The sequence below is a fragment of the Muscardinus avellanarius genome, assembly GCF_963383645.1.
Source record: "Muscardinus avellanarius genome assembly, chromosome: 5".
NCBI lineage: Eukaryota > Metazoa > Chordata > Mammalia > Rodentia > Gliridae > Muscardinus > Muscardinus avellanarius.
In genome coordinates this window covers 78,558,592-78,619,539 of record NC_137790.1, presented here as the reverse complement: position 1 = coordinate 78,619,539, position 60,948 = coordinate 78,558,592, and the positions used below count along the sequence as shown (strand labels likewise).

Sequence of the window (60,948 nt, the reverse complement as noted above, 5' to 3'; positions counted from 1 at the left end):
GACTTGGCCATAAAAGAAATTCAGGAAGAGACCTAACCAGTATTTCCCCAAAGCCCAGGAGTAGGGCCGAGTAACACAGAGATCTGCTTAGGAACCATATGCTCAGGCCCTGGATACAGCTGAATGGGAGAAGATGCTCAGATCTGGACATGATAGGAGAACCATGGACCCTCAGGTACTAGCAACAGGCTTAGGGATACTATCTATACCTTCCTGGGAAGAATAAAGGTATAATGTGGATTTGTAGATATTTCAGATTTAATGGCAGCACCCCACATCCACTGCCCCCCAACTACACAAAGAGAAAAAATCCTGAGAGGATCATGTTCACCAATGAATCAAGTGCTAGTTCAGATCCACTGGCATTAGGGAAGAGGGTTCCCTCTAATCAGAGATCCTTGAGACTCCTGAAGTTTTAAGAGACATAGGCAGGAGGATCATAAATTCAAGGAAAGCTTGGGCACACTGTCTCAAAATAAAAATTTTATTTTTGGTACTGGGTTATAGAACCCAGGGACATTTATCCCTGAGCTACACCCCACAGCCCTACTTTATTCTTTTTATTTTGAAATAGGTCTAAGTTGCAGATGGCCTCACTAAGTTGCTGAGGCTGTCCTTGAACCTGTGATCCTCCTGTCTCAGCCTCTCCAGTACTGGGATTACAGGCTTGCACCTCCTTGCCTAGCTTTAAAATAAAGATGTTAAAAAGGGCTGGGGATATAACTAAGTGGAAGAGCACTTGCTTAGCATGTCCATGGCCCTAGGCTCAATCCCTGGTACCAAAAACTACAAGAGCTGTCTGGGAGGAAATGGATTGACACTGTGAGATGACAGTCCCACCTACCTTACCACGACTCTTACCAGAAAAATCTATAGAAACAAAATCCAGTTTCCGCCCCTTTGAAATCAAAGCAATATATATACATATATATATATATTTCATCTTCATATTTCCTACAGATTCACCTAGCCAAGGAAGAAATGAAAGTAAAATTCATCCAGTATCTTTTCATATTGTACATAAACAACATAATGACTTTGCAGTTCTACTTCTGGATATATGGCCCCCAGAAATGTGTGATGTTCACTTAAAAACGTGTATTAGAATTACACTGGCAGATAGGCAGCCATGAGCCCCACATGGCTATTTATATTAAAATACTTAAATACAATAAACATTCAGTTCCTTAATCACACACTTAATTTCCACTGTTTAATAGTCACCTATTAGACAATACAGATCACAAATCATTTCTATTACAATAGAAAATTCTCTTGAATAGAGCTGTATTAGAATCCCAAGGCAGCACTCTGTGATATATTCATACCATACAATACTGTGCAGCCATGGGAACAAATGATCTGCTTGTTCTTTTTTCTTTTTTGTAGTGCCGGGGATTGAACTCGGGGGCATTCTACCTCTGAATGACACCCCCCAGCCCAATTTTTTATTCTTTATTTTGAAACAGGATCTCACTAAGTTTTGAAGGGCCTCACTAAGTAGCTGAGGCTGTCCTTGAACCTGGATTCTGGGAGTACAGCCTCCCAATACTGGGATTACAAGTGTGCACCACCATGCCCGGTTCTGATCTGTTTATTAGACTTACCAGTGTGGATGAATCTCACAGTGTGGGTTAAAGAAGCCAGGTACAGAAGAGCCTGGCATGGTGGCACACACACACGCTTGTAATCGTAGCATTTGGGAGGCTGAGACCGGAACATCACGGTTCCCAAACAGCCTCAGCTACTTAGTGAAGTCCTTTGCAACTCAGTGAGACTGTTTCAAAATAAAGAATAAAAAATAGAGCTGGGAGTGTGGCTCAGAGGTAGAATGCCCCTGAGTTCCATCCCGAGTACTGGGAAAAAAAAAAAAAAAAGAATAAAAAGAGTACGTATGGTAGATTCCGTCTATCTACAAGGCTGGGGGAAACAGTCCCAATCGTGGTCACTATTGGAGTGAGTGGTGGGTGAGGGCAGCACAGGGCTGCAGCGGGCGCTGCTCATGATCTGGGTCTCCACTGGAGTGCTGACGCACCCTGTGTCGTTCATGAAGTCCAGCTAGCTGTGTACTTGTGAACTGTGCACTTTCTGGACACATAATCACACTTCAAAACATCAGAAAGTTCAATCTACTGTGTGCTATGCACTTTGCACTTACATGATGCTATTTGCTTATAAATTGTGCAAATTATTATTTCCCCTTTATACAGGGGAGTCTGTGGCCACCAAATCCTTTCCTTTGTGTCTTCTCCAGCCTCATTCATAAAGTGTGGATACAACACACAGCAATTGGATACTAAGGGTGAACGATTGAATGTGTTTCCAAACTTCAGAGTCTGAAGAGAGGGGAAGGGGCTATTAAAACTGTGGCTTTGGTATATTTCTGGCTTGCTGCCAAATTTTCCAGTTTACCTACCAAGAAAACATATGCAGCTATTGGCTTCTTGACAAAAACTTAATGTTCTAATTTCCTGAAAGTAAACAGACGACAGATGTGTAGCAGGTTGTACTTGAAAAGGGTGGTATGTCCCTTGTTATAAAATGCTGGGGAAATTTCAAAACAGTAGTGATAATGATAATGACTAATTCATGTCTAGAGTACTAACCCCATTGAAGATGGGAACACTTAAAAAAAAAACTGCAAAGAATGCTTGAAGAGATACATTTAGGGCAGAATAAAGGTGAACAACAGATATTCTCCATTCAGGGTTCCTAGGTTGGATTCCCCAGGCTGAGCAAGGATTTGGGTTCAGATAGTTTAATGGTGTGTGTGTGTGTGTGTGTGTGTGTGTGTGTGTGTGTGTTATTGAGGATGGAACCCAGGGGTTTTCTACCTCTGGGCTATACTCCCATACCTATTTTTTAATTTTATTTGGAAACAGGGTCTCACTAGGCTGCTGAGAGCCTCACTAAGTGCTGGCTTCCAACCTGCAATCTGTGATCCTCCTGTCTCAGCCTCCCAAGTAGTGGGATTACAAGCAAGAGGCACCACGAATGGCTGGATAAGCGTTTTCATATTTCACTTAAAAATTTTTTTGGTACTGGGCCTTGAACCCAGGGCCTTGCACATGCTTAGGACATTTTCTACTGTGAAGCTCCACCCTTCAGCCTTTCATGCCCCCATGCTTGTTCCCCTTATCTCCTGAGTTTTTTATGCTCTTTTTCAAGGTAAAGGCAATGACCACATACAGAATGGAACAGAAGACACTCATTACTTCCAACATCTTCTGTTTTACCTCCTCTAAGTCTACTTCAGCCTTGATCTGGAATAAACTCCTACCTGTTAAGAATTTGAACACATCTTATTACTCACCTGTAAAACACGTGTTAGCTTACCACTTTTTTCAGAAAATACTCAGAATCCTGCTCTACAGCCCTCGCCAGTCACCTTCCAGAGCCCCTCCTGCTTTCAGGGCCCTCCTCAACCCCATTCATTTTCCGTATTTCCCTTCTTGCCACAAGGTGGCTGGTCAACAAGTGTGTTAAATGGATGAATACATGTGCTTTTTGAATCCCCTGAAATAAGATTTTTCCTAAGCATAACAAAATTTCCTTTTTTGCCATTCTATATTTTGATTTTTTAAATATACTTTTATTGCTGGGTGTGGTGGCACACGCTTATAATCCCAGTGCTTGGGAGGCGGAGACAGGAGGATCCTACAGGTTCGAAGCCAGCCTCAGCTACTTAGTGAGGCTCTCAGCAACTTAGTGAGACCCTGTTTCTAAATAAAATATAAAATAGGTCTGGGAGTGTAACTTAGAGGTAGAAAAGCCCCTGGGTTCCACATAAAAACAAAACAAAAAACACTTTTATTGGTGCATTGTAGTTTCATGTCATAATGAAGTTCGGAGTGCCAGGGACATACATGCACACAGCACTTGGTGATAACAAATCCTAAATACAACCATATGCCACTTAATGACAGGAAAGGCGGTGTTGGGTGATTTTGTTGTGTGAACATCAAAATGTACTCATATAAATCATGTCATGATGACTGTGACTTCAGTACATGACATTATCTTAGGGGACCACCAAAGCATCACAGTCCATTGTGGACGGAAACATTACTCAGCGCCGACTATACAATATGGTCAGTTAGGAAGGCTCACGTGTGAACTCATGGATCAAACGGAGGTGTCTGTGAATTCTCTTATTATTTTGTGAAATTTTGTGTGGGGATACACATCTTTCTGGAAAGCTTCCCAAAATATCTATGATTTAAAAAAAAAAAAGGTGAAGGACCTGAGTGAAGGGAATAACAAAATTCAAAGAAAAACGGATACAAAGGAAGCAAGGGGCTGAAAGAGCCACAGTTCACTAAAGAATGTGATCGTAAGAAGTAAAGTGTCCTAGCTCACCTCCGATGTCCTTGTTAGTACCTGAGTACTAAGGACTACAGGGATCCCCACGCCTAGAATAAAAACCAATAAATGCTACCCTCTCCAAGGCTCTTTCCAAATGGGCTGGTTTAAACATGTCTCCCTCTATAGGAGTGGCTTGAGGTGACGGAAACTTCAACATCCTCAGGGGCTTAGCCCTCTCTCTGTCTTATCGAGGGGTATGTCTGGTGTGTGTGTGTGTGTGTGTGTGTGTGTGTGTGTGTGTTGGAGAGCTACAAATTCAAATAATATCTTTAGAAGAATCCATCTAAAACCCCAATCATATTTTAGCAAATTAAAACTGTTAATGTAGAATGTCCAACTGGTAGTTTATCTACTTAAATGAGTAAAAACATCAAGTCAGTGGTAATTTAATTTTAATATCTTTTCAAAAACATCCCAAATTAACAAGTTAACATAACAAATTTGACACAAATTAATAAGCACTTGTGTATATGTTTACACAAACAAATATACATCATTCATTCTCTCATCTTAAGTGTAGCCTTCCTAGAGGTTCCTGGAGTTCCCAATGCTGCTTTGATCAGAGCGGGTGTTTCCAGGAGCCCTTCAGTCTTGACATCAACTGTTGGGTGTGGTCACCTTCTACAAGAGCAGGGTCCATTCCAGAGCACCAGTGTCTTGGAAAAGTTCCACAGCCAAGAGCAGCTTCTGTTCTTTTCCACTGCACAGTGCAGATGCCATTTCTGTAGTACTCAGATTCACATATCTAGGTGCTTGTAGAGCCTACGACTCTTCTCTTTTTTATTTCTGTTGCCATGTTTTTTCCAGGGCTTCCCAGCTCCATTCTCAGAGCTAACAGTAGCTGCTGTTACCAGGCCACTCCCAGGCTTGTAACCCATCACAGCCTGGACCCCTTTGGTCAAAGCTCTCACATTCTCCTGGAAATAAGAAGGCAATTGACAAGATATCAGCAAGCCATCTCCTTTAAGGAGCATGCACAGCACTGTTTATGGACTGCTTCAAGATAAACATGAGCGGGCCACTCAGTGGACTGCCCTTTCTGTCACTGGTCCTCTTTCTCTTCAGCATTCTGTCTTCAGTTCCTCTATCCTCCCCGTCCTCCTTTCCCTCACTAAATAGCATTAAATGCCATCTGTGTGATTAGGTTCACAATACTAGCTGTTTCCTGAAAATCTTTCTTGATATTAAAATTCAACCCGCCTCAACCCAAATTAGGCACTGACTCTAAAGAAATTTTAAGCTTACTTAGTAGGAAAAATTAATCTAATAACTTGCAACTGGAAAGTAAACAGCCCATGACCTCCACCAGTAAAATATTGCTTAGGGACTATGGTTTAGATATATGAATTAAAAGTTTAAGTTTTCAGGCTGATAGGAGGATCACAGGTTCAAAGCCAGTACATAAGTAACTTAGTGAGACCCCTTTTCAAAGGAAAAAAAGGACTGGGAGCTCAGAGGCAGATCATCTTTGGGTTCAATCTCCAGTATCATGTGTATGTACATAGGTGTGTACACACACACACACCTTTATACATGGCCTTCAGAACTTTTCTGCAAGCATTAAAAAATTCAAATTAAGCATCCTGTATCACAGTTGCAGGCTTAAGAAAGACCTTGCAATCTTTCTAAAAACTGGGATAGACTTGGAAATAATTCAAACAAGGAGTCACAAGTACCTAAGTCCTATCTTAGCTATGTAATGTAAAACAAATGCAACTCATTTAGTGTCCTCAGTGTCCTAAGTGGTAAAACGGGGATAATAACATGTGCTTGCCTGCCTCAGAGGCTCACTGCATGCTGCAGATAAATACCCATCCAGTCTCTGAATACAGCTCCTGTTTTTTTTTTTGCTATTGCAAGCCACCTAAAAGGATACTATGTACAACTATATGATTTAACTCTTACACATAAATTTGTCTTTTAAAATGTTATGTATAATTTATAGCTATGATATAAGCAACTGAAGTTATTAATATTTTTTTGTGTGTGTGGTACTGAGGGTGGAACCCAGGGGCTTTTCTACCTCTAAGTTACACTCCCAGACCTATTTTATATTTTATTTAGAAACAGAGTCTCACTAAGTTGCTGAGAACCTCACTAAATAGCTTAGGCTGGCCTTGAACCTGTGCGATCCTCCTGTCTCAGCCTCCCAAGTGCAGGGATTACAAGCGTGCGCCATGCACGGCTAAAAAGTTATTAATACTTTAAAGTACAGAAGACATTAGTGAAGTTTGTTTCTCTAGGACTTTCTATCACAAGATATGATGGCTCAGAGAAAAGAGCCCACTAAATGGGTGAAAAGATTTGCAAATCATGAATCTGATAAGAGCCTTATATTTAAAATATATAAGAATTCTTACAACTCAACAATAGTAGACATTATCTCCAAAAAAAAAAACAATGTTCCTATGAACACATAATAAATACTCAACATCATGTGACATTAGGGAAATGAAAATAGAAACCTTGAGAAACCACTTCACATATACCACAAAGGCTAAAATAAAGTCAGAAGATAGCAAATACCAGCAAGGTTGTAGAAACATTAGAAACCTGAGACATTGCTGGTGGGAATGTAAATGGAGTAGCCACTTTTGGAAAGTTTGGCAGTACCTCAAATGGTAAAACTGAAGTTACCAAAGTACCATAGTAATCCTGCTCCTAAGTATATGCTCCAGAGAACTAAAAATACATGTCCACACAAAAATATGTACAGAAATTCATAGCAGCATTATTTATATTAGCCAAAAAAATGAAAACAACCCATATGTCCATCAACTAATAAAAGAATAAACAAAATACAATGAGTTACTTGGCAACAAAAAGAAATGGTATAGGAGCTGGGTGTGGCGGCACACGCTTGAAATCCCGCATTTGGGAGGCTGAGACAGGAGGATCTCTGGTTTGTGGCCAGCCTCAGCTACTGAGGACCCTGCAACTTCATGAGAAGTTTCAAATAAAGAATAAAATAATGAATTGTTTATTTTCAATTAAATAAAGAATAAAAAGTAGAGCTGGGGGTGTAGCTCAGAGATAGAATCCCCCTGGGTTCATATAGGTGAACGTTGGAGACATTATGCTGAGGGAAAGAAGCCAGCCACAAGCGATTACATAGTGTATGATTTCATTTATACGAAATGTTTAGAACAAATAAATCTATAAACACAGAAAACAGATTAGTGGGTGGCAGGGCTTAGGGTGAGAGGAACTTGGGGAGTGACTGCTAATAGTATGAGGACTCTTTTTGGGGTATTAAAATGCTACTGTATAACCTTGTGAATACGCTATAAACTACTGAGTTGTAAAAGGGTATGTGCAAACTTCAATTTTGTTTATGGCATATGAATATCTCAATCCTTTTTCTTTTTTTTGTGGTACTGGGGGTGGAACCCAGGGGCATTCTACCTTTGAGCTATACCCCTGCCCTATTTTTTATTCTTTATTTTGAAACAGGGTCTGAGTTGCAAAGGACCTCACTAAGTAGCTGAGGCTGTCCGTGAACCATGAACTTCTGGTCTCAGCCTCCCAAATGCTGGGATTACAAGCGTGCGCCACTATGCCCGGCTCAATCCTTTTTTTTAAATTGCCACTGCCGCTGGGCGTGGTGGTGCATGCTTGTAATCCTCGCGCTTGGGAGGTGGAGACAGGAGGATCGCGCTGGTTCGAAGCCAGCCATGCTGGCTTAAGAGACCCTGTTTCCAAATAAAAGTATAAAAAATATGTCTGGGAGTGTAGCCCGGAGGTAGAAGGGCTTCCAGAAACCCCAGTACCACCAAAAAAATAAATAAAAAAAATAAAAATAAAAATAAATAGCCACTGCTGCCCATGTATATCTCAATTTTTACTGCTAAAAAATGGCTGAATCAGAAGCTAAAGAAAAGTTGAACTTACTTGATGAAAAAAAGTTCTGTCAACTACATTTTCAATCTGTCTTGCCATTTTATTTCCCCCCGGCTGCATTTTCTCTTCGTTCCCATTTGTTTTGCTCTCTAGGAGTCGTTGGTGTTGCTGCTGAAATATCACAGGATCTTTCCCAGGAGGAGGATGGCAGTACAGCAGTTTGCCCTGTGAAGACAACACAGATGTTAACAGTGCATCCTAGGTACCATGTGTGTTACTCCAGGAGAAGGAAGAAGTCCTCCGAGGAGACATCACGACCAGCCACACCTGAGGGAGTTTTCTGCATGTTGATTAAGCTGAGCTGAGTTCTGGTCTATTCCAACTTAAGAGTTGTAACTATTATACCAATGTGTAAGCCTTAAGTTTTCTAGAGACCTCACTCATCCATGAAGGCCTCAGACTAGGATGCATTCGTCACTGTGTTCCTTTTTACTTTGCATTTCTACTAAGTCTTCTCCAGTATACTTTTATGATTATAATTAAGGCAAATACTTTCTAAAACAAAAACCAGGATACGAATGGACAATTATGACTATACTCATGGGAGTACCAGACTAGGATTCTGAAACCCAGATAGTTCTCAGATTCCCATGTGTAATCTGTAGTTGCTCACTTGGCACAAAGGCATCTCTTTCTACAATAAAGGCTCTAAAAGCTGTGACTGTTAAGGTAAATGAAAAAGGGATTTCCATGCAAATATTATTATGCAAGGAGTATTAACTACTTTCTTCTGAAATACGGCTGCCCACTTTTACTTCTATCTTCCACTGGTATGTCTTTGAAGAGGGAATAAAGCTATGTTTTCACAACTAGTTACTATCTATAATTCTGATTTTTAGGAAGAATTAAATTTAATGCATAATAATTCTTGAGAGCTTATTATGTGCCAGGCACTGAGCTTAATAGGTATCTTATATATGCATATACATATTTTATATGTATATACAGCTTATATCCATATATGCATTCTTTTTGTGTATTTCCCATAATTTCTCAAACTAGGTACTATTAATCTCCATTTTATTGATGAAAAAACCAAAATAACATGTTTTCATTTGTAATCTGACAATCATAACCTCATAGACTTGTTATTTTATTTAATTTCTTTGTGTGGTGCGAGGAATAAAACCCATGGCCCGTGCATGTCCTGGTACATGGTCTACCACTAAGTTATCCTTATAGCCCTTTTGTTATGTTTCTTCTTGTTGTTGCTGCAGTACTGGGGATTAAACACAGGGCCAGTTGTTTAAAAAAATTTTATTTTGAGGTGGAGTTTCAGTAAGTTACCAAGGCTGGCCTCCAACTGCAATCCTCCTGCCTCAGTCTCCCAGAGTAGCAGAGATTGCAGGCATGCGTCACTGTGTCCAGCTCACTATGGGGTGTGTGTGTGTGTGTGTGTGTGTGTGTGTGTGTGTGTGTGTGTGTGTTACTAGGGCATCAACCTGGGGCATTCTACCTGTAAGCTACATCCCCATTCCTTTTTAAATGGTTTTTTTTTTTTTTTGTTGTTGTTGTTTTGAAACAGGGTCTCACCTAGGTTTCTAAGAGTTTCCTTAAATTGCCGAGGCTGGCTGTGAACCTGCGATTCTCCTGTCTCAGCCTCCCAAGTACTGTGATTGTAATCATAATCACTGAGATTGTAATTACAGTACACCACACCTGGCTGATGATGTATTTTTGATGAGATACATATACAGAATTTAAAATCCTAAGAGAAAGCTGGGTGTGGTGATGCATGCTTATAATCTTAGTACTTGGAAGCTGAGACAGGACTGCAGATTCACAGCCAGTCTCAGCAACTTAGGCCCTCTGCAAATTAGTGAGACCTTTTTTCAAAATAAAAAAAACAGCTGGGCGTGGTGGCGCACGCTGGTAATCCCCGTGCTTGGGAGGCGAAGAAAGGAGGATTGTGCAGGTTCAAAGCCAGCCTTGCTGACTTAAGAGACCCTGTTTCCAAATAAAAAAATATAAAAATAGGTCTGGGAGTGTAGCCCAGAGGTAGAAGGGTTTCCAGGAACCCCAGTACCACCAATAAATAAATAAATAATAAAAAAAATAAAATAGGACTGGGGATGTAGCTCAGGTATAGAGTGCCCAGAGTTAAATCCCCAGTACCATACACATACAAAACCAAACCAAACCGAAACAAAACTCCTGTGAGTAAGTTAGCTTTGAATACAAATGTAAATGTTAGATATTATTGCTATTATTACTAGATAAGCATGTGTAGAAAGACATGAACAGCAATACTATGAGGAAGATTATAATAGTTACAGTGGAAACAAGTAAAAGGCTGTAGGAGATGGAAACACCAGATTCATAAATTACTGATTTTCAGTGATAATAGGTATTCAAAGATCTCCTTCTTTTTTAATACATTATTAATAATTTCTATAATTTATATTATGATAACTACCCTGGATTAAGAATATAACCCCAGTTATAATTTTTCTCAATGAAAAAGTATCTTTTACTTTACAAGTTGCCATTAGTTAAAAACAAGGAATGTCTAAAAAGAAGACTTGCTTATTCAGTAATAAAACAAAGGATTCCCTTACTTTAACATAATCCTTTAGAATATAGCGGGCAGATCGAGGTTGGTCTGGCTGTCCATGTGCTGTCATGAATCCTCGCATATCTGTGGGAAAAATAAATCGTGTAAAACCTCAGTCAGAAGACAGACTATCACAATGAAGACAGTGGAGGTGATGTACATTTAGAACTTCCCACTGAGACACTAACTCTGCATGTTTATTTCTATCTTTAATTTTTATATTTTTGGCACTGAGGATTGAATCAGAGGTCCTTCTACTGCTAAACTACACCTCCAGGCATTTTTATTTTTTAGTTAAAACAGGGTCTTGCTAAGTTGCTGAGTGTCTTGTTAAGTTGTTAAGGCTGGCCTTGAACCTGCAATCCTCCTGTCTCAGCCTTCTGAGTATGAGGATTGTAGGTGTGTGTGTGCCACCATGCCTGGCTTACTTCCATCTTTTAAAAAGTTAACTGATACACAAACAAAAAAGTTAATTCACTATCACTGTAAATTATATTTTGTTTAGCACCAAAAACATTTGCTAATATAGATTAGTTATATCTGATATCACAATAGCCACCTAGCTAGCAACACACTATGAAAGACACACTGAATTTCTCTTTAGTTATTTCTTCTATCGTTTGATTTTAAACATTTATTCATTACAAATTGTGCTGCTATGAACATGGGTGTGCATATGTTACTGTAGTTCTGATTTCAATCCCTTTGGACAAATACCCAGGAGTGGTATAGCTGGATCATGTGGTAGATCCATTTCCAGTTTTCTAAGGAATCTCCACACTAACCTCCATAGCAGCTGAACTAGTTTGCACTCCCACCAACAGTGTAAAAGAGTTCCTCTTTCCCCACATCCTGCCAGCATTTGTTGTTATTTGATTTGTTTGCCATTCTAATTGGGGTTAGATGGAATCTCAGCGTAGTTTTGATTTGCATCTCCCCAGCAGCACAATTCGTAATAGCCAAAATATGGAACCAACCTAAGGTCTCTATCAACAGACGAATGGATTGCAAAATTATGGGAAATATACACAATGGAATTCTACTCAGTTATAAAGAACAAAATCATGTTATTCACAAGAAGATAGAAAGACCTGGAGAACATTATGTTAGGTGAGATCAGCCGAGCACAGAAAGAGAAGGGACATATATTTTCTCTAATATATTCAAACTAGGGAGTATTAAGAATACTGGACGGACTCCAGGCAATGGAGGGGAAACCTCAACAAAGCTAGGATGGAGTTAGAAGGCCGAGGTTGATTAATGGAGGAGCTACATTCGAATATGTGTAAATGTATGAATATAGCATGGTCAACCTGGATTCTCATTGTTGGGAGGGCTGAAAGGGGAAGCGGGGTGGAGGGGGAGAGGCCACCAAGCCCAGTCTGAATGTATGCCATTTTCAGTATGTTCCACAAAAAATAAATTAAAAAAACTATTCATGGAGACTACCTAAGAACATTAGCAAAACAAAAAAGACAGGACAAGTTTTCTTATTTAAAGATACACCCACATTTCTTTCAGTTTCCCAATGTACCACAAAGATTCCTTTAATACCAACTCAAGGAGAAGACAGTGGCAGAGCACAGTGGATAAGAACATGGGCTGTGGCAGACAGGTCTGGTCCAAAACAGCTCCTCACACACCAGCTGGGCGCTGGCTCTCTCAGTGCCAATGAAAATACTTGGAGTCTTAATACACATCTTTTTGTTGTTGTTGTTGTTGTACTGTATATTGAACACAGAGGCATTCTACTTCCAAGGCACACCCCCATCCCTATTTTTTATTTGGAAACAGTGCCTTGCTAGGTTGATGAGCATCTCACTACTTGCTGAGGCTGTCCTCGAACCTGAGATCCTCCTATCTCAGCCTCCCAGGTACTGAGATTAGGAGCATGCACCACCACGCTTGGCTTAATATACATTCTATGCAAAAATAAATAAGAAAAAATAAAAGTTCTAAATGTTAAAGAAAAACAAGTGGTTTGTTACTACTGTTGACTTCTATATGCCTAAGGAAATCATAATAAACATTGGGAAAAACAACATGTGCAGAGCATAGTACAAAGAACTACAAATCATTAAGAAAAAAACAATGCACAGAAAAAGGCGAACATGTGGAAAGATGCTCAATCTCACTAGCCTTTAAGGAGTACAAAGTAAAACTAGAGCAATCTGGCAATGCCTTTTAAAACTGACTGCCAGAGACTACTCTACACAGACACAGATGGTAATCTTGGAATCTGTGCATATGTGGTCATTTGTTTTTACAAACTTGCTTTTATCAGGTAGCATTAGATGAAAAACAGTATAATAATATTATTACTTTATTATTATTATTATTTTATTTTTAGGTGGAAGTGGGGGTTGAACCCAGGGACATTCCACCTCTGAGCTACATCCCCAGCCCTATTTTTTATTCTTTCTTTTCATTCATTCATTCATTCATTCATTCATTCATTCATTTATTTTTTGGTAGTACTGGGGGTTCCTGGAAGCCCTTCTACCTCCGGGATACACTCCCACAGGCTACACTCCCAGACCTATTTTTTAACTTTTTTTTTATGTGGAAACAGGGTCTCTAAAGCCAGCGAGGCTGGCTCCGAACGAGTGCGATCCTCCTGTCTCTGCCTCCCAAGCGCGGGGATTACAAGAGTGTGCCACCACGCCCGGCTTTATTCTTTATTTTGAAACAGGGTCTCGCTAAGTTGCAGAGGGCCTCACTAAGTAGCTGAGGCTGTCTACAAACCTGCAATCCTCCTGTCTCGGCCGGTCAAGTACTGGAATTACAAGTGTGCAACACTATGCCTGGTTTATACTATTATTAAAAAATAGCTGGGACTGTGGCAGTCATAGAGCAATGCTTACTCTTAGTTCCATCCCAAGCACCCTCAACCCCAAATTTTTGTTAATTATTTTTATTAGTTAATTATATTGCTATCTTTTATGTTTTAAAACAAAACGACACAAAACAGCTCACATCCATAAGCAGTCAACAGTTCTTCCGAGGTTGGAGGTCGACAGGGATCTTCATCCTCTCTAGGCGTTATAATGTTAATGCCATAGGTAGTTTCGAAAACATGTCGTGGAATATTTTCGCATACGTGAACTTGTCAAGGAATCCATTCTCTTGAACCGACTTCTTCACAGCATCTAAGACACGCTGCTAAGAACTTGGCACTCCAAGATTTCTATGACAAGCACCCTTTCTCCTCTCCAAAGAGTAGAGCTTTTCATTAACCTAAATAATTACTTTTCCTTTGAAATAAAGCCTTATGAACAAAATATCACTTCCAAATTATTTTAAAATAGTAACTAAAATTTTATCTTTAAAACAAATCTCAAAGATGACATTTTACTTTAAAAAGCAAAATTATAAACTGTAAATTTGAGATAATTCTAAATTAGGGTATTTTTGTTTTTAATACAACTATGCAAGGTGATTTTCCCTCCCTTGTCCACTCTCCCAGAATCTATCTGCACTTTCTTTATACAGCTTAAAATATTGTATCTTGTCCTAATTTTTCACATACACATCTCCCCCTCCAAACTGACGCTCCTTAAATGGCACAACCCACCTGAGTTATGCCTGTATTCTCCATAGTACCTAGCCTAATCTGCCTTTAATGCTTAATACATGTTTGTTGATTTATTACTTATTATTCATTTATTTTAGTATTGGGGATTGTACACGGGAGTATTCTACCTTTAAGCTACATTTGCAGTTCTGTACTTTGAAACAGGGCCTAGGTTGTGGAGGCCTCACTAAGTCGCTGAGGCTGGCTCTGAACCTATGATCCTGCTGTTAGAACCTAAGTGCTGGGATTATAAACGTGTGCCACCACAATTGTTGATTAAACTCAAAATATCCAGGAAAGCATAAAAAACACCTGCGTTTCCAACTAATCAGGGTACCAAAACTTCAGCTATTAAAACTATATTTATAAATTTAAGTTCTTAAGTCACTATACCAGTCTCTTCCATCACAATGAGGACAGCATAGTTTGTGATGTATCCTTCAATTCATTTTTAGCACTTTAAAAAACATAGGTATCTATGATTATAAGGTGCTGTTTAGTGAGATAAATTTTTTTTACATAAATGGTGTTACATTGTATATGTATATGCAATGCTTAGAGTTTTACTCATATTGCTATATGTATAATCAGTATGTTCTTTTTAATAATTGTCTAGTATTCCATTTTAGCAGATACTTTAAAAAAAAGTCTGAGTAAGTTGTTACCTATTATTATTATTATTATTATTATTATTATTATTATTAATTAGTGGTGGTACTGCGGGTGGAACCCAGGGGCTTTTCTACCTCTGGGCTACAATCCCAGACCTACTTTATACTTTATTTGGAAACAGGGTCTCACTAAGTTGCTGAGAGCCTCACTAAATTGCTGAGGCTGGCTTTGAACCTGTGTGATCCTCCTGTCTCGGCCTCCCAAGAGCAGGGATTACAAGCATGCACCATCACGCCTGGCTATAGTCATTATTTTTTGTAGAAAAAAGTTTGGGTGAACAAAAAGCTATGGCTTTAAGTATAGGTATTAAGGATTTTTGTCAAGAACTGAGCAAGGTCTGGAATTTTACCCTCCTTACAAAATAATAGGCTAGTATGCCAGTTTAGCAGTTTCCTGTTTTCTAGCAGGATCCATAAAACACTAAGAGGCTAGCCTGTTAGTTTCTACGTAGGGTTTAATCTTAGATCCTGCTTAGTTGTTTTTGTGGTGCATGGGATTGAACCCAGGGCATTCTACCTTTGAGCTATACTCCAGCCCTATTTTATTTTTTATTTGGAAACAGGTCTTGCTAAGTTGCTAAGGCTGGCTTTGAACCTATGATACTTCTGTCTTAGCCTCCCAAGTATTGGAATTACAGGCATGTGCCACCATAGCTAGCTCTGCAAAGTTCTTAACACATGTACCTTAGAGTACTTCCTTCAACTAGGATAGTTAGGCATTATCCTTGATGCTTCACATAAGCCAATTCATGGTGTTAAGAGGAAAAAAAAAAAAAGGAATTCCTAATGTACATACTAGCTGTGAGATCTTGGGAAAATTTAACTTTTCTGTGTTTCAGTTGCCTCAAATAAAAGGAAATGGGAATAACAACAATACCTGCTTCAAGGGTTGATTGAATATCAGATAAGTTTTGAGGGGGGGTCCAGGGGATTGAACCCAGGGGCTTTCTATCTCTGAACTATATCCCAGTCCTTTCTATTTTTATTTTGAAACAGGGTATCACTAAGTTGCTGAGACTGGTCTCAAACCTGCAATCCTCCTGTGACAGCCTCCCCAGCACTGGGATTATAGGTGTGCACCACCCCACCTAACTTTCAAATAAGATATTTAGCAAATGTCAGAAAGCACTCAGCAAGCAGGAAATAAATGTATTATCCCTGCGACACCACTGGAACCAGGAGATAAGTCGTAATTCTGAAGTCCTGATGCTACCTCACTCTGTGAACTTGTGTAGCTCACTAGAATTTTAGATTCTTCATTCTTAAACTACCAGACCTGAACCCTTCAAATGCCAGAAGCCGGATGTGGTGGCACACCCTTGTAATCCCCGCGCTTGGGAGGTGGAGACAGGAGGATTGCGCAGGTTTGAAGCCAGCCTTGCTGGCTTAAGAGATCCTGATTCCAAATTTATTTTTTAAAAGTATATAAAATAGGTCTGGGAGTGTAGCCCGGAGGTAGAAGGGTTTCCAGGAACCCCAGTACCACCACCAAAAAAAAAAAAAAAAAAAAAAAAAAAAAAAAAAAAAAAAAGCCAGCAGAAGGCAATGCTCCCCAAATTCCTGAAGCCTAATATGCACAGAACCACCCGAGTGTTCTGGAAGCAGAAAGGATATCAGTGATATGGGTGGGACGTGGTCTCTCATCTGGTCAATCGGAAGGATTCCATTGCAAATCATCTCTGCCTTGGTAGACACGAAGGACGGCATCACCAGGCCTGGGCAGTCACAGAGGCAGAGGCCAGGCTCCACGTAGAGAGTCTGAAAGACAAGTAAGAAGTCTGTGTTGGGCACAAGGCAGCCGAAGGGGAGAGGAGTGGCACATGAGTGGCAAGAGCTGTAGAAATACCTGAAAATGCTTGGTGTGACCAGGGGTGGCAGACACAGATACTTTCTTGTTGCCCATGATGGTGTTGATAGTTGAACTCTTACCAACATTAGGGTACCCCACCTAGAAGAGACTCAGAAGTTACTGAATAATTACAGGACAGCTATCAAAGACTCAGAGACAGAACACCAGTGGTGGCAAGACTATAAGCCTCTGGTTGCTTGGAAGCTTATTTGAAGTAGATGCTCTGTGAGTTCTTTGACCTTTTTCTCTTGTGATATGAGAGGCTTTACTCAGACCCATCTCCAGTGATGGTCAACCTATATACACTTATTTCTATAGGTTTTACTGTTAACTTACAGCAAACCTCATCCCCTTGTATAATCCCCCAGCCCTATTTAAAGGCATTACAGGCCAGGCATGGTGGCGTACGCTTGCAATGTCAGCATTTGGGAGGCTGAGACAAGAGGATCACGGTTTGAGGACAGCCTCAGTGTGAGAGTACTGAGATGCAGGCTCCTGCTTAAAGGGTTAACAAAGCAACTCTGGCTCCTGAGAGGCAGCTTGGAATGCCAGGCTGGGAGGCAAGCATACTTCCTCTATCAGTGAGCTATGAGTCTTGCCAAGTTGCCTTCAAGGTCGGAAGCAGCTCCGGCCCTCTCTCTGAATGTCCTTCCCAGCATAGACATCTCTCAGAACTTATTGGTATGATAAACAGCTTGAGATGTTATGAGCGGTCACAGGTGTTCTTTGTTTCTATTTGTAAAGCAAAGAGTTGCTTTGAGACTCCTTTGGCTTTACTCACATCCATTGTTGCTTGAAGACAACCTTGTAATGTCGAAAATAGTTAATTTGTCTATGGATCCCAGAGAAGCTTTCTCTGTAAAAGTCTGATTGCTTTCTCAATAAAACACGCAGTGTACATGAAACCTGCATCCCCTGTGCCCCGTGAATCGGCTTTACCCTTAGGTCTCTAGTGCACTAGACACTGACACCTCAAGTACTTAGTGAGGAGGCCCTTTGCAACTCAGTGAGACCCTGTTTCAAAATAAAGAATAAAAAAATAGGGGTGGGGGTGTAGCTCAAAGGTAGAATGCCCCTGGGTTCTACTCCTAGAACCACAAAATAAATAAATAAAGGCATTACAGTTTCCACTAGAAACTTCTAGAAGGGGGTGAAGCTGAGCATTAGACAATAATCACAACATATGATTATTTTGTTAGGGGCTCAGCAGAATTCTTGATACGACAAGCGATTTATAGATGTTTGAAGGAAGAAGGAAAAATGAGTAATTAGCTTATTCTCGGAATTTCTAGAGTAAGACATTCAGAAAGTGAGAGCTGGGAGACTCTAAACCTCAACAGTCTCCTTTCTTCTACTTTGTTTTGTTCTCCTGGATAAATGATCTCCTACCTTTGAGCCACACCCCCAGTCCTATTTTTGAAACAGGGCCTCACTGAGTGAGGCCCTCACCAAGTAGATGAGGCTGTCTGCAAACCGCAACCCTCCTGTCTCAACCTCCCAAATGCTGGAATTACAAGCATGTGCCACCAGGCCTGGTGTGATAGATGATTTTTTTAATCAATAGACCTCAGCTAAGGTTGAGGCCAAGAGCCACGCTATAGCCCTTTGGGGTATGGGCACTTCCACAGCCACCTCTGGAGTTATGATAAGTATGTTGAGACAGAATTCGACTTCTCATTTGTTATGCAATGTTTATGCAACAAAAGCATCTTTTATGTTTTACCTGCCAACATGTTGGAATTCTCTCAAACATGAACCTGGAACATTTACAGTATAGGTGGCAAGGACCACAAAATGCCAAAAGAATGCTGAACGAGACATTAAGAGCTCTTTCACTCTAGTCTCTCTTGGCGTTCACATGATAGGAAGAGCTGCATTGGAAGGAGACTGGAGAATATATTAAATATGAACAAGTGTGTAGCTAATATAAACCTTGAGGCAGTTCATTCCTCAAGCTGGGCTTTGGCTGGCCCGCTGCTTCATCCCATGATGCCAGTGGGCAGCCAGAAAGCAATACATTCCCTATGATGTCAGACTGCTCCCAGGGATCCCTGTGTAGCTACCAGAGGAGGGGGCATTAAAACCCACGTGGTAACAGCTTCACGATGTATTCCATCTTACCAGTCCAACAGTAAGCTGCCCATCTTTCACCTTCTTTCCAGTGTGGAGCTGCTTAAAGAGCTCTAGCAATTCCTGCTTTGATACCAGGTGGCTAAAATTGTGTGTCTCCCTCTTCTGTGAGGCGTTTCTGTCCTGAGGCTCAGAATTCTCAGTACAGCTTTCCTTCCAGTCCTGACCACAAGCCTCCTCAGGGCCACTGTCCTCTTCTGAGCATGTCTGCCAATCTTCCTCCTCTTCCTCCTGGCAGTCCTCGTACTCACTGGCATCTTCGTCACTGGCGGAGTTGTCCCCAAGTGAGGGAGAAGCCCTGCCTGGGAAACGGTCAGCCTCACTGTGTGGAACTTCATTCTCATCAAAACTGGAGTTTTCAGACTCACTTGTGTTGGCTTCTTCAGCTTCTCTGTTTACTTGTTCCTGAAGAAATACCAAACCACAGAAGCTCAGAAGTATGCAACTGCACTTTTCACTCGTTAAGATACCCAATGAACTGGGTATCCAGGAGGCTGGAAACAGTGAACACAGGCTGCAAAGTGAGCCTCCAGCACAAGGCACACAGAGCTAGCCCCTCAGCAGCACGCCCTCTCGGGAGGGTGGGATCAGCAGACCTTAACATCGTACTCTATATATTTCTGTAAAATTTGAACTTGGTACAAATAACATGAATTACTGTTAATTTAAAAGAAGTCTTAGCTAGGTGAGGTGGTGCATGTCTACAATCCCAGCTGCTTGGGAAACCAACACAGGAAGAATGCAGGCTCAAGGACAGCCTGGGCAACTCTGGGAAACCTTATTACAAAATAAAAAGTAAAAAAGGTTGGGTGTAGCTCAGGGCTAGAGTGCCCCTGGGTTCAGTTCCCAGTACAGCAAAAATCAATCAACCAATCATTCTTAAACCAAGGAGAAAAAGCTATGTTATGCTGAGTTCTTTAGCAACAGTTATTTTGCAATGAGATATAGAATAAAACAAAGCGTTTTTCATTAACAATCTAAACATTTTTTTTGGTGGTACTGGGGTTCCTGGAAACCCTTCTATTTCCAGGCTATACTCCCAGACCTAGTTTTATACATTTTTATTTGGAAACGGTCTCTTAAGCCAGCGCAGCTGGCTTTGAACCTGCGTGATCCTCCTGTCTCTGTCTCCCAAGCACGGGAATTACAAGCGTGCGCCGTCACGCCCAGCAACAATCAAAACATTTAAACATTCTCCTGTTTGCACAAAACAAGAAGGACATAATATATGAGCTTCATTTATATTTTTTGCATTTTAAGGAAATTGCTATTCTTTCACGAGTGTGTGTGTGTGTGTGTGTGTGTGTGTGTGTGAGAGAGAGAGAGAGAGAGAGAGAGAGAGAGAGAGAGAGAGAGAGAGAGAGAGACACAGACACACACACACACACAGACAGACGGAGGGAGGGAGGAGTACTGGACATGGAACCCAGTGCTTTGCACATGCTAGGCAAATACTCTACAACTAAGCTACATCTTTCAGTTGTCCCCTTTTGTTCTGACTTCTCTTAAATGCAATTACAAGGTCATTTTGAAACTTCTTGCCTAAAATTAAAAAAGAAAACATTAGCACATAATACTGGGAATGTTAAACTATTTGAACACCACCAAGCTGGGCGTGGTGATGCATGCTTGGAATCCCAGCATTTGGACAGCCTGAGCTACTTAGTGAGGCTCTTTGTAACTCAGTGAGACTCTGTTTCAAAATAAAGAGGAAAAAAAAAAAAAATAGGGCTGGGGGTATCACTCAGAGGTAGAATACACCATGGGTTCCATCCCCAGTACCAAAAAAAAGAAAGAAACCACAAATCACAAAGAAAGTAACTTTATGATATTTATTTATTTTTTGTGGTACTAGGGATGGAATCCAGGGCATTCTACCTTCAAACTATACCCCCAGCCCTATTTTTCACTTTTTATTCGGAAACAGGGTTTCACTAAGTTGTGGGGGGCCTCTCTAAGTTGCTGACCACAAACCAGAGATCCTCCTGTCTCAGCTTCACAAGTACTGGGATTACAAGTGTGCGCCACCATGTCTCCTGGTGATTCCCCTCTTTTCTTGGTGGTACTGGGGATTTTGAACCCATGGGGGCTCTACCTCTGAGCTATACCCTCAGTCCTATTTTTTGAAACAGGGTTTCGCTAAGTTGTCATACACTGGCCTGAGAGCTGCAATCTTCCTGTCTTACAGGTATGTGCCACCATGCTCAGCTTGTGACTCATTTTTTTTATAGGTCATCCTACTATTGTGGCATTTAGGGGGAAAAAGCAAACAACAACAAACAACAACAACAACAACCCCAAAATACCAAAGCAACAATAATAAAAACCTTAATTACCACAAATCTCTAAAAGGAAAAAAAAAATACAAATAAAAACATACTAATCAGAAATTAGAATCCTTCCTGAAAACCACTCTGAAAAAGCACACCGTGTTACCTTAGTGTCACCATTCAGTTGAACTGTCTCAGCCAAAGCTGACCAGAAAATAACCTTCACATCTTCTTTTTCAAAGTATGCAGCCCAGGCGCTCCGCTGCTCGGCAGTCAACAAGTCTGCCTTGTTTATTAGAATAATATTCTCCTTGTTGGCATCAATCTCTTTCACATAACATTCCTATGCAAGACAAAGACATATTAAAAAATTTCTTCAAACAAGAAAAAAATCAGGCAAATTACACTGAAGACCCCCCCAGTAAATATTTTTTCATTGCCTCCAGTTGTTTTTTTTTTTTTGGTGGTACTGGGGTTCCTGGAAGCCCTTCTACCTCCGGGCTACACTCCCAGACCCATTTTTACATTATATATTTGGAAACAGGGTCTCCTAAGCCAGCGTGCGTGACTGGCTTCGAATCTGCGGATCCTCCTGTCTCTCCCTCCCAAGCGCGGGGATTACAAGCGTGCACCACCACACCTGGCCATTGCCTCCAGTTTTAAATTACTTCCTAATTTAGAGGTTTTAAACTATTGACACAGCTTACTAATCTTTTCAGTAAGCTTTGAAAAAAAAGTTTCACCATTAAAATTTTTGCTACTTAGATTAAAATATCCGCACTATTTCTCAAAAATATGAATACCTCAGATGTTCACATTTTAACATTGTAAGATTACATGAAAAATATAGTTTTTTTTTTTTTTTTTTTCTTGTGGTACTGGGGGTGGAACCCAGGGGCTTTCTACCTCTGGGCTATCTCCCAGACCTATTTTATGTTTTACTTGGAAACAGGGTCTCACTAAGTTGCTGAGAGCCTCACTAAGTAGCTGAGGCTGGCTTTGAACCTGTGAGATCCTCCTGTCTCAGCCTCCCAAGCATGGGGATTACAAGCATGAACCACCACGCCCAGCTAGTACTGTATTAATTCAAAATTTTACTTTTTTTTTTCCATGTAATCTCTCAGGTCACTTATTACATGCTACAGTATTTTATAAACTTAGTTCTCTTATTACCACAGGAGTAATAAGTAAGGTGTAAGAAGAGAATTTAATGAGATGGATTAAAAAGTGATTAGACTATGCTAAAATAAGTCAAATGTTATTTCTATTGATGTCTCCTAAAAAATAGGAAACTGGCAAAGTGTTTGTGCCTTCCTGCAAAACATTGATCGAAAAAACATCTGTCTCAACAGTGGCATTATGCAAGCTCCTGACTTTGAGAGGAGAGGCAGGCCTAATTCAACAAAGCAAAAGAGTACAGAATGCCCGCCCACAGTCATGCTGAGTGATGCTGCCCTCTTTGCTGCTCCAAGACATCAATCCAACTGTACTTACCAAATCCTCACATCTGAACAGGAGTGGGTTTCGAGCATCTACTATCTGGACCACAATATCACTGAAAAATAAAGTTAGAAAATCCAATATTTGTGAAGTAAAAGGGACCAATGGCCTTATATAAACAGCAAAAGTAGCAAACACTTTCCATATGTTAAGCACTTGACATATTTTTTTTTTTTGGTAGTGCTGAGATGGAACCCAGGGGCATCCTAACTTCGAGCTACCCACCAATCCTATTTTTAAATTTTTATTTATTTATATTTTTTTGTGGTACTGGGGATGAAACCCAGGGACATTCTACCTCTGAGCTACACCCCCAGCACCTATTTTTTATTCTTTACTTGGAAACAGGGTCTCACTGAGTTGCTGATAGCCTCATTAAGTAGCAGAGGCTGGCTTTGAACCTATAAAATACTCCTGTCTCAGCCTCCCAAGTATTGGGACTACAAGTGTGGGCCATCACGCCTGACTCTTTAATTTTTATTTTGAAACAGGGTCTCATTAGGTTGCTGAAAGTCTTAAGATGCCAAGGCTGGCTTTGAACCTGTGATCCTCCGGTCTCAGCCTCTCAAGTACTAGGATTATAGGTGTGCACCACCCCACCTGGCTCGACATACATATTTTATTTATTATTATTTTTTTGGTGGTACTGGGGTTCCTGGAAGCCCTTCTACCTCCAGGCTACACTCCCAGACCTATTTTACATTTTTATTTGGAAACAGGGTCTCCTAAGCCAGTATGCACGGTTGGCTTCGAACCTGTGGGATCCTCCTGTCTCTGCCTCCCAAGCATGAAGATAACAAGCGTGCGCTACCATGCCTGGCGACATATTTTAAAGGAATTATTCCCAGTTTATCCATGAGGAAACTGAGGCTTACATTAGCAATTGGATAACCCGCCCAGCATCAGCTAAGAAGTAATGGAGACAGAATGAGACCCAGGTAGTCAGGACTAGAGGTTATTCTCTTAACTATAATATTCTACTGCTCTAATATGGCCTAGTGGGGGGGGGGGGGAGGAATAGCATTTCATTGCTATAACTTCCGCTATAATTTCTAGTAAACTCTCCTAGTAGAAAAAAGAATATTGTACATTCTTTGCTCCAGAGCTATCTACTAAATATTTAGTCCCTAATCTGCACTCATTTTGAAGCCTCAAAAGCTACTAAATCACTTGCTGACAGCTGCCACTACAAAAGCCAGTATCTTACTTAAACCTCCAACTCCCAGAGACAGCTTATACCTAGCAAATAATTATCTACCAGTTCCAAAAATATGCTTAAATGGCAAAAATACAAAACAGCAAAGTATCAGCTTAAGTTGCCATACTGAAACAGGAACAATGAGTCCAACTTCTTTCACCACATGGAGGACGTGGTAATGAGAAAACTTTCTGCACCTGATGGCAGGCCCCTGAGGCCCCCCACAAATGCAGTGGGGACCACGGCAGCCCAGCCTGGCACTGCAACACCACAGCAGCTTTCTCCTTAGAAAAACAACTTCACAGATGGGCATGGTGGTGCATGTCTATAATCCCAGTACTTGAGAGTCTGAGACAGGAGGACTGTAGTTCAAGGACAGACTAAGCAATATAGCAAGAATCATAGAACCTAGTGAGACCCTGTTTAAAAATAAAATAAAATAGGGCTGGGAATGTAGCTCAGAAGTAGAATGCCCCTGGGTTTGATTCCAGTTACCTCCCACCCCAACCCGAAAAACCACTTCAGTTCTCTGGAAGGCTGCTTCTGTCCAGTCTTTGAGGCTAGGGAGATGTGACAAAGGACAGTTGTGGCTGCTACTACAAAGAGAAGCTGAAGAGTGCACCACCTTATAGCAGTCTCCTCCAATCCTAATTTGGTTAACCAACCTTTTCTGAGATAATTCTTTGCAAACATACTAAACTCCAAGGAATCAAGGTTACCATTTAAGGCAGGGCTTTTGAAACTGAAAAGTATATCCTCCCCCTAAGAATAGCTAAAATTCTATCATAATCCTGTGACTGAAAGGAACTCACAGACTTGCTAATTTCTCTCTCCCTCCATCCCTTCCCCTCCCCCCCCCCTATCTCTCTCTCGATGGAACCCAGAGGCATTTGACCTCCGAGCTACACCCCCTGCCCAATTTTTTATTCTTTATTTTGAAACAGGGTCTCATTGAGTTGCGGAGGGCCTCACTAGGTAGCTGAGTCTGTCCTCGAACCGCGATCCTCAGGTCTCAGCCTCCAGAATGCTGGGATGACAAGAGTGCGCCACCATGCCCGGCTGACTTGCTAATTTTTGACATATTAAATTCTCTAAGCTAGTTCTCAGTATTTCCATTTTTAAGGTAACCTCACTTGTAAACTCACTTAAGCCGAGTAAATCACAAAAAGTGAACAAACCTAATAAGTTAAAACTACAAGGCCTACAGACATCACTTCTACCTACCAAGCACACAGATGGAATAAATGGCGTTTAAACACCAGGAAGATAAGGTATTTCAAGCTAGCTCATTGCACATGCTGGATTAGGATGCAAGGTGCCAACCACATAGCAGGAAGCATTTATACAGCAGTGGAAGTGCTTATCTTCCTGGATACAGTGTTCTGCCCCCAGTCCCCCAGCAGTTTCCTGCCTTTCAATGGCATGTTATACATCACATCTTTTCTGATAACTACCATTGAAATTAAAGAGGCAGATGGCCTAGCCAGCCTGTTAGCAAACAGGAGACATCTGCTGTAGAGAAGACAGCAATAAATATTTCTTATTAAAGACGTGGTGGCAGTCACTTTGTTAGTAACATTTCTGTGTAACTCAGATCTACTTCCAAGTGATGTAAACTATTTTCTCTGAGTTAGAAAGATATTGGTGTCTAGAAAAGAGAAATATAAATTACAGAACAAGTAATGCTGTAACCTGCGGAAGCTAGAGGTTTCAACAAGTACAGGCTCACCAGGGGAACCAGGTGCTCTTTGAGGGGCAAAGAAAGTACAAAGGGCTTTCCTACTGAACGTGGGAGACTAAACACATAACAGTCACCTCTGCCCCCCTCAAAATCTGTAAAAAAAATGAAAGCAAAGAATGAAATTCATTCGAACAAAAAGAAAGAATGTCAGCAACTAAGAAATATGAAGCCAGTGAGAACCAAGCCTGTTCATGCCCCAGAGCCCCAAGAAAGCTCAAGGTCAAAAGTATCAGCTCTCTCTAACAGCAAGAGTATGGCAGGAGACTAGAATTCCTCTTAATAGTGACCTCCTAGCAGCCAGGTAACTGCAACCCACCCCACAGCATCCATTTCTCCACCACCAACAGCAGAGGGCTAGGGCTTAAAATGCAAAAACAAAACAAAACAAAACAAAAAAAACCCAACCAACCAACCAAACAAACAAAAAACCCTGAGGCTCCAAAACTGGGACTTCAGGCACAGAAGTGAAGAATTGTCAATACACAAAAGAGGAATGGAACCTAAGCCTTTATCCTGAACTGTGAATATGCCCAGACACCTGTATCACACCACTCATTTGGCCCCATTCCCAGAAGGAGATCATTCTTCACTTTAAGAAACTAACTGGCAGGCAGCCAAGTGCAGTGGTGCACACCTGTAATCCCAGCATTTGGGAGGCTGAGAAAGAAGGAGAGCAAGTTTGAGGCCAACCCGGACAACTCAGTAAAACCTCTCAAAATGAAAACTAAAAAGGGCTGGGGCGGGGGTAAGTCAACGGTAGAGCATATCTAGGTTTAATTCCAATAACCCTCTCTCCCAAGAGACTGGCTGGCCCTAGGGAAAAAGATCTGTAGATATTAACATCTTGGGGTATTTCAACCAAATACAATCGATACCTGTCTGGTCACCCATAGATAGGCTCATTACTTGGCAAACTCCATCTAAACAGGGAGGCTTATCAATTAGCTTTGTAATGCTTTATTCTTAAATATGAATGGGAAAAAAATCACTAGACATGTGGGGAAGGGCTGGCACATAAATATCAGAAACTAGAATAATCTAAAGAGGCGAGAAGGCTGTTTTGTCAAGAATTTTCTGCAGTATCAATTGTTCCTTCCAGTGCTATGACACGGCCCACTACCTTTCTATCTGTAACATAGAAGGAATCACACTCCCCTTTATATTTTACTAGATAATGAGTTCTCTGAGATCAAGGATTGTGTTTCATTCATTGATGTGCCACTGGTGCCTGCCAATATGGATGGCATTCAGCTGAACTCCAGAAAAGACCGTTGACATGAACACTGACATTTGGCTCTCCCCATAACATACAAGCTCTTTACAGTCAAGAACCTACCCTTTTTTATGCCCATATTTTCCAGTTACCAAAAGGACCTCAATACATATTTGCTGAATAACTTCAGGTACTTCAGAATTCACCTTAGAGAAATCATTCACTATTCTCACATACCTGTCAATCCACTTACTAACCAAAACAAACCAAGAACTGTTTTTTAAAAATACAGTGTCATACATTCTGCTTTTTCCAAATTCTCAGTAGCACTTTGTAGAACTTAATCCCCCTCTCCTTAGATTCTGAGACATGAGCATGTCAACATCCAATTCTAGTATCATTACTACAACATCTTGAAAGAAAATGGTTACTCACCTTCTCTCAATGACCCTCCAGAGCTGACGCCAAAAGTCCAAATTTCGTTCAAACGGAGTCAATATCAACTTTTGTTCCTCTTCTAGCCTGGCTTTAGAATGAAAAGGTTTTTTTTTTATCTTTGCCAGATTATAACAGTTTTAAAAAATATAATGTTCAAATTCATGACATTAGCGAATAAGTACACAAATACTATCTAATTATTTTAACATGCCTCGTGCTGAGTCAACATAAAAATAAGATTTATTCCTACCAATACACCACCAAATTCAAATTTTATCCTTAAGCTATTTAAGCCCTGGAAGTTTCTCTCTCACACACTCTTACTAGAAGAATGCTCAGGAGAGCAGTGACAGACTGCTGAGAACCTGCTGGAGCAGAAGGGAATGAAAGGAAAAATGTCCACACCAACTCCTGTGCCTACAAAGATACACACATGCAGCCTGCAATGCTGTGCTTTGGTCATGCAACAAAAAGCACTTGCAAGACCCATTCCCCTTTTAAAGGAATCAAGACTTCTAAAGGCAAGTGGCAATGCAAGCCAAAATGCCCGGACCCAGGCAGAGTTTCAAGACAAATGTTAGAGTTCAACACTCACCGGACAAGCTGGCGTCTCCATTTTAGGAAGTTATCTTTCTCTGCCTGTTTGAGTTCTTCTGGACTAGTTTTTTTGTCCCAGTTTGGTCTGAAACAATCATAGAGGAGAAAAATTCCACATAGAAGTTACCACATATAAAACAGGAAATCTGGATATAATAATGGCAGCTGAGAAAAGCAAGAATGAAAAAATGCAAACAACTTAAAAATGTTATCCTCAGTGGTCCTTTATGCCTTGTAATAAATTAAATTCTTGTTCAACTCACCTCCTTGGTATACACAAGAACTGTCTGTTTTCTTCATGGAGTTTCTTAATTCTCTGGCTCTCTTCAAAAGACAGGAGTCCAGTTCTAGCCTCAGGGACCACAAACTTAATATTAAGCTTCTCTGTTCACAGGGGGGAAAAAAAAGGTACCCTTATTTTAGAGAGGCAATATGAAACATTGAGTATTAGTCATTTTGATGAACGTGGCAAACTTATGAATATGAAAAAAATTTTTTCATATTGGGGATTGAACCCAGGGGCATTCTACCTCTGAGCAACACTCCCGCCCAGTTTTGTTTTTTATTTTGAAACAGGATCCACAAAGTTGCTGAGGGCCTCACTAGGTTGCTGAGACTAGTCTCAAATCTGCAATCCTGTTCTGAGACTTCCAAGTACTGGGATTTTACAGGCGTGTGCCACTATGCCCACCTTTGATTTAGGTTCTTTTAGCCCTCAATAAATTCTACTTTCCAAATAAAGTTTCTTATAGAGAGAAAGAAATTAAGAAATCTTCACTACACTTTTCAAAAGCTCATCATTTCTTTAAGTACTAATTTTATAAAACTCTACATGGTGAATGTATTTCATGGGAACGGTAGGAATGGGAAGGGGCTGTAAAGACTTAACACAATCAGTTTCATTTTATTTATGAAGAATAATTTAAAGCCAATGGGAGTTGATGAGGAGGCAAATATTCAGTGAAAAGATTTGCTCCAGTTAGAACCATAAACCCCTATACTTTTATAATTTATACAAGATATTTATGACTCTATCAGGAAATTCAAGATATCAGTGACTCTATCAGGAAATTCAAAGAAAAGAACAAAATCATGCCCATATATGGATTAGAGAGACCTGAACTCTAGGGCTCCAGGCCTCTAGCTGCCCCGGGCCTCTCCCATTGCTCCACACATAGCCACCACCTGCTTTTGAGGGTCCAGGGTGACTGCAGTAGAAGACAGCCCCCAAGAAGCTAGCTAGGCTTACTTCCTAAATGGCTGCCAAGGGAAGGTTCTACTTCAGAGATAACATAACATCTTCAGTAACATTCCTCTTCACCTGTAGGCAAAAACTGCAGCCTCTTACCCTTACCAGAATACCATAATACCACTGAGACTCTGCTCAGTCAGTAACCCGGATTACAGCCAACTCAACCACAAGTCTCACCCATGTCCTCTTCAACAGTCAAAACCCCCCTCTTGCCTCATACACGATGCTTCTTTTATATTAACTTCTTCTTCCAATGGTGATCTTCCATCTAACATTCCCACTTTGCTCTGTCCAACATCAGTAAATACTTTGGCTCCTTGATTCGTGCCCTTTATTCCAGTCCATCGCCTACCCTGTAGCTTTGTTTCCTTATTTGGCTGACAGTACATGGAACCTCCTCCACCCACTGTCTAACTAGACTATCAAGGTCCTTATCTCATTGCACCCACGCTCCCAAACTCTAGCTAGTCTTTATTGTATTGTATACTTGAAAGTACATCTTAAAAGATTTCACTACACAATGCACACAACAAATGAGGTTGTGGATCTGATTAATTAATTCAATTGATAGTTGTAATCAATGCACAATATGTACATGTAACAAAACATCAAAACTCTATTAAGGGGGAAAAAAATCCCCAACCAACCAATCAAAACCACCAAAAAGTGAATCTTAAACTATGTTGCTCAATTGCTTCAAACCCTAGAGAAACTCCCTGAACCTCTACTTTTCTCAGAATCTGTTCCTTTTTTGCCTTTTCAGTCTATGCTTATTATAGCCAGTCCTCTATGCCAGCAAAACCAAACTACTTAACATTATCTGAACAAAGAGGGCTATTGCTTCACATCTTGCCTTGAATCCTCTGTCTGGATAAGAACCCATTTCATCTTCCATATCCTTCTAAGACTTACTCATCATTCAAGACTCAGCCCCAAGGCTGGATGTCGGGGCATACACTTGTAATCTCAGTACTTGGGAGTATGAAACAGGAGGATCAGAGGTTTGCAACCAGCATCAGCTACTTAGTGAGGCTCTCTGCTTTCCCTGATTGGCCTCAGTCTTCCTCCAAAAAGAAGGGATATGAATGCCATCTTTTACAATCTTATTGTGTTCTAGAGACTTCTTTCATAGCACCCAAAACAAAGTCTTGAAGAAACAAAATTGATCTTTTAACATTGTACTTTGAGAACCCAGTTCAATGCTGAGGGTTCACTAAAGCATCTGAACAAATGAAGGAATGATTTGCTAAACAATATAACATTTATTATTTTAATAAGAGGAATAGAAATAACAGTTTATAATACTGTGTGTGCCAGGCACTCTTCTAAAGTGCGAGCCGGGCATAGTGGTGGTGATGCATGCCTGTAATCCCAGTACTTGGGAGGCTGAGACTGGAGGTTTGCAGGTTCCACCACAGCCTCAGCAAGTAGTGAGATTCTGACCAACCTAGCGAAACTGTTTCAAAATAAAAATAAAACTGAGCTGAAGGTGTAGCTTGGAGGTAAAACGCCCCTGGGTTCAATTCCTAGTCACCACACCCCCAAAGGCAGTGACTAAAATTATATGCATGGAAAAAAATCAAGACTCAGCCCCAAGGCTGGATGTCTCGTTATCTATACTATGTTGATTACTGCTTTAAAAATACAATGAGGCTGGGCGTGGTGGTGCACGCTTGTAAAACACCCCCCCCCCCCCCCCCATGCTTGGGAGGCAGAGACAGGAGGATCGCACAGGTTCGAAGCTAGCCCGCGCGCTGGCTTAGGAGACCCTGTTTCCAAATAAAAATGCAAAAATAGGTCTGGGAGTGTAGCCCGGAGGTAGAAGGGCTTCCAGGAACCCCAGTACCACAAAAAAAAAAAAAAAAAAAAAAAAATGAAATTGGTGAACAGCAACAAAGAAAGAATTTTGCTTTTAATAAAGTCATCAAAAAGTATTCTCAAGCCGGGCGTGGTGGCACACGCTTGTAATCCCCGCGCTTGGGAGGCAGAGACAGAAGGATCATGCAGGTTCGATGCCAGCCACGCGCGCTGGCTTGGGAGACCCTGTTTCCAAATAAAAAATGTAAAAATAGGTCTGGGAGTGTAGCCCGGAGGTAGAAGGGCTTCCAGGAACCCCAGTACCACCAAAAAAAAAAAAAAAAAAAAAAAGTATTCTCAAAAATGCTGGTACTGTTCACCATATTATTGACTGGATTTTTTTCTACAAGAGATTGTGTTTCTTGAAGTTGATACTATAAAGTATAATCTTAAAGATTTTTAGAGCTGAATTTAAAAGCCATGTCACATGCTGCACTTCATAGTTTATGTTCTACTGGACTTTCCCACATTGCTTCTGAGATAGAGAGTTTAAGAGTTTCACATACTGTTTCTGCCTTTGAGTTAAAGAGCCTATTTAAGAATTTAGCAGGGTCTCAAAACACTTTCAAGTAGACTTATTTATATCTAGACAGAAAGATGGTAATATGACCAGTGTCATATACACTCAGCAGTAAACTTACCAGCTATGAACTCTGTTCCTGCAAGCTCTGCAGTTGCAAGAAAGTCATCAAGAGAGCTCTGTTCAGTCACCGATTGAAGATTGAGACGACCCCAGTCATAGCCATCATTGAGTTCACTTGTGTGCAACTATGATAAAACACAGGATAAAAATGAATGCTGCTCTTTTCTGCTTTTGACATCCAAATAGGCTTTAAACCTCTTTGCAACTATTCTGCGGTTTTGAGGGTAGTTTAGCTCCTTTAGAACCTATACTACTAATAATTAACATTTATTATTATTATTATTATTTATTATTATTATTTATTTTTGTGGTACTGCGGGTAGAACACAGAGGCTTTTTTACCTCCAGGCTAAACTCTCAGACCTATGTTATACTTTATTTGGAAACAGGGTCTCACTAAGTTGCTGAGAGCCTCACTCAGTAGCTGAGGCTGGCTTCGAACCTGTGCCATCCTCCTGTCTCAGCCTCCCAAGTGCCACCACAACTGGCTAATACTTAACATTTAAATGAGCATTTTCTTACCTCATGATAGAAACTTTCTTTTCATCCTTTAATTTCCAGAATCTTTTGAAATGAATGTTACTCTATCTTCATCTTACAGATTAGAACATTGAGGCTTAAATAGATAATTTGCTTACAGCTGCAAACAAAGTATTAGATATAGGAGCTGAACCCAGACTATCTCACTCTGCTAGCAAGTCACAATTTTTTTAAAAAATATAAGCCTACAATTAAAAAAAAATACATATAGTGATACATGTTGTGTAAATACTGGTCATGACAGTAAAATGGAAATAAAATCTTGAGACAAAAGTTACCTTATTATATGTAATATACTGATACTTCTTTTTTCTTCTTTTTTTTTTGGTACTGAGAATTAAATATAGGGGCATTCTACCTCAGAACTACACTTTTGGCCCTTTTTATTTTGAAACAGGCTCTCCCTAAGTTGCTGAAACTTCTTGTTCTATCTTGCTGGGATGAAAAACCAAAAAAGTTAGTCAAAACTACCAAAATGATTTCCATGTACAACCCAGAGTGCAATAAGCATCATCCTAAGCCACGTGCTTGGTACAGGTACAAATAAGAAAACAAAAAAACTAAGGGTCAAGAGCTTAAGTGGTTTACCCTGGGTCACATCATCAGCAAAAATTCGAATAAGGATCAGTATCTGGTTCTTTAGAATTCATATTCAATTTTCCCACTATGTCTCAAAGGTTGCATTAATATCACATTGCCTAAAATCAGTTAAAATTGCTAGTAATCCAATGTTCGGAGTATCTTAGATCTGGTAACTACTGATATTCACTGTATGCAGATCCCTCTGCAGATCCTACGGTTGGAAGACAGATGGTGCATAGTGACACATAGATAGTCAAGGCAGCACCAGGAATAAAAATAAGTTTAGTACAGGATCTTACTAATCACTCAGTACATTCTCAAATACCTTGGAGGCTAGGGGGCTGGTGAAAATGACTAGAATGATAAACACAAGGCGAACCACTTCATTCAATTTTTAAGGGTTTTCCCTAGACCTAGGGGGGTAAAAATAGGTCTTCCCTATGCCTATTAGGTATCGCCGTACCTTGGTAGCGAATCTTTGAGCTACACCACTAAGGAGAAAAACAGGGAAGCAGGGATCTGAGTTACTTTGGCTCCTGGTAGTAACCCAACAGCTTTGGAGGATCAATTCTTTAAATAAATCAGTAACTTAAAAACAAACAGTTTTGCTTCTTTCCTCCTCGTAAACTTCCAAGCGCTCCCCAGGCTTCTAGGGCACAAATCAAACTTAAAGAGACTACTGCATGGAAGGTCTCGTCGTCACACTAGCCCCGCTTTCATGGTCCTTCCTGTACAACCTGTGCAGTGCTTTGATCCTTCCGGAGGCCGAGACAGGAGGATCGCGGTTCGCGGACAGCCTCAGCTACTTAGGCCCTTCGCAACTCAGTGAGACCCGGTTGCAAAATAAATAAAAAATAGGGCTGGGAGTGCAGCTCAACGGTAGAATGCCCCTGGGTTCCATCCCCAGTACCGGGAACACACATACACACACACCTGCTTAGACACCAATTGTGGGAATGATCTCTCTGACTTCTGACCCCAAATTTTACAGCATTCAGGCTCTCGGAACTCGACAGGATAAGAAAGATGACATGGTCTGCTTACCCAGGAGTCGGCGTGACGGTGGCTACGGCTCCGCTGAGTCTGATGGCGGATCAGGGCCCGGCCCAGCGACCCGCTACCCACCGCCCTCTTCCTGCCCATAGCAAAGCAGCGCCGCACCGGGTCGGCGCGTGCAGTTTCCGGGATTTGTAGATCTACTCCAGGAAGTTGCGTATGAGCGAGCCCAAATAGCTCCGAGAGGGGAAACGGAATGCATTGCTCCAGAATGGAGCGTCTAGTATTTTCCAGTATTATAGAAAAGAAAAGTAAAAGTAATTTTGGGGACTTTCGTATAGCTGGATCTACGAATGTCTCAATTTGAATAGAATTATTGAGTTAAGAGAATGGTACATTCCAAGCTTGCTCTTCAGTCTTTAGCATCCGGCGGGAAACTAGAATAGCTGAAAAATATGGCCTCTCACACTCACGTTGCTAGCTCCGCCTCCCAGCCGGAGGAGGCGGAGACTCGAGAGGAGGGCGTTTCTGTGGCGAGTAGTGGAGGGAGCTGCCTGACTCTGGTTTTCCACCAGGCGCGGGATCCCAGGGTGTGGCATGGAAGAGTATAGCCCAGCAGCTAAGTAGCTTTTTTGCTTACCTAGTATTCCTTTAGCCACGAACTGGGGAAAGTAGTCCCTACCTGAATGGGAGTTTGAAACGAGAAATTGAAGAATATTCCCAGAGCTTGGCAAGGTCGCAAGTAAAATACCTGAAAATCTCAGTTAAAATTGCATGCGAGTGTGATGATGCACGCGTGTAATCTCAGTACTTGGGAGTCCAAGAGAGACTGATCACAGGTCCAAAGCCAGTGTCAACTACTTAGTGAGGCTCTCAGCAACCTAGTGAGACCCTGTTTCCAAAATAAATAGCTGGGCGTGGTGGCGCACGCTTGTAATCCCTGCGCTTGGGGGGCTGAGACAGGAGGATCGCACAGGTTCGAAGCCAGCCTCAGCTACTGAGTGAGGCTCTCAGTAACTTAGTGAGACGCTGTTTCCAAATAAAATATAAAATAGGTCTGGGAGTATAACCTGGAGGTAGAAAGCCTCTGGGTTCCACCCCTAGTACCACCAAAATAAATAAAATTGTGTGAGGGGTATAGCTCAGAGGTAGAATGCCTCTGGGTTCAATCCCCAGTACTGCCTCCCCCCCCCAACACACACAAAAAAATTGCATGAGCACTTATTTCAATAATTAAATTGTTTGCTCCTCACCTATCCTTAGGTTTCCCTATAGTGGAAATATAAAAAATCAAATCAGAGTATTATGTGTGCTAGGAAATTCCATTCTCATTAATCTAGAGAACCACTTCACTGAACCACTTCACTGTTGTGATGCTCAGAGAAAAAAAAAAGTTTACCCAAGGGTCATAGTCAAACAAATGCAGTGTCAGAAGTCAAACCCACATCTTGTCATTATCCTATACATTCCTGTGGGAGAGAGGGAGAAGAAACTTGGGGAGTGAGGATATATTTCAGAAAATCATATATTAAATACAAGCATATATTTCAGAAAATCATAAGATCAAGACAATGCTTAGTTAACTGGCTTTACTTAGCTATTCCCTTTAATGCATAACACTTCAAGACATTATGCCATGCCAACACCATAAATATATACATTTTCAACCTGTCAGTTTAAAAACTAAAAAAATTAATCAAAAAGCCATCTAAAGTCTAGTATTTGTCAAAATTCAATGTGCATATGAATCTGCTAGGAATCTCCTTAACAGGAAAATTCTGGTTCATAAGATCTGAAGTGAAGCCCTGATCTCTGGTTCTACCAAACTTCCAGTTCATACAGATGCTATGGGTCTATGGGCCACACTTTGAGTAGCAAGCGTAGTCTGATGCAGGTGAAGACACTTCAGTAGCCTGGCTAGCAGTTGGCATAGCAAGTTAGCCTCAGAGTTGGGACTGTACTCAGCCACTTCTGGGTTCTCTGCCAAGCCCTCTGTCCTACACCTTGCTGCTGGCAGTGAACTTTGGGAAGCTCCCAAGGGATTGCTGACAAGCCCAGTGGTAGTTGGCAGGGTCTGGGAAGGCATTGCTCACAGACCAGTGAAGGAATGCACCAGAACACGATTTTTCCCATTTCCTAACTTAGAAGGGGGGTACATTTTTCAAATCTTTGAAGATAATCTTCAGAGAGAAGATATGGTCAAGACATATAAAATAGAATTAGTGATAGCTTCTGGTGTTCTTTCCAGAGCTGAGTGGGTTAATGATAACACTAACTCAAGAAGTAAAACAAAGTGGCTTTTACATGATAATAATATAATTAATAATAATAATAATAATAATAATAATAAGATAGCTGGTATAAAGAAACCTGTCATCTCATTCCTAAAGTACAATAATCAACATTGAAAGTTCAATCATCAACTTGAGGCTTCACCCTAGGTTTCTTTTCTAGATTTTGAGGAAGTAAATTCCTTCCAGGGATTTGCCTCTGTGGTTGTGTGTGTGTGTGTGTGTGTGTGTGTGTGTTGCTAGGCATTGAACCCAGGGGCATTCTACCTCTGAGCTATACCCCCAGCCCGATTTTTTATTCTTTATTTTGAAACAGGATAACACTAAGTTGCAGAGGGCCTCACTAACTAGTTGAGGCTGGCTATAAACCCAAGATCCTCCTGTCTCAGCCTCCCAAGTACCCGTATTACAAGCGTGTGCCACCACGTCTGACTCCTTTCAGGGATTTTGAGGAAGCAACCACTTTGGATCTCTCTTGTCATCCATCTAGGGGCTCCAAAAAGTCTTTACTAAATAAACCAAAGTGAGTGTATGTATGTATGTATACATATATATTTATATATAAATATATAATATATTATATATAAATATAATATTATATATATATAATTTCTAGGGATTGAATCCAGAGACAGTCTACCTCTGAGTCATGCCCTCCACTCTATTTTATTTTTCAATTTGAAACAGGGTCTCACTAAGTTGCTAAGGGCTGCCTTTGAACCTGTGATGTTCTTGTCTCAGCATCCCAAGCACTTCAGTGGTAATTTAGGTAGAACTGATGGGGAGTCAAAAGGACATTGGTATTGTAAAATTAACTAGCAGTAACTATTCCTAACTGACAAATAAGTAAAGCTCAATTTATTATATTTATATTTCTTCTAAGACATTACTCAAAGAACAGTCTCAGTTTTTATCTGGTTAATGGATATAATAATAATAATCCTGATTCCTGTCCTGCAGAGATAACAAGGGAGATGATGCTGCAAGAGAGTTGCCCAGTAGTTAGTGGTGGTACCAATTTGGCACAACTGAACGATTTTTTCCCTACCGATGGAGCAATGTAGGTAAGAACCCAGCTGAGTAAGTGTTCAGTGAGAAGGGCAAAGAGGAAAGCAGTTGAGGGGGCTGATGCCACAAGGTCACGGGACGCAGATTGAGAGGAATGAGGTGCGATGGAGGAAGGAAGGGGGCAGTGATGGTGCTGATGAAGGGTTGAGCAAGGTGCTGGCTGCTGCCCTAGTGAGGAGGCTGCAAAGATGAGTCATCGCAGGTCCTGCCCTCTAGCTGCAGAAGAGATTGCACCCACACACTTTAGGGAGCAACCCAACCCAGCCAAACTCCTCTCAACATTTTGTCACTGGAAATGTTCATCTACCAGGCTTGTGTCTGGTCAGAGCCCCCTGAGTACCCACATAGCTAAGCCCTTCCACTGTAGCCAGCACTCTCTCAACAGCTGACCTCTGGAGGAGGTTGCATGGATTTGGGGATTGGAAGGCTTGTATCCAGCTTCCAAGTATCGACACGGGGAGTGTTCTTCATTCACGGTGTTGCATAATACTTGCTTTACTGCAGCTAAACAAAATAGTTACAAGCCCCAAGACCCACACCCAGGAATGGAACTTGGAGTAGTTTTCAGCAATTCAGTCCTTCACTGCTGTGCTCTGGGCTCCACATCTGGGGAGGGAGAGAGAGATTGGGTGTACTTCTGTTTTGGTTTGGTTTGCCTTTCACCCTCTAAGCCAAAGGTATGTCAGTGGCAGAAATATTGTTCCAAGGCCAGCTTGCAGCCCTGTTCTCATTTTTTCCCATTCTTAACACCACCTCCATAAAAAGGGCATTAAAGCAGCTTGCATAAGGCTAAGAGTTGTGAAAACAGAAGCGTGGCCATTTCTGTAGAGTGTCATTGTATTGGTAGAGAAACCTCCCTTGATTATTATCTACCATTCTCAGTTTATCCTTGTTGGAAATGGGTGGGTTCTCACAAGTGAGTTTCAATAATTGAGCGGATATTTGTTGGTGATTATTATAAATGGTTGAATCACTCCAATTAAACACCAGTTGCCTGCTTGTGCAAGTTGTGTGTGTGTGATGAAAAGCATTAAAAGCCTGTTGTGTTGGTGTCACAGGCTATAGGATCCTATGTGCACTGTATTTATACCTGTGCATTTTTCTCAACTCGAATATGTGGATGCTCTAGGGTCTTTTATTCACAAATGACTTTGCAGTCAACGATTTCTTTTACAACAGTAAAATGGGAAAGGGCATTGCCGCGTAGAAATTGAGACCAAAGAAGCTGGGTGTGATGGCACACGCCTGTAGTTTCAATCCTTAGGAGGTTGAGATAGGAAGATCACAGGTTCAAGGTCAGCCTCAGCAATGTAGCAAGACCCTGTTTCAAAATAAAAAATAAAACAAGGGCAGGGGGTATAATTCGGAGGTAGAATGCCCCTGGGTTCAATCCTCAGTGCCATACGAAGAAAGGAAGAGAGACTCAAAGTGAAGCAAGGTAAAACAAAGTAAATGAAGCTAGAAGTAGGATTAATAATCACTAACTCTAAAATATGCAGATATAGACGGCCAGGTCTATCTCTCTCATTTATTTATTTATTCATTCATTCATTCATTTATCACTAGGCTCTGGAAAGCCAGGAAGGACAAAATTCCTGTCTCATGAGCTTACAATTAAGTGGTGACCAGCCAGAGTCATACAGTTCAAATTAGGCCAAGCATGGTGGCACGTACCTGTAACCCTAGTACCTAGAAGGCTGAGACAGGAGAATTTCAGTTTCAGTGCCAACCTCAGCAACTTAGGGAGACACTCAGAAACTTAGGGAGGCCCTGTCTCAAAAATTTAAAAAGACAGGGGGTATTGATTGGAAGTAAAACACCCCTGGGTTCAATCCTTAGTGCAAACAGACAAGCAAACAAAAATACTTGAATCAACAATGGAGCCATGAACTGCCACCCAGGTAGACCCTATTCCACCAGATGTCTGAGCACCAGGGTTTTACTTTTCATCTCAAAATGTGACCCCCTCCTCCATTTAAGCCATTCTGAGGGTACTGTGAACCACTATCTAGCAAATTCATTCATCATTAGTTACCATTAATACAAATGGGAGTGTTATAAATAACCACTTTTTATTAAAAAAAATCTGGGTTTCTGCTTCAAAGCTTCAAAGCTAACCATGAGGAGCAATGTTTTTCTCCCTCTACCTTCAGAGAAGACAAGTTAACCTAGTCCTTTACTGGTCCCTTGCTTTGGAGGCACTGATGACAAGGCTCAGTTGGGCTCATGGTGTCCCTTCCTTGGCTTCTTTCTGGTGCATTTGCATTTCTGCCTGGACCTTGCCCTGGTGGCACACTTTCCAAGCAAGCAGCCTGGAAAGGAGAGGTTGCATGGCCAGGAGCACAGCGAGAACACTTCTGGGACTTTGGACTACAGTGTGACCTACTGATTCTGTGGATTTTTGTCCTTGCTTCTCCATTGTTCCTCTTTACTCCTGCAATTTCCTGCCACATCTCTATTTTGAGTTGAACAGTATCCCTCAAAAGAGATGTGCATGGTCTAGCTCCCAGGACCTGGGGATGGGATCTTATTTGAAAGTGTCTTTGCAGATGTAATCAAGGGAAGATGAAATTATGTTGATTAGAGCTAGCCTTAATCGGATGACTACTGTTCTTATGAGAAGAGATAGATTTGGACACATCCACAGAAGACTCCGAGGTAGACTACCATGGGATCACAGAGGCTCGGCTTGGAGTGAAATGTCTATAAACCAAGAATGCCGAGAATTGTAGACAACTGCCAGATGCTAGGAAGAGGCAAGAAAGGATCTTTTCTTCTGCTGGTGTCCAGAATGGTGGGTGAATACATTTCTGTGGTTTTAAGTTACCCTGTTTAAGATAATTTGCTATGGCAACTCTAGGAAACTAATAAAGCCTGCTGTGATCCTTAGAACTAAAAGAAAATTTGCCCAGCTCGCAGCCAGGGCGGCAGCTCGCTCTGGGACCCTCAGGGCCTCAGGTTGCTCTCTGGGTACCTGAGCTTTGGCTCTGATCACAGAATGTCCCTGCCCCAGTGCGTCTGATGACTCACAGCTCAAGAGATGCCTCCATCTGCCATTCAAGGCACTCAGGAGGCAGGCCCTGGCCTGACCCGACACAGAGAACTTTGGGAATCTTGGGCAAGTTTCTTAGCTTCTCCACTCCTAGTCCTTTTCTTCTGTAAAATAGACTGGCACACTCTGTGCTTGTTCCAGTGTCTGGCATACATAGGTGCTCAATACGCTGAGTTCTCTGCTTTTGCCCTTGTCATTTAGTGTTCTACACGAACCACCTTCTGCATGAGCCGTTTTCACCTTCTGGACTTCTCTCTCCTGTCCGACTACAGCAATTTTCCCATCCTTCAATGCCTAGAGGGAAGTCAGCTCCCTCCATAAAGCAGGCCCTGGTCTCTTTACTGTTTGCTAGAAGCTATTTTTCCTTCTGAGTCCCCAGAGTACTTAGTATTAACTTCAGCCATCACCACCTCAGATCAAGCTTATTTGCACCTATGAATTATCCCATGTGCATACCCAAAGCTATCTCAAGTCCTCTCCAAATCAGCAAATATTGGGGTATGAACTCCTAATGAATGGGATCATGTACATCTTCAAAATACTGAGCATGCGGATGCTAGTTGAATTTGTCCTTGGATTGAATCGCTATTTTGTTCCAGATTCTTTCTGTAATCCAACCACAGATGTACCAGGCTCACATGTGCCCAGAAAGAAGTTGAAAAACAAGAGATAGCCAGGCATGGTGGCACATGCCTGTGATGCCAGTACTTGAGAGGCCGAGACAGGAGGATTGCAGGTTCAAGGCAGCCTCAGAAACTTAGTAAGATTCTAAGCAATCTAACAAGATCTTGTTTCAAAACAAACAAACAAAATAGAAAAATAGGGCTGGAGTGTAATTCAGAGGTAGAATACCTCTGGGTTCAATCCCTAGTACCAAAACAAAACATAAAAAGTTCACAACACAGAAACCAAAATGCCCAAGAGATAAACTAAAACACGGGCTTGCTTCATACTTTTGAACATTTCTCGAGAAATAGGAACTATGATAACTGCCATTGTTTTTGAAGCAAAAACCCAGAAAGGTCAAGGTTACTGGGCAGAACAGAGGAACCCAATATGCCACCATGTTTTCATGGACCCAAATATTATTTTGACCATTACAGAGACCCAAATTTCACTAGTAGAGTTTCATAACAGCCACACTTGACACAAACCTCTTTGGGGGCAATGAAAGCTATTAATAAGTAGATATTTCATTAAGGGGACTATGAGTGGCTATTCTGCCAGAATGGAAAGAAGGATGTCAAACTGATGAGGACTGTTTCTGCCCAGTTCACCAAAATGTAGCCTTCTGTGGAGAATCATGGAGCAAGGACCATGGATTCTACACATACATGTCTTTAAAAGCCTTTGGCTGAGTGGGGCGTGGTGACGTACGCTTGTAATTCCAGCATTTAGGATGCTGAGACCAGAGGATTGCAGTTCAAGGACAGCCTCAGCTATTTAGTGAGGCCCTTTGCAACTCAGTGAGACCCTGTTTCAAAATAAAGAATAACAAATAGGGTTAGGGGTGTATCTTGGAGGTAGAATGCCCCTGGTTCCATCCCCGGTACCGGAATAAATAAATAAATAAATAAATAAACAAACAAATAAAATAATAAATGCATTTGGCTTTGTGTTTAGCACTGAGAAGTGCCCTGGATTGAGGTTCAGGCAACACTGACCCTCATCCTGGCGTGGACACTAAGCCACTGTCTGGCTGTGCACCTGCACTCCCAGGGCCTCAGTTTCCTCATCTGTAGAACCAGCGGGGGTTTGTTTCCAAGAGCCTTTCCAGTGCTTACAGCCTGTACTTGTGACAGTCCTGTCACTGTGAGTTAAAATCTGTGGCTAGTGTTTATTCCCTTAACACTTAACCATACTTTGATGCAGTGGCAGACTCTGTGCTAGGAACTGGGGACACAAGAATAATATATATAAAATATAGCCACACCCACTAGGAGCTAAGAGTTACAGAGAATAATATTATTAACAAGAGTGCACAAAGGTGTATGGAGAAGGTGGGTAGGCATGGGATGTTTTCCTGGAGAAGATGGTGCATGAGCTGGCTCTTAAAAATGAGCAGGAGGGCTGAGGGTGTAGCTCAGGGGTATAGCACTTGCCTCACATGTTTGAATTCCTGGGTTTGATTCTCAATGATGGGGCGAAAAAGCCTGGGTGCTGTGGCACATGCTGGTAATCCTAGTACTTGGGATGCTGAGACAGGAGGATCACAGGTTCAAGGCCAGCCTCAGCAACTTAGCGAGACCCTGAGAAACACAGCAAGACCTTGTTTCAAATAAAAAATAAGAAGGGATGGAAAGGACGGGGTGTAGCTCAGAGATGGATACCCCTGGGTTCAATTCCTAGTGTATACATGTGTGCGCATGTGTGCATGCGCACGCGCACACACACACACACACGCACACACAAACACACACACATGCACACACGCACACACACAGAATAAATCAGAAGTGGCAGGAGGAGGTCATTCCAGTTCGATGGGGGCAACATAGGTAATTCAGGAAGAGAAGGAACAGTCTCATGAGCCTGGGGAGAAGCTCAGGCTAAACTTGATTGCTTTGCCTAGATTACAGGGCCAGGGGAAGAGCCAAATTAAGCTGGAGAGGTAGGCAGGTGCCTGACCTGAGGGTGCTTGTGTGCTGTACTGAGGACCTGGGGTTGTGATATGCAGCTGGTGGGAAGCGACTTAGGGGTTAAGATGGAAAGAGGTGCAAGGTCAAAGCTGGAGTAGTAACATTTGGAGGATGGCTCTGAAGGGGACAAGCTCAAAGGAAGAGAGACTTCTGAGACCAGAGGAAATAGGTGTGGCTGTGCTGTTTGTAGTAGCGTGGGGTTGGATCGCAGGCAGAGGTCTCAGTGATTGCTTCACTATTGTTGGAGAAGCATCAGGTCAGCTCTGGTTGGCTACTGTATAGAGAAACTTGTACCTGGAGGGTCATTACCTGAGCAGGTAGCTGTGTTCGTCTGTTCTCTATTACTATATAAAAATCTTGAAGCGAGGTGCTTATAAAGAAAAGAAACTAGCTGGGTATGGTGGCGCACGCTTGTAATTCCAACATTTGGGAGGCTGAGACAGGAGGATCGCGGTTTGCAGACAGCCTCATCTACTTAGTGAGGCCCTTTGCAACTCAGTGAGACCCTGTTTCAAAATAAAGAACAAAAGAAATAGTGCTGGGGTTGTAGCTTGGAGGTAGAATGCCTCCAGGTTACATCCCCAGTACCAAACAAACAAACAAACAAACAAACAAAAAACTACCAAGCTTGCTGTTTTGGAGGCTGGATTCCAAACACCATTGCCTCCCCTCCCATCACATCATGGCAGAAGGCATCTTGGTGGCTTGGTGGGAGTCTATGGTGAGATAGGAAGCTAGAGAAAGATGCAGGAGTCAGGCCTGCTCTCTTATAACCACACTCTCACCGGAATTAACTGGAGTCCCACAAGAACTACATTCATTCCTTGTGAGGATAACACCCCCAGAGACCTGTTTACCTCCCACCAATGGTGATGTGGATCCTGGCAGTGTGAGGAGGTTAGGGAGAAGTGGCAGGAGTCAGGAATGGAGAGGTCTGGAAGAGTAAGAGGCCAGGATCACACAGTGGCACCTGGAAGCGTGACGGTCCTCGAGCCTGCTGAGCTCTTCCTGCCCCAAAGCCTTCACATCAGCTGCTCCCTTTGTCCAGGGCAGCATGGCCTGTACATGTAATCTGTTATCTCCTAGTAGCCACATTAAAGAAGCAAAAGTTGGGTGGCATTAATTTTAATAATGTTTATTTAGTTTAACTCATTGTAGCCTGACTCATCATACAATGTAAAATTAATGTAAAATTGGGACAGTTTAAATTCTTTTTGTTGCCAGGCGTGGTGGCGCACGCTTGTAACCCGCTTGGGAGGCAGAGACAGGAGGATCGCGCAGGTTCGAAGCCCCTCGCTGGCTTAAGAGACCCTGTTTGCAAATAAAATATAAAGTAGGTCTGGGAGTGTGGCTTGGAGGTAGAAGGGTTCCATTCCCAGTACCACACACACACACACACACACACACACACACAAAATTCTTTTTGTCTTACTGGGTCTTCAAAATCCAGGGTGTATTTCATCTTTGTGGCATACCTCAATTTGGGCTAACTACATTTCAGTGCTCAAAAGCCGCACGTGGATTGTAATGACCACACTGGCCAGCAGACCGGGACACTCTCCCCCCTCTCTGTGTGTGGCCGATCTGGTCTCGTTCAGGGCTCCTGACCATGCACTGAAGCCTGCCACTTTCCACTCCTAACACTGATTCCTTTTCAACAGAGACTCATCAAAACCATTTATTCTACTAGTTGTTTATTGATTACCTGCTTCCCCACAGGCTGTAAATCCCACGAAAGCTAACGCCTCTGCTTTGTTTACTGCTCTGTCTTCAGCCATTATATCACATTGCACACAAGAGTCTCAACAAATACTTGTTGAATAGCTCTGAAGATTCCAGAGCTGTCCTTTGTCATCTTGGAAGTCCATGCCCATTTCCTGAGATGCTGGGGAAGGGGGACAGAGAGGGAGAGCATCATGCAAAACACAAGGTGGCAGGAAGCTGGTTCAAAGCCCTCCCTGAGGTAGAAGGCTGACTCTTAGATGCCATAGTAGAGGCTGGGACTCCTGGTCCCAGTGTTTCTTTCCAGGTGTGACTGGTTGGTGATTCAACCACAGGCTTGTCCAGTTTTATGACAAAACCATCCCACCAAGTGGCACTTCCACATCCCACCAGTAGATGGGGCAGTGTCACAAGAAGTCAGCCTGCAGTGGCCAGTTTCCCAACTGACTTTGCTGTTCTGTTCTGGAACAGTCCTGTGTCTCATATCTCATCCACGGTGCCCTCAGCTCTCCCCGCTGAGGAAACGCAGCCTTAGTTGTGACATGTGCTTTCAGCGGGGGCGGCAGCTTCTCTGCAATCCAAGGCGGGCCCCAGAACTGGTCCAGGCCCCGCCAGGAGGAGACTGCCGGGTTTCACTCTTGGGTTTGGGAGCGCAGGCACAGGGCATGATTCACACTTGGGGGTGTTCACATTTGCCTGGAACCTTTCTGTTCTCCTAAGGATGAGACAAGCTTATTAAGAAGGTAGTATAGGAGTGACACAAGCTATTCCACAGGAGCAACTGCGTGGGCCTGTGCACCTGGGCCTGGCCTGGCTGCCCAGCATTATCTACTGCCTCTGAGGTCCCCAGATTCCCTGTCATCACATGAGCTGAAGGCGGTGCCTCCTGCGGTGGCAGACCACTGTCCCTCTTCTGCCTCTGCCCTTGGACCACGAGCCATTGGAAATGGTAACTGCTTGAACACAAATATTGGGTTTGATTTTTTTTTTTTTTTTTTTTTTTTGGTGGTACTGGGGATGGAACCCAGGGGCTCTCTACCTCAAGGCTATACTCCCAGGCCTATTTTATACTTTATTTGTTTATTTATTTATTTATTTTTTTTGCGGGTTTGGGGATGGAATCCAGGGACATTTGACCTCCGAGATACACCCCCTGCCCTACTTTTTATTCTTTATTTTGAAACAGGGTCTCACTGAGTTGCAGAGGGCCTCACTAAGTAGCTGAGGCTGTCCGCAAACCGCGATCCTCCGGTCTCAGCCTCCCGAATGCTGGGATTACAAGCGTGCGCCACCACGCCCGGCTTATACTTTATTTGGAAACAGGGTCTTGGAAGTTGCTGAGAGCCTCACTAAGTAGCTAAGTCTGGCTTCGAACCAGTGCGATCCTCTTATCTCTGTCTTCCAAGCGCTGGGATTACAAGTATGCTACCATGCCCCAGGGTTGGTTTTGTTTGTTTGTTTGTTTGTTTGTTTGTTTGTTTTTTGGTGGTACCGGGGATGGAACCCAGAGGCCTTCTACTTCTGGGCTACACTCCCAGACCTATTTTATATTTTATTTGGAAACAGGGTCTCACTAAGTTGCCGAGAGCCTCACTAAGTAGCTGAGGCTGGCTTTGAACCTGTATGATCCTCCTGTCTCAGCCTCCCAAGCGCGGGGATTACAAGCGTGCGCCACCACGCCTGGCTGCCCCATGGGTTTTGATTTCAAGAGTACGGGCCAGCAAAAGGTCTCTTAGCACAGGTTAATTTCCTGTGTTGCATTCAGATTTTTTGTTCTTTGGCAAATGTGCCATCTACTTCACTGACACTGTACGATATTTCAGAAATTTGAGGAGAGAAATTAATGTTGACTTAATGGTTTATTATAGTCCTAGTTCATTCCAACACCATGTCTGGTATCTTTCCATTAACACGTTGGTGCAGTGAGGAATTAGGCTTGCTGGCTGTGGTTGAAGGCCACAGTGGGGCCAGCCAGTTGTGAGAGGCCATTTTTCCTTCAGAGAGCAGGAGGGCCAAAGCCATTCTCAGGAAAATTCTTTCTTTCAGTTATAATCACTGTACTCCATCCTGCTCTGTACATGTACACGAGTTTTCATACTTCTAGAATTTTGCAGTCCTCTCAACCCAGAAAGCCCTTGCATCCTTTGTTTGGAGAAATCTCATTCATCTTTTAGCCATCACCACCTCCATGAAGCCTTTCCTGATTTTCCTAGTCACAGGAGCCTTTTCTCCTTCCATCGTCTCATAGTATTTTTAGCCTGATAACATTTAGCCCACCCTGTCTTCTTATTCACATGTGTGCCTCATTAAATCAACACACATTTATTAAGTGCCTATTTGAATCAGTCACAGGGGACACAGGGGACTTTTTTAAAGTCTATATTCCAGAGGATACCTCTGGGTCAGGTGAAATTTGCATTCTTCATTTTTGGTCTGGGAGATTCGTGGAGACAGAAATTGGGTCTGCTTTTAGCTCAGGGGCTGGCAGCAAAAGGTAACAGCACCTATGATTCTGAGAATGTTGGATTGGAGTTCAAAGGAAGGTTAGAAGATAGCAAAGGTAGAGGGCCAGGGAATTTCCAGGAGCTACTGCAATGGTTCTGAAACAAGGTTTTGTCACAGAGGCCAGAGACATCCAATGTCCCCAGGGGACTAGGCCGGTGAGCAGGGACCACTGTGCTTTTATATGGTCAGTCTGGGAGCTTACTGCAGGATCGTCTGGACATCTGTTACACCTTCCAACTAGAAGTCTTTTTCTTTGACTGAAAAGCAAAACAAAGCAAAACAAATAACAACAACAACAAAAGCATAAAGGCAAACAGATTGTTTCAAGGGCCCAGAAATGAGCTCCCAGCAAGGGTCAAGCTGGCCAGATGGCTAAAACTCCACTGTCCCCTTGACACATGAAAACAGTATGGTTAATACAATCATTACTCCCATTGGAGAGTGGCCAGGTGTTATTTAACATTGGAGTGAAAAAAAAACATACGATTTTTTTAAACTGGGAATTCTCATCCAAAATGTGTCAATGATATAATAAAATTGAATGGCAGGCCTGCCAAAATAAACTGAGGTCTAACCACATACAACATTACTTAGAAATTACATATGTTGCTGGACACAGTGGCACATGCTTATAATCTCAACAACTGGGGAGGCTGAAGCAGGAGGACTGCAAGTTCCAGGGCAGCCTGGGAAGCAGCAAGACCCTGTCTCAAAATAAACAGTGGGGCTGGGAAAGTAGCTCAGTGGTAGAGTGCCCCTGGGCTCCATCTCCAGTACCACATATAAAAATAAAAATAAATTGTATATATCTCAGAAAATTGCCCTATTCTGAGGGCTGACAGCAGGAAGGGTTATTGTGGGGATGAGGGTGGGGCTTTCAAGAGCTGGAAGCATTTACTTTATCAAATGTATACAATATTGTTCACTCTAGTCTTCTTACCACGCACTTTTCACTACCTGCCGTTTACCTGTGGATAACTGGTTTCAAGGTAGTACAAATAAATAAATAAATAAATAAATAAATAAATAAATAAATAAATCTTTGCCCATTTTAATAGGATTTCTTAATAGAATGTAATTCTGAAAATAATACTTAACATCATCTACTGTTCTCAGAGAGCTGTCACACAAGGAAAAATAAAATACCAGTATTTCCCCAACCTTTTTGCAGAGGAAATTATAGTCTACAATTTCAGCTTCCACCACCTCCTCCAGAAGTTTCGATCTAGGCATACATTTATTCAGTGAGTTGCAATTCAGCCTGGGGGTGGAGTGTCAGAGTTCAAGTTCCTTTTGCTGCGGGGTAACCCTAGGTATTCGCGGTTTCCGTTCTTGAAAGAGATGCTGATAAATTTGGGATGTAAATGCCTGATTGGACGGGTCTCCTCCCTTCCTCGACCAATGCCTAAACCTGGATCGCTTTAAGAGACCAGGAATCCGTCGGGCGTCGCAGCTCCAGGCGGATCCTCTCCTCTGCTCCTCCCCTGTCCCCGCGCGGCGAATGGTTCGCGCCGGCCTATATTTACCGGAGATCTTCCTCCCTGACCGCAAGGATGTGAGGCGGGCGAGCCGGCCACCGCTCGCGGGACTGCAGAGGGCGCGCTGCGAAGGCGGGCAGCCGAGCGAGGAGAGCCCCGGAGCGGAGTTGGACAGCCCGCCGCGGGAAGAAATGAGGTAGCAGCCGACCCCGGAGCCGACCATGCGTGCCCCCCGACCTCGGAGCCCAGCGCTGCCCTGGCCGAGCCAACCCGGACAGTGAGCCGGCCGAGCGCGAGTCCCCGGCGTCCGGCCCGGCGAAGATGCAGTGAGCCGCGGGGCGCGCGGGCCAGCCGGACCCACTCTGACTGCACTTTGGGCGAGCTGCTGGTTCTGGGACCGCCCTGTCGAGGGGCTCCCGGTCCCCGGCACCCTTTGGGGGTGGGGAGCGCCGGCCCCTGGGCGCGCTGCTGTAGAGTTCCCGCGGCTCCTGGACCCGGGCCGGGGGTCGTGTGTGAGTGTGTCAGGGGGCCGCGTTCACGCTCGCCGGAGTTCCTGCTTAATCTCGCACCATCCCAGGTGCTTTTGCCGGGCCTCACTGTATTTACTTGTACGCGCGCATCTTAGCTTTTAAGCTAAGACATTTTCCACTCCACTTCGCTCTCCTTCCCTTTTCTCTCTTTTTGCTGCTTGCCTGAGACTTTTTGCCCTCGTCCTTTCTCAGCCTGGGGTAAGTGTGTGTGTGTGTGTGTGTGTGTGTGTGTGTGTGTGTGTGTCCGCGCGCGCGCGCGCCCCCCTCCCCCCAAGCTGAATTATTATTTTTTTTCTCGGTTAACAATTCCAACCTATCCCCCGCGGGGTTCCCAATCACTGTCCGTCCTCCCTGCCGTCCCTCCCCTAGCTAGCCCTGGGCCGCTCCCAGCAGTTTTATTTTTTGTTCTTGTCCGGGCCGAGCCCGGTCGGAGCTGGTGGCTCAGCGGGGCTCACACCCGGCGCTCGGCCGCCGCCGCCCAGCCGCGCCGGGGTGCCCTCCGGAGATGCTGCCGTGGAAGAAGCACAAGTTCGAGCTGCTGGCCGAGGCGCCGCCGCGGCAGGCGTCCAAGCCCAAAGGCTACGCTGTGAGCCTGCACTACTCTGCGCTCAGCTCGCTGGCGCGGGCGTGCCCCGAAGGCGCGCTCAGCCGGGTGGGCAGCATGTTCCGCTCCAAGCGCAAGAAGCTGCACATCACCAGCGAGGACCCTACTTACACTGTGCTCTATCTGGGCAACGCCACCACCATCCAGGCGCGCGGCGACGGCTGCACGGACCTAGCGGTGGGCAAGATCTGGAGCAAGAGCGAGGCGGGCCGTCAAGGCACCAAGATGAAGCTGACGGTGAGCGCGCAAGGGATCCGCATGGTGCACGCGGAAGAGCGCGCGCTGCGCCGCCCGGGCCACCTCTACCTGCTGCACCGCGTCACCTACTGCGTGGCCGACGCGCGGCTGCCCAAGGTCTTCGCCTGGGTGTACCGGCACGAGCTGAAGCACAAGGCCGTGATGCTGCGCTGTCACGCCGTGCTGGTGTCCAAGCCAGAAAAGGCGCAGGCCATGGCCCTGCTCCTCTACCAGACGTCGGCCAACGCTCTGGCGGAGTTTAAACGCCTCAAGCGGCGGGACGACGCGCGCCACCAGCAGCAGGAGCTGGTGGGCGCTCACACCATCCCCCTAGTGCCGCTGCGCAAGCTGCTCCTGCACGGACCTTGCTGCTACAAGCCGCCGGTGGAGCGCAGCCGCAGCGCGCCCAAGCTCGGCTCCATCACCGAGGACCTGATCGGCGAACAGCAGGAGCAAGAGCTGCAGGAGGAAGAGGAGCACCCCGAGGGCTGCCTGGAGGAGGAGGAGGAGGAGGAGGAGGAGGAGGAGGAGGAGGAGGAGGAAGAGGGCCGTGTGGAGGAGGGGGATCCAGGCGAGGCCGAGGCCGAGGCGCAGAGGGCACTGGTGGTGGCCATGCACTTCGAGTGTGGGGACTTGCTGGACACGCTGGAGAACGGCCGCGAGGAGGCGCCGGGGGGCGGCGGGGTGTCCCTGGGCCCCGGGGCCGGTTCGCCGCCTCCGCTGCCCGGCAGCGCCTCGGACATGAAGGCCCAGCTGTCGCAGCTTATTAGCGACCTGGGCGAGCTTAGCTTCGGCAACGACGTGCGCACCCTGCAGGCCGACCTGCGGGTGACGCGCCTGCTGTCGGGCGAGAGCACCGGCAGCGAGAGCTCCATCGAGGGCGGCAGCCCCGAGGCCGCGCCTGCCCCCGCCGGGGACCCGTCCAGCCCAGCCGCCGGCGCCGGCCCCAACGAGCCCCGCTCCGGCTGAGCGCCCGCGGCTCCCCTGCGGGCCGGGCACCTCGTGCGCCCCCAGCCCAGTCCGGCCACCGCCGCACGCCCTGTGCCTACGCCCGGGGGAGGGCACGAGGGCGCCTTCGCGACCCCCGGCTCCCTCCTCGCGCTCCAACACGGCTGTGTTCTGTTTGAGGCCGTTGCGAGTGGGGCCTTGGGGAGATGTGAGAGGAGAAAACTGCGGAGGAGAAAGGGGCAGCCGTCGCGGTGGGGGTGGCGGGAGGCCGGCTGAATGGAGTTCTGAAAAGTCCCGGCCAGGCCAGCGTGAGGCGCCTGCCCTCCAGTTTCCTGTTTGTGCGGCGGCCGGCCTGAGGAGGAGGGGTTAGCTTCCTCTCCCACCCCTCACTGGGAGCCGCGAGTGGTGTCTTTGACTTGTCATTTGAAAATCACTCTCGGTGTTTGGGACTTTAATGCCCCACAGTTCTTTTTGGTGTGAGAGCTGGGGCTGTTTACCTCAGACTCAGACTCTTGAAATTCTGCCAAATTCCTCAAATAACTGTTGGGGGGTTATGAAAGAAAGTTGCATTTTGTTTACAGTTAGTTAAGAACATCTAATATCTAAAAAAAGGAATTTTCTTTTAGAAACACACACCTTCCTCCTGCCCCAAAGATCTCACTCCATGATGCTGTGTAAAATATTTTTGCACTGTTGTGAAGTATTTTTGACTTTTTTTTGTACATATCTGTGTTCTCAGAGCTGAATGTTTATATATCTTTTGCTGTGCAAAAGAAACATGTAAAATGTTGTTCAGTTGTATATACAGAAATGTGTATAAAACATTTTGTTATTTTTTGAGTATCACTGTTCTGGTTCTGTCGGCACACCAGTAGGGAGAGAATAAAGAGGACAACTTAACAGAACAGGCAAGCGTCTGGAACTGCTGCCCAGGGTGCTTGGGTCTACTTTATGTATCATCTGGGGCCTTCCTGGACCTCGACTCTGGGTGCTGTGTCTGGACCCAGCCTCCTCCAGCACATTCCACACTCTTCACTTAATAAGTTGAGAGAGTGTGGCCTTTGTCTGGTCTTTTTGAAGTAACTGTTGGAGAGGCCGGGTGGGCTCCAATTCCCACTTTCAGACCTGTGAGGTTATTTATGGGCGAGTGGCTTTCTATGTCTGCTGAGGTCTTACCAGCTCCCTTTGTGGGTCGCTCTAATGATCAAGTATAAAGGATACTTCATGATCTATTCCCTTACATCAAGGAGTGTTAGAGATGAACTACAGACTTAAAGGAAGCCCCCATGGGGCTCTCTGAGGAGTGGGGCCTTCTCTGGTCTTCCTGGGAGGAAAAGCAAGTAGAAAGAAAAGCTGTAAGTTCCAATCATGCATGAATGACTCATGGTGCAGGTGGGGTGGGGGCGGGGGGCTTGCGGAGCCCATTTCCTTCCCTTCTGCAACTCAGCTTGGCCCAGTGGGAATGAAATGGCATGGAGGGCAAGCAGAGAGCTGCTAGAGCCTGGTGTGGGTGTGGGTGTGCGTGTGTGTGCGCGTGTGTGTTGGTTGCAGGGTTTTCATGCTTTCTCTGTGTTTGTTTCTGTTGTAAACTCCAAACAGATGTCTCTAGTTGGGCTACACCCTATCAACTGGAAGTTGTAATAAGATGCTGCCAAAATTGTGCCTTCTGCAAATTATTTTTTTTCCCTTTGCCCTTTTGGGCCTCTCTTCCTGTGTTGCAGACATGGGTCTCATTCTCGGCCTTTCCTGGTGTCTTTGCTTTCTTTGTTTTCATCATAAATGTGTTCTGAGCAGCTGGACCCAGAGAGCCTAAGGAATCTAGAATTCAGTGGGGTCAGAGAGAAGGGAGGCTGAAAGATTTCCCCCCCTAGCTAATGGGAGTGGTTCAAGAATAAACCCATTTTTTAATTTTTTTTATTTTTTTGTGGTTCTGGGGTTCCTGGAAGCCCTTCTAACTTAGGGCTACACTCCCAGACCTATTTTTATATTATTTTTTATTTGGAAACAGGGTCTCTTAAGCCAGAGTGGCTGGCTTCGAACCTGCGCAATCCTCCTGTCTCTGCCTCCCAAGCGCGGGGATTACAAGCGTGCACCACCACACCCGGCTTAAACCCATTTTTTTTTAAAAAATAGAAAGGCACTAAGGGGGTGGATGGGATTTTGTTTGTTCATTTATTTTTTTATACTGAGGATTAAACTCAAGGGCATTCTACCTTTAAGCTACACCCCCAAGCTCACTCTCTTTCTCTTTTTTATTTTGAAACAGGGTCTCACTAAATTGCTATGGATCTAAGTTTCTGAGGCTGGGTTTGAACCCCCTAATCCTCCTGTTTCAGCCTCTCAAATACTATGATTATAGGCATGTACCATCTCTCCAAGGTTGGGAAATTAAAAAAAAAAATTCAGCGTCTTCTTAACATTAAGACATAGGCCAGAAATATATAAAATATAATAGATGTAAAGGACTGGCCTGTGTATACCTCAGATACACATAATTAAATGGCATTTTAAAATGCCCTGGTAGAGGTCAGGAAAGCTAAATCCTAGCCCACCCGCACACCCACATTGACATGGCCTTTCTTGTCAGTGCCCTCACCTGATTAGGCAGACATCTGTAGGTCACATTATCCTATGTGACTAGGTCTCACATCATTTCCACATGTTGCCAAGTTCCTCTCTGATCAAAGCTGATGATGACACAGAACGGTGAAGACAGTATGGCTAGTCCTTGGGGTGGGGCAGGGTGTGTGTGCCCTCATTCATGTGCCCAGTGAGAATGCCAAGGTTGGTTTTCATCAGCGGAGGATGGGGGTATGGTGATTTGGCAGAAAGCTCAAACAAATGATATTTAAGTCAACACTATCAATAATTATTAGACAACTCTCTCTTTAAATCTGATTTTTTCCTCTAATCTGGCCATAAATAGGAAGGGGGATTTGAAGAGGAGGATGAAGAAAAGCAGACTGTCAATGAACCAGCTCCCTTCCTCTTTGACCTCCAGTGTTCTCTCCCTCCCTCCTTCTCCCCTCTGCTTTTTGGCTTTTATCCCTACTAGCCCCCCCCCCATGTAATTCTAGAAGAGATGCGAAGGTGATACATGATTCATCTCTTGTTAAGTTGTCTCAGTCTTCCAGAGACGATATCACTAGAGTAAGAAGAGATGTTTTGACTTAAAAAAAAAATCAAAAAATGAATGTGCATCTGGCACCCCAAGGGACAAGAGCGGTATGGCAAAAGCAATGCTAAGTAGTCAGATGAAATATATATTCCAGAAAGCGTCTGCAGTCTGGTTTGCTCATCAAATTTAGCTCTTCCTTCTTGCAAGGTGAGGCTCATGTTTCTCCTTTACATGACCCGATAGTACTGTGAATGCAGCAAGACACTATATCCTTTCCCAGCCGAAGTAATCCTCCGTGTCCAACTATACAACATGACTGCGTGGAGCACAGAGTGACTTCTGGTGTCAGGAGAGATGGTTGCAGAGGTGGCAGCATGAGTCCACAGAACAGGCATTCATCAAGCTCGCTTAGCTCAGCACAGACATCTCACCTTAGTATCTACAATTTTTTATGCATGTTGAGGGGGTCCTGTGGGGGGAGTAGGATGGTATAAAATAAACAGCATGCCAGCCCCTCTCAACTATTATAATTTCAGAAAACATCCCTTCCATGCACACACATGCTTCTCCTTAAATAAAATGTGCTTTCACTGCCCCATACTCACCAGTGCAGGAGATTTTAAACAAATTAGAAAGGTTCTGTTATACTAAGAAAGCACAATTTCTTCCCAGGGGACAGAGCTGTGTTAGGGTTCTACTAGTGAAGGTAGCATGAACTGGCTGGTAGAATCTACCCTGACATCATGCTGGAGATTTGAAAACATCATCAGAGTCATCAAGGATCAGGAGAAACATAAAAATTCTATTAGGAGCAAGCTGCCTTTTTTAACAGGATTCAGTAAAGCAATGAGCAGACCTTTTTCCTCTGTGCGGTATGTATCAGTAGCCCTAGCATCAGCTGGTAAGTGATGCATGACAGAGCTAGAAATGTTCATGGTCTGCAGGGGCCAGGAACCCCATCAGTCCCATGGGAAACTGCCCAGGGCTCCAGACTGGCTGCAGGCCACCCGGGCCAGGCGCTCTGTTTTCTTCATACCAGACTTTGCACACAGCCACATATGGATTTGGCTATATTGTTAGATGGGGCTCTTTCTGTTTCTGCTGGCTTACCCACCTTACTAATAAACCTCAAGCTAGGCTGGGTGTGGTGGCACATGCTTGTAATCCCAGTACTGGGGAGGCTGAGACAGAAGGATCGCAGGTTCCCAGCCAGATTCAGCTACTTAGTGAGGCTCTCCGCAACTTAGTGAGACCCTGTTCCAAAATAAAGAATAAAAAATAGGGGTGGGGGTGTAGCTTGGACGTATACTGCCCTTGGATTCAACCCTCAGTACCAACAAAACAAGACAAAAATAAAAACAAAAACCCAAACCAAAACAGTGACAATAAAAACCTTCAGGATCGCTGGGTCCCAAACCCTATAGCCAGCTCTAGTGATCCAATCTGAGCAGCCTTGACTAACCATCATTTTGATGGTTTGAATGCCGAGGTGGCCCTGGAGTGTGGCACTTGCTTCTTCCTCTCTCTCTTGGGGTTCATGATATGAGCCAAGGTCTTTGTTTCTTGTTTCTTTTTTTTAAACCTCCATACTTTATTTTTTTTATAATTTATTTGAAAACAGGGTCTCACTCAGTTGCTGAGAGCCTCACTAAGTCGCTGAGGCTGGCTTTGAAGCTGTGTGATCCTCCTGTCTTGGCCTCCTAAAAGCTAAGATTACAAATGTGTGCCACCACGCCCGGTCAAAGCTCTTGTTTCTAAGTCCCATGAACGATGGTCCAACTTATAGTCTCATTTTCTGTTCTCCTCTTCATCTCTCTCTCTCATCCCACTTCCTCCTCTTAACAAGTCTTTCCCCACAGGCTTCTCCTATTATTTTTCCTACTTTTCACAAACCTTGCTCAGACCTTAAATTACCTAAAAGCAAAGAAAGCTCAAACTTTTTAGGAATAAAACAAACCAAGCACATTGGCATCAGCCACACCAAATCTGCAATTTCAAGACATACCGTGGCCACTTGGAGAGGAAGAAATTGAGGCAAAAAGGGATGACATCCTGCCCAAGGACAGGACCAAGGAAGGAAAGATACACAGGAAGGACCAAGAGCTGGAGTCCAAACTCCCAAACCAATGTCCCTTTCACAGGACTTTGGTTTTTAGGGCTTATATGCAGATTTTGAGAATATTTTAGAATAGCTGTAACTAGAAGTTGAATTTTTCTTTGTTTTCCTTCTTTTGCATTCCCATACTTTACACATGCTGAATACTTGGTGACAAATATTTATGATGTTGTTCATTAGCAACCCACTTCTCCTACCACATGTGAGTAAGCCTGCATCTGATGCAGGATGCTGGAGGTAAAGCGGTCCATTGAGGGTTTTCCTAGAGAGAAGCCTGCTGGTGGGCAGGTTGGCAGTTCTCAGAGGAACTCAGCCTCCTGTTGTTTCCATCCTTGACATCTGGTCTAGCTAGACCCCTCTCTAGAGGAGCAGGTCTAGGTTGAGGGTGGTGGAGCTCTTCCCATTGCTTCATGGTGATTAGTCATCTGTATCCTTCCTGCTTGGCTGAATCTTCAAGGACAGGCATATATTTTAGGTGTCTTTAATTTATCCAGTTAGTACAGGGCCTGGAACCTAGTAGGTACTAAGAAAATGCTAAGGAAAGAGTTTAAAAGTGATTCTCAAGCTGGGAATGGTGGCACATGCCTGTAATCCCAGTACTTGGGAGGCTGAGACAGGAGAATTGCAGGTTCAAGACAAGCCTCAGCAATTTAGCAAGACTTTCCATGACCTAGGAAGACCATGTTTCAAAGTGAAAAATAAAATTGGGCTGGGGGTGTAGAATGCCCAGAGGCAGAATGCCCTTAGGTTCAATACACAGTACAAAAAAAAAAAAGAGTAATTTTTCTCTAGTCTAGAACAGCTCTGATAAATTTCAGGGTCATTACTCAGATGGCAGAACCAAGGTTTCAAGAATATATTGCTGGTAAGAAAAAAAGGTGGTTGCAATGCCTCAACTTTATATGAGGTAGATTCAATTCCCAAGTTTTTTCTTGGAACTTCCCTGAACTAGAGAGGGGTGGTTCTGGTTTAGAGATGGATGTCTTATTTGGAATTGGCTTTGAATGGAATTGTAATCTAGGGATAGCACTTGTCTTTAGGACATGGTATACCCGGACCCTCACAAAGGCCTAGTTGAGAAGTGACATTCCCTTGGCCAATCCAGAGCAGGAAACTCTGTTAGGTATCTTTTTTACTTGGAGGCCATGGTGGGTCCTAAAATGAAGACTAATCACTGAACCTAAGGGCTACATTAGGGGTTCAGAGAAGCAAAATGATTTGCCTAAGATCACTCAAGTTAGAACCAGAACTTGAGTCTCCTAACTCTAGGTCCTCTTTTCCTTGACTACTTTGGGCTGGGTATACTTTAGTTTGGAGGTAGCCCAATTTCTGTCCAAGGAAAATTGGCAGAGCACAAGCATCTGATCAAAGGCCACGGAGGCAGTTGGCAGCAGTGTGTTTTGGTTTCTGTGTGTGTGTGTGTGTGTGTGTGTGTGTGTGTGTGTGTGTGTGTATGTGTGTGTGTGTGTGGTGAGGGTGGAACCCAGGAGCTTTTCTACCTCCAGGCTACACTCCCAGACCTATTTTATATTTTATTTGGAAACAGGATCTCATTAAGCTGCTGAGAATCTCACTAAGTAGCTGAGGCTAGTTTTGAACCTGTGCAATCCTCCTGTCTCTGCCTCCCAAGTGCTGAGATTACTGTGCCACTGTGCCTGGTTTGTTTTGTTTTCTTAACAAAAGAAACCAAGACTCATCTGAGGCAAGATTGAGACAAAGAGGGGGTTGATAACCCAGGATGCTTCCTCAACTCTCCTGGAGGCAGGCTCCTCCTTCCAAAACCCATCTCTGTCTTGGATCCTCCCTCCCTTTGTTCCATGGTTAGCCAACATGGCTCAAGGGGTCACCAGCTCACTTCAAGAACCTCTACACCCCCTGCATTCTCCAAGCCTGAGAGCCAGAGGAACCTCAAGGCTTCTTTGGTCCAGTCCTTTTATTTTACAGATGGGGAAATTGAGGACTGGAGAAGGGAAAGGATTTGGGCACATAATCATAGGAAGTTTATAACAGACCCCAGATTAGAACTCAGGTTTATCATTGTTATTTGTAGTATTAGAGATAAAACCAGGGTCTCATATGTTCTAGACAAGCACTCTACCACTGAGCTATGTCCTCAACCTCTTTTAAATTTCATTTTGAAGCCGAGCGTGGTGGTGCACGCTTGTAATCCCCGCGCTTGGGAGGCGTACACAGGAGGATCGCGCAGGTTTGAAGCCAGCCGCGCTGGCTTAAGAGACGCTGTTTTCAAATAAAAAAGTATAAAATAGGTCTGGGAGTGTAGCCCGGAGGTAGAAAGACTTCCAGAAACTCCAGTACCACCAAAAAATAAAAATAACTAACTAAATAAAAATAAATAAATAAATTTTATTTTGAGATAGCATCTCCCTAAGTTGTCCAGGCTGGCCTCACACTTGTAATTCTCCTGCCTCAGACTCCTGAGTAGCTGGGATTATAAACATCTACCACTATGCCTAGCAGAACTCAGGTTTTAATTTTCCCCCAATCAGCCAGGCGTGGTGGCGCACGCTTGTAATCCCTGCTCTTGGGAGGCTGAGACAGGAGGATCGCAGGTTTGAAGCCAGCCTCAGCTACTTAGTGAGGCTCTCAGCAACTTAGTGAGACCCTGTTTCCAAATAAAATATAAAATAGGTCTGGGAGTATAGCCCGGAGGTAGAAAGCCTCTGGGTTCCATCCCCAGTACCACCAAAATAGTAATAATAATAATAATAATAATAATAATAATAATAATAATTTCCCCCCAATCTCCTTCCACACTGACCTCCCTAGAGCCCCCTAGAAGTAATGCAGGGAGCCCCACTGCCTTGGGGACATGGGCCAACTGTATGTCTGTGAAGCTCAAGGCTCTCTTTTCTCTCACAACTAGTTAAGTCCTCTTTTTGGCCCCTCAAACTCAGAGTGAAAATCCCAGATTTTTATCTAAATGACCTTTCCAGGGAATTGGCATTTTAATAGGGAACTCTTGAATATTAGAAGCGGCTGCGATATAAAAGCCAAATAAAAAGAATATTTCAGGCATCATGATGGAAAGAAGCTGGAGTAAGCAGTAAGAAATATTTTAGTTCAGGGAGTACTTCTCACAACATTACAGATGTTTTCCTAGCACCATGAGCCACATTCCTAAGGGTTTCAGCCTTCAGCTGAACTCCTGCATAGAAAAAGAGAAAGTACTGTTTCCAAGGTCATATGAGGGTGGGTCAGGCCACTGGGTCCTGCATTAGCACACTCTCAGTTCTGTGCTTCAGTTTAGGGCTTACAAATGATTCCCAGGCTCCACCTACACATCTGCAAAACCAGCAGCACAATTCCTTATCCACAGCTGCTGCCTGTCTTCTCCCACTGCTTCCCTTGCAAAGAAACCTGTCCTAGCCTCAGTGTGCCAACGTGTTCCCCTCGTCCTGATTCCCAGGGAAAACCCTTCACTGGTATCCAGGACAGGAGTTCATCTCTTTAAAAGAGCAACAAGTGATTAGGTGCTAGTGTTTGTACCTGGACTAAATCACAATGCTTGTCTGAAAGAGATGAATACACACACTGCGGCAGGTGGGGCCCTCCCCCTCGTATCTGCTGCAGCTGGCGATGAAGGAAGCTTGCAGAGACCATGGCTGCTCAGACCTTTCTGGAGCCATTCATAGGGATGAGATCAAAAGAGATTTCGGTAGTGTGCTCTAGATCTGCTACTTCAGTCCCCTGACCCAGGTTCTAGCGCATGTCCAGTGTTAATCAGCAGGTGTGGGAATCGGGAGAAGCTTAGGGTTGAGTGGGGCATGGATTGTTGTGGGCGAGGCTGCAAGGTACAACTGAAGGAGAAATAGAATTAAGGCCTATTTCTAGTCCTGGTTTTCTCACATAGTAGCTCTTCGACCTTGGGCAAGTTTCTTTTGAGGGCTAGTTGTTTCTGTGAAACAGAAATTCTAATACTTGACCAAACTCTCTCTTGGTTTTGGGGCTTAAAATCTAAATACTAGATAAATGTTGTATAAAGTGCAGTACAGGAAAGGAGCAGTTGTTGCTGGAATGTAATATTGAAATTACATATTGGGCTGGGTGTGGTGGTGTGTTCCTGCAACCTCAGAACTTAGGAGGCTGAGACAGGAGGATTGCTGGTTCAAGGGGGCTTCAGCAACTTAGGCTTTCAGCAACTTGGCAAGACCCTGTTTCCAAATAAAAAATAAGGTAGGGTTGGGAGTATAGGGTGGAGGTAGAATGCCCTTGGGCTCAATTTCCAGCACCAGCACTATAAAAACAAACAAATAAATAAATAAATAAAAAGAAAAAATAAGCTCACTCTCTCTCTTTCTTTCTCTCTCTTTCTCTCTCTATTTCTCTGACTGCTTCTTCTTTCAACCCCGCTGCCTGAATAAATCTCTTGGCTGTGAAAGAAAGAAAGGAAGGAAGAAAGAAAGAAAGAATAATAAAAGAGCTGGGAATATAATCAAAGGTCCAATACTCCTGGATTCATTCCCCAGTACCACCAAAAAAGAAAAAAAAAAAAAAAAAGCCGGGCGTGGTGGCATAGGCTTTTAATCCCAGCTTTCGGGAGGCTGAGACCAGAGGATCACGGTTTGCAGACAGCCTCAGCTACTTAGTGAGGCCCTCTGCAACTCAGTGAGACCCTGTTTCAAAATAAAGAATAAAAAATAGGGCAGGGGGTATAGCTCGAAGATCAAATATCCCTGGGTTCCATCCCCAGACCCACAGGAAAAAAAATAACCAAAAAAAAAAAGAAAAAAAAATAGCATAGCAGGCTCA

General features: G+C 43.5%; 2 protein-coding genes across 2 annotated transcripts; one reads left to right on the top strand and one right to left on the bottom strand.

Moving 5' to 3' along the window:
• Positions 1–5,102: 5,102 nt before the first annotated feature.
• On the bottom strand, positions 5,103–34,017 carry LSG1 (large 60S subunit nuclear export GTPase 1; the record flags this gene model as incomplete). Its single annotated transcript, XM_080695811.1, has 14 exons — positions 5,103–5,282; positions 8,257–8,430; positions 10,824–10,903; positions 13,796–13,924; positions 16,651–16,822; positions 16,911–17,012; positions 19,035–19,448; positions 21,480–21,656; positions 22,808–22,868; positions 27,401–27,487; positions 27,999–28,085; positions 28,264–28,384; positions 31,751–31,877; positions 33,919–34,017. 14 exons carry the CDS (start codon positions 34,015–34,017, stop codon positions 5,103–5,105), a joined length of 2,010 nt encoding a protein of 669 aa, XP_080551937.1.
• Positions 34,018–49,660: 15,643 nt separating this feature from the next.
• Positions 49,661–50,965, top strand: FAM43A (family with sequence similarity 43 member A; the record flags this gene model as incomplete). The annotated part of the gene is made up of 1 exon (XM_080695621.1): positions 49,661–50,965. The coding sequence occupies one exon, from the start codon at positions 49,661–49,663 to the stop codon at positions 50,963–50,965; it is 1,305 nt and encodes a 434-aa protein (XP_080551747.1).
• Between the last annotated feature and the right edge of the window lie 9,983 nt (positions 50,966–60,948).